At 39.2% G+C, this 72,089-nt stretch overlaps 1 pseudogene; it reads left to right on the forward strand.

Moving 5' to 3' along the window:
• The first annotated feature begins 34,843 nt into the window (after positions 1–34,843).
• On the forward strand, positions 34,844–34,965 carry LOC127196055 (uncharacterized; annotated as a pseudogene).
• Positions 34,966–72,089: the final 37,124 nt, after the last annotated feature.

Consider the following 72,089-nt stretch of genomic DNA (forward strand, 5'->3'; position numbering starts at 1 on the left):
ATCAAATAATAGAGAGCCACTTGAGTAAAAATAACTACTTCAGATCAGTTGCGTGTATAAGAAGGCCCTTGATGTGCTCAGTCTTTTAAAATATCCCTCTATTTGATTCACTTTTCCCTTTAAAACACAAAACAAAACAAAGAAAAAAAGGAGAGGAAGCGATTTATATAATCTACACACTGGACATCTAATCATTTTTATTTCTTATTGCAGTTTGAATTAGAACAGAACACTCAGTCCCAGAATGTGGTAATTTATCTTCTGTTTCTTTGTCTGCAGCAAGAACTAGGAGATAGTTCAGAGCCATTGCCAATCAGAAAATACAACAAAGCTGTACTCCGTTCTCATTTGTTTACTGGCAGATCACAGGCCACTTCCCTCAAATCTCAGACATCCTGTTGGGTCTGAGAGGCTCCATCCAAGGATACATAGAGAACTTCAGAGAAGAAAGGGCATCCAAGAAGCCCCCTCTTTTCCTTCTTTGAACATGTCAAAGTTGAATAAAGTTTTAAAAATAATCCCCACCCTTGCTTGTTTCTTAAGGCAGAACCAAGATGTAATTTGTACGGTCGCCAGAAGTAAAGACATGCTGAATATGTGAATGCCGGAGGAAGTGGTTTCCTTAGCAATAAGAGGCATGTGAAAGTCAAAACTTCCCTTCCTTCTCATGTGACCTTTTTTTTTTTTTTTTCAAAGCAATTCAGAGAGAGGACAATGGGATTGAATTCCAAGCACCCACAGTGTTCATGAATTGCTAAGCAATGATTCACCAAGTACCCAAATTACTCCAGGCTACTTGAACATTTTATTAGTGAAATTGCTTTGTTTTAACATTTTTCCTTCCTCGCTTTGGACATCAGCTTTCCTCGTTCCTGTGGGGCCACTTGTCTGCCACTCTGAGAAAGCAGAGACATGCAAAGCTATTCTGAGTAGGGGGTAGACACAGGGTGGAACACAGCAAATCATATTCATAGTTGTTTTCTCCCTTTAGAACAGAAAGTATGGAACACATATAGAAAATATGTATCATAGCTGAAACATATTGTTTACTCAGAATAAACAATATGAATTAAATTGGTGGGAATTCCTTCAATTCAAATACAGAAACACTTGAACTTTCAATCATTATAATCACTGATTTTTTTTTTTTTTCCTGACACATTCACTCTAAAAGAAAAAAAGGAGAGAGCTAGGGGTTACATGGGTCTTGCTATAAATAGCATGTTCTGTTTGGTCCTTGAAGTTAAATGTTAGTATCCTATTTAAAAGTACACCAGGAAGCCACCGCTTAAGATAACGGGCTCTGGGCCTTCAATTAAGTTGCAGTGTTCTTGAGGAATACAGACAAGGGTGTTTTATAACATTTCTCTTTGCAGTAGGCAAATTGTGAACCACAAAGGCACTAACATCACTCAGCTTCTTGCCACTGAAATTCTCTTTTCGATGTACATATTTGTTAAAAGTTCTATGTGTGTCGGGGGCAGTGTATGCGTGTGAATGAAGGTGCATACTGAGGCCAGGGGCATTGGGTCATCCTGGAGCTGCAGCTATAGGTGATTATGAGCTGCCCGCCCGATGGTGTGGGTACCGAAGGACTCAAGCTCCACCACTGAAATGCTGTGAGGGGCTCGCTGCCTGAGTTGTCAGACAACCCTAGGACCTTGGTGGGTTTGTGCTGCGACCCTGCTGTCTGTAGAGGAAGAGTGCTTCTCATACTGAGATTTTCGTAACTATTCGCAAAGGGTTTGAAGGGACAGCAGCAACTCAATAGTCTTTCGTCAGCCTGTATCGTTCTTCCAACAACTTACAATCATGATACGTATTGTGTCTATTCAGTTTAACGGCTCTTTCCGAACTCAGAAATGCCCAGACATGCAGCCGTAACTTTCAAGTGGGCCCCAACCGTTATCCTTCCTGTTAGTAACTGAGGAGAAAATCCTAATGAAAAGTTATTAGGACCTCCAGGGAGTTCAGCCTCCGATCACTTTCTTCAGGGCTGGTGAGCCTGTTCAACAACGACATTCTGAACTGTTCAAATAGTGGGAGTAATTTTCCGTACCGGCAGACAAAGGCACAGAAGATAGAAAGTCTGCAACGTTCTCATTTGCCCAGCACACTCTGCGCTCTGGCAGACAGTAGCTGGGGTTCTGAAGAGGCTGTTCTCAGGCATTTATTGTATCCATCCCACTGTGAAGACTGGATGCTATGTTAGCACCGTCTGTCTCATGAGTTTTTTGTCTTCTTTCTAACCGAGGCTGGTCCTAGGAAGTGGGCACTGGCCTATACAGCTAGGTTGCCTGGGTTTGTTGCCATAAAAGCTCCGGAGAAAATACTTGATTTTCTTGGTGAGGTGGTGGGGAAGTGGTTCAGAATGCCAAGCAATTGCTTTCTAAAATATTTTTAGCATTTATTTCTGGTTGACTCAGCTGGTTGGTCGGACAAGTGTGACTTGGGGAGTTGGGAACGACCTTGGCTAAGTCACTTTGTAGCTCCAGGCATTGGAACATTGGATGAAATCATATGCCACTAAATTCTATAGTGTGTTCTGTGGAGCCGTAGAGCTCATTAGCACTTAAGGAGGAGAGCAGGATGTTCATAGAGACACTGGGCACTGGGTCACAGAAACTTTGCTTCTATCTACCTTTCTGTGCAGATTTAAGTGTTTTCTAGCAGAAAACAGGTGGTGGGTGGGAAACATATCGTCCAGATGGCTTTTGATCTCTCTTGAATCTTGAGATTATAGAGTTACACATGTAAAGATTTGTAGCTTGCAATCCCTATAAGAAGCACTGAGACACAGAAAACATCAAAAACACGGACAACAAACTGTTTCACAATCAAAGACCGTTTTCCTCATCTCAGACTGCTTTCAATTCTTTTTCTAAGAGAGTATTGACAAAGATGTAGAACACTCAGGACAAATCTGCCTCCATGAGTGCAGGGAGACGGCACCACCACCACCACTACCAAGAAGCAGAAGTGTGAGGCTCCCATGGTTGTCAATCAGTCTAGTCTCATTCATTCTAACTCGGGGGTGGGACCTCTAACAGTAGCCATTCTGGCAGGAGCTTTTCACAGCCCCGCCTTTTTTCCATGAATTTATTTAATCACTTTATAGCCTGTTTTCAGGCCCCTCCCTCCTCTCCTTTCAGTCCCACCCTCACGCCCCTCCCCCCACCCCCTTCCCTTCTCTGAGGAGAAGAGGAGGCCTCCCATGGGTACCAGCCCACCCTGGGTTTTATTGATGCTTGTTGACCTTTGCAGGCATCTGAGCCATTGCAGTGTTCCCATGTACCTCACTAGGCAACCTCAGCAAGAAAAAGAGCTGCCAAGGAGTGGAGGCGATTCTCACTCCAGCCACTTAGTGGTCCTATTGGTGACAGCTGTAGACACTCTCTCTCCATAGTGGGGTTTTTGTGTTGTTTTGTTTTAAAGATTGTTTGATACCTGTTCCCCATTATCCAGAGTCTTCCGGATGGCTGGAAGTAAACCAGCCAAGCTTTCTGGCACGGCTTTACCCCTATTAAAAAGGCTATTGTTGAACTGTTCAAATTGGGATGCTTTGATTGTTAGCATGTTCAGAAAGCTGTGATTACAGTAATTACAGACCTGTGAAGGTCAAATTGACAAAACTGCATATAAACTGGAACTGAATACAAGTGTGACAACCCACTGTATGGGTTCCTTCTGTGCTCTTTGCTCCTCCCCTTGTTGTAAGGGTGGCCAAGTGGCAAATCTGTAATAGAAAATAAAAACGAAAGTTATCGATTTCACAACTTGGCTTTTAATACTTTGAGTGGCTCTTTGAGAAATTGAAGTGCATGCCGCCTTGAACCTTCTGAGCCATGCATGGTTTGGCTCTTTTACCCTCTTCTGTAGTCACGCTTGTGACTTTATGAAATATGTCTAGGTATCTTTCTTAAGTCATTTTTTAAAGGAACTTAATATTTGGAGCTTTTTTTTTCTCTTCCAGTTAAAAATGAGTTCAAAATGGATGGATAAGTTATTTTTGTCTGTACCTGTAGTAGTTTGTAAAAATATTTAGCTTTCACGTAAAGAAAATCAAAGAGTATATGAAAATAAATAAATAAACTTTCCATTATGCCAAAGGCTAGGATCTGTTTGTTGCTCAAATAACTAAATACAAACTGATCCTTCTCTTTCTTTGTCCTTAATGATGGCTTTAAGTAATAGTTTAAGTAACTATTGAGTAAAAACAGAACTGTAATCTTGTATGCCATATGAATAAATGGTGAAAGGTAATAGATAAAGATAAATCCATTTTACATAGTACATACAATTGTGTTGTGCCAAGAAAGATTTCAGAGAAAGAGCTGTGTCTGAATGAAGCCTAAATAGTAGAGACAGATGGAAATTAATCAGTTCTCACAATCCAGATGTTTCATCTGCTGGGAGCCAACTGTCTGGATATTGGCTGCATGGAGTTCTCATGTTTCATCCAGATGTGTTCTTTCTGTTGGACCCAGTCATAATCCCACATATGTGGTTCCATGACAGTAGACCATAATCCAACATACCATAATCCCACATACGTGGTTCCATGACAACATACCATAATGTCTATAAGCCTTAAGTGTCTTCTACTTGCAGCAAGAATAAGCACAAAGAACCTCAAGGTCTTTTCCATGTCTTAGTAAAAATGACATTGATGAAGGATAAACGTTAAAGGGAAAATGATGACTCATACGAATCTGTGAGTCATATTTAATTTTACTCTTTAACTCATGAGAAAAAGAGTAGAACATTACAACTGACTGGAAGGAGAATTCTAAGAAGCACACAGAGTAAAGAATGATGTCCCTTGTTGATTATCCAATACAAAGTGGTCAACCCTGAAATCATAGCCACACTGGCCACAAAAATAGACTGAACAGGGTTTATATAATTTATGTATGTATTTATATATGTAACAATAATCAAGAAAAAGAACTCACCCGTTTGAGAGGAAGTGGGGGGGCATGAGATGGCTAAAAGGAGGAAAGGAAAAGTAGAAGTGATGTAATTATACTTTAATTAATAATTTAAGAAGAATAAACAGAAAGTGTGTCTATCCATAGAGAATGGTTAATAGTCTTTTAACAAACACAGCTTTTATTTCTGTGGAAAGCGAGATTTTCATTATTCTCAGTTTTCTGCAATTTTTGGTGTTGTAAAATAGCTCAAAGACAATGGAAGAAACATAACCATTGCCCAGGGGAGCTCAGTAAGTAGGGCACTCTCTAATCTTTTATTATTCCTACTTCAAAGTCTGTCACAATTTTTCAAAATGACTTTGTTTGTTAAAGTAAAACTGAGGGCTGGAGAGATGGTGCAAAACTAAGCATTCTTTCTATTCTTCTAGAAGATGCAGGTCCAGTTTTAGGCAGCCACACTGGTAGCTCATACTCATCTATAACTTCAGCTCCAGGAAACCTGACCCCCTCCTCCCTGTGGGCACCTGTGCCACGTGACACATGCAGATACGCTAAGGAAATTGAAAAGGAAAAGAATTAAGAAATGCATTGCTTCTTTTGTAATTAGTCAACTTCAGTACATGAAGCAATCTTTATTATACTCAACACACACACATGCACACGCATATGTGCATGTGTGTGTGAGAGGCCGCACTCACATTCGCCATTACAAGATGGCGCTGACATCCTGTGTCCCAAACTGGTAAACAAGTAATCTGCGCATGTGCGAAGGAACTTTCCACTTGTTGTGCTCTGCCTCTCCCATGGCGTCATATCGCCTGATGAGTAACAGCCAATCAGGGACTGACACATCCTAAGCGGAGAACAGTTTCCTATATAAGGGATGGGTTTCTGCTGTTTGGGGTCTCCATTTTACTTGTCGTAAGCTTATGCTCTCCCTCTTAAGACGCATTAAAGCTTTACTGCAGAAGGATCCTGTGTGTGCAGCGTCGTTCTTGCTGGCGAGACGGTAACGCGAGTCACATGTGTGTGCATGCTCATGCGTGAGCACACATGCACATGTTCCATGATCTGTTGTGGAAATCAGAGGACAACTTTTGAGAGTGGATTCTCTTATTTACATGGGTTTGTGGGCCATCAGATTTACTCAGCAAGCACTTTTACTTGCTGAACCATCTCTCTGGCCCCTTCTTGACTGGTTTTCATGATTTCCTGCTACAGTCACAGCTAAACATAAATGGCTTCCTATCTAAAATTAAAACTTCACTGCTAAAAAATGATAGATATTTAAAGACAGCTCACCTGGCAGTGGTGGCGCACACCTTTTACCCCAGCACTAGGGAGGCAGAGACAAGCGGATATCTGTGAGTTTGAGGCCAGCCTGGCCTACAAAGGGAGTCCAGGACAGCCAAGGCTACACAGAGAAACCCTGTCTCGAAAAACAAAAACGTAAAAAACAAAAACCTTAGCTCATAGGCTGAAAAGATGCATCATACTTGAGGACCTGAATTCAGACCTCAAGACCTATATTAAAAGCAAATGTAGAGGTAAATACTTGTAACCCCAGCTCTGGATTAGGGGAAGTGGATAGAGACAAGACAATTCTGGGACTGGTCTGGCCAGTATAGCTAATCAGTGAGCTTTAAATTCAGTGAAAGAATGTTTCAAAATGAGAGAGAGAGAGAGAGAGAAAGAGAGAGAGAGAGAGAGACAGTGGACATTGCATCAAGCCCTGGCTTCTACAAGTGAAGCACATGAGCATGTTCACTCATATCTATATTTGCACACACTCAGTTCCCCACCAACAACCACAAAATAACTCACTTTATATAGCATTAAGTCTCATAACAACATTCATTTGCTGATCAAAACTGGGCCTCTCCAAGACCAAAAATGTGATAGAGGTAAAGAAAAAAGTGGCATTTCTGTCTAGAAGAGGAATACAGTTTTTCTCTGCCGTGCCCATAAAGTCCTCTGTGACCATCTGCCACAAGAAAGAAATGTTTAAACTTTATACTGATATATTAAGCGAGAATTTCTCTATCATACATTTTGTTTATATTATGGAAACATATCTCAATCTGTATAGCATTTATAAATTTATTCTAGAATTGATTAAATTTTTTCCTTTATGAACTTGTATAAAAAGAACTTATACAGCATATCGAACAGTACGTTTTATAAATTCTGAGATCAGAAATTTAATTATTGTTTGTGCCATTTGACAATCAGTTTGGCTATGTCTTTCTTGAGCATATATAGATTTATCAGTGACATAATTAGCATATTTTCAATTTTCCCCATCTTCATTAAAGATTTAATGTTCATATGATTAACATTTACAAACACTGAAAATCTATCTATAATACAATTAATATTTGAATATGAAAGGCGAGTGTGGTGATTTGTGCCTGCAATTCCAGCACTTGGAGGGATTGGATAGGAAATTATGAGTTTTGTACAGCCTTGGATACATGCTGCATCCTTGAAGAGGGAGAGAAGGAGGGAGGGAGGGAGAGAGAGAGAAAGAGGAGTGGAGGAGGAGGGAGGATGTGGAGGGAGGAGGAAATAGAGGAGGCAGGTGAAGGTAGATGTGGAAGGAGGACAGGAAGGAGAAGAAAGGGAAGGAAGAAAAAGGAACAAGCTCTTGGCCTTATTGAAGCAGGCATCATCTTTAAGGGCTCCTGTGAACATTTTGTCACAACATCCATGCTGATACATGTGATACTCAGTCACAGTTTGTGCCCCTCACTTAATCTCCTTGGATATTATCAGGATTCAAGTGAAACAGGACCTACTCAGTAAAGAATTTTCTTCTTTCCTCCCTTCACTTCTGCCAGGACTTATTGTACCTTACGTGCATTTTTACTACTGATCCTGTGTAACTACTGGTCTGTGGGCACTTGTGGATGGTGAGTCTACTTACATCATCTACTTATCTGGAATATTCACCCCAATACTTGGTACATTTAGGACTATAGAAATGTTGCTGGTTGTTCAACCCTACTGTTACTAAATACAACACGATACCATGTGATCACGCTGTAATGGTTAGTGTTGTCAATGTGACAAGAGTATACTTGTGAGGGAGGGATTAGGTCTTGATTAGGTTGAGATGGGAAGAGACACCCTACGAGTGGACAGCTCCATTCCCTGGGCTTGGACCCTAACTGCGTAAGGAGAGAAAGGAAGCTGAGCTCAAGCATTCGTCCCTCCCTCCTTCTTGACTACAGATGCAAAGTGAGTGAGCGTCTGTCGCATGCTTCTGCTGATATGACTTCTCTGACACAAAAGACAATGCCCTCAAACAGCAAGTCAAAATAAACCCTTTGTCTCTTAAGTTGCTTTTGTTGGGGGTATTTTTGTCATACCAAGAGGGAAATTAAGTAAGGCAGCTGCCTGGTCTAGTGCTATGATTTGAAACAGGTCGCTCTTCTTTTGTAAAGACGCATCATTATGTAACAGAGCCATCATTAGTGTAGCAGACTGGTACAGGAATAGAAATGGGATCAACGACTTTTTGTTAATGTCGGGGGGGGGGGGTATGTGTGCACCTGCGTGAGTTCGTATACAGATGCCAGAGAAAACCTTTGGTGTCATCCTCAGGAATGCCACTCACTTCCTTTGAGACAGGGTTTCTCATTAGATTGAAGCTCACATCCTACTCTATGTTGGATGACCAGGGAGCCCCAGGGATCTTCCTGTCTCTGTCTCAGCTGAATGGAGCAGCTGAATGGAGGCTGTAAATGCATGCCACCAAGCTAGGCATTTTCACATGGTCTCTGGAACATCAAATTCAATTCTTCATCCTTATGGGTAAGCGTGTTACTCACTGAGCCAATGTCCTAAGCACCATGCAGCCTGCAATTAATGCTGTGTTTCAGCATCAATTTGCAAAGCATTTATTGAACACGGATTTTATTTCAGTAGTTGTTTGTGAATACATATATGTATATGTGTGTGTGTGTGTGTGTGTGTGTGTGTGTGTATACTGTTTGTTTGGTTATTTGTCTTTAAGTAATCTTTTTCTTATTGACGGTGGATGAGATTTCTGAGACCATTAATGATATTCAATAATAGGATTTTCTTTCTCCTATAGGCCCACTATGGGTGTTCAGGACTCTGTGTTCTAGGAAAAAATAATCTAAAAAAAGGAGCTGTAGATACACTATACCATAGCAGCTGCAGGAACCAAGCTGTAGAAATGATGAGAGTGAAAGTCTGAAGTGTGTGTCCATTAAATACTACAAATCTCTTTTCACATCCTCTGAATCTGACTAGTTTGTTAAACACGGTGGCTTTGTGTTTGAGGATTTAGAGAAATGGTAGTAGCAAGCCTGGAAAAAAATTAGTGGGCTAGTTAGCGGATACACTGCTAGAGTAACAGGCATGTGCTACCACACCCAGCTCAGCCAGCCTACCTTTTATACTCTTAGACACTGTCTCTATTCCAGGCTGGCCTGGTTCCTCAGCCTCCCAAGCAGCTGGAATGGCAGGGCCACACTGCTAGGCACATGTCAGAGTTGTCTTTCTGTGGAAGATACTAAGTGCTGCCATCCAGTCGCCACTTGCACTGCAAGTCTACTGGAGATCTTTCACAATTTTTGTTTCACTGCCTTTAGTGTCTAGACAGGAGCTGTTGCTAATGGCCAGAGATGTTGACGACTATAGTGATCTACACAAATAGTAATGCCACTGAATTTGGTGAGGAGGCTTAACTATGATCCTTTCTTCTGGATGCTATTAGTAGTCCCAGGAGTCATAGGGTGACCAGTCATCAATAAAAGAAGTGCGAATGCTGGGCAGTGTCCCTGACCTCCATCCACTCTGTACCAGGAGATCTCCTAGTCAGGATGCCCATGATTCCTCAGACATCTCCTGATACCCTGGGGTGGGCTCAGTACTAGATACTTTTGGTGACTGTGCTAGTCCTGACCATGGAGAAAGCTTCCCAGTGTGTGTGAGTAAAACATTATGTCACATGTCTCTCCTTGTGCTGTTGGGCCCTGATAAAGAGTGACAAATGGAGGCAGGGAAACTTTCAATGCATTAATTGTCATCAGGGAAGCCAGGGGATTGTGGTGGTTTAAAGTATAATGACCCCCCCATAGGTTCATGTATTTGAATACTTGGTCTGCAGTTGGTGGAACTACTTAGGAAGGATTAGATGGTGTGGTCTTATTGGAGAAGGTGTGTCACTGGGGGTAGACTTTGAGGTTTCAAAAGCAATGCTAATCCTAGTTCTCTCTCTCTCTCTCTCTCTCTCTCTCTCTCTCTCTCTCTCTCTCTCTCTCTCTCTCTCTCCCCACCTTCCTCCCTCCCTCCTTCCTGGTTATTGTCTCATCATGTTATGTCTCAACTACTGCTCCAGTGTTGTGATGGCCTGCTTGCTGCCCTGCTCCCACAATTGTCATGGATTCTAACTTTCTGGATCTGCAAGCTCCCATTAAACTTTCTTCTATGAGTGGCCTTGATCACGGTGCCTCTTTACATCAATAGAATTGTAAGTAAGACAGTAATACTGAAGGAACCACCCTGGACTTCCTATAGTCAGACCAGTTGGGAACTCAGCTGATTGTTACTTGACAATTTGCAACAAAGAGGAGCCTTGCAAACTGATTAAAGTAGAGCCACAGGTGACAATAGCTTTTTTTCCAAGAGTTTGAGGCAAGGTCTAGAAAGTCTCCTGTGCTTGTAGATGCCCCAGGGAAATCAGAGAGCTAGTGAGAAAAAAAAAGAAAACTAAGGAAGGGCAACGCAGAGTCACAGAAGGAAGAACAGGGCAGAAACAGTCTGCAGCACTGACGAGTGGCCTCCTCTGGGTATTTTCAGCACCCTGAATGAAGAGTAAGGGTGACAGTTGTTTTAGCAAACAGATAACATGCCACTGGCTGCCCAATCTAAACATCCTGCCAAATAGTCAGAGTGGAAAGAGCTGAAAGAGTTAGTGGGGCCTGCCAGAGCCTGGGAGTTGAGCTCCTCCTAGTCCCTAGCCTCATTGGCTTACATACAATCCCTAGTTTAAGGGACTGCCTAGGAGTGATGAGCATAGCACTCCTCTCCCTTCAGAAAGATGCTCTGAAGGTGGATCTATGCCTCTTGGTAGGAAATCTACCATTTTGGACAGTCTCCTCCCCACCTCCACCCCCTTTGCCCTTTTCCTCCCCCCCCCCTTTCTTTGCTTGGCCCATTTATGACATATTCCCCCATCCTCCTACTTTCTCAATGTGTTGTGCAGCATTCACTCAGCTCTTTGGAATTCTGTGGGTGGCAGGGCTTTTCTCCTCCATTTCATGTGCTCAGTGGTGTAGAAAGAGAAGCAGAAACCCAGACTTCTCTTTCTGTGAGCATTTTGATGAAAGGATGAGTGGTGGTCACAAATTTTTTTAAACAGGTGGCAAAGGAGATGTGGGTGACACCTTTAACAATACCTGCTTCTTTCTCAAGCCACCCCACCATGCTGGCATGTGCCCAGCAGCTCAATTTGGAGAGAATCCTACTGAATCAAATCCCAGACGGGATGTGCTATGAATGGGTCATTGGATACATGTCCATTTTTTTTCCCCTTCAGTAAGCCCTGGGTCTGCCTCTCTTGCGCCGTAGTCATTGTTGCTACTTTCTTTCTTTCATTGAATTCCTCTGAAGTTGTGGATTATTTTTTTCTGCCTTTGAGGAATTCCTTCTGGCTCGTGGATTTCAGAAGTATGAGTGCTTTAAACTTTTCCCTCCTCTTTTGAATTAATACTGTACTCCACATTTTTTTTCTCCTTTCTATTTCTGGGGACCGACTACTGAGTTGTTTTATATTACATTTTCATTTCAGAGCTGTTTGAAAATGGAGTTCATGTCATGCACGTGAATATTTTGCCTCCTCTTGGCTGATTTAATCAGCATGGATACCATTATTCATGCAATTGCATGAATAATTTATTCCACTGTTGTAAAAGTTTAATAAAAGTTTTCTTGTCTTTATCAAATTCCATGTTACTCTTTGTTCATTTCATAGCAGCAACATAATCAGAATATAAAGTAGGTTCTATCAAAAAACGATGAATGACATGGGTTTCATTAGGAATCTTGTGGGTATATCTTATTTTCCTTTTACTTATGATTGAATACAATTTTAAACATGCGGATAATATATAATTCTCTACAGACCAAGCCTGACCAGCATTAACTAAGCCATGCCGTTTAAAGCTTTGAAATGTTGTATTTACATTGTAACATGGATCTTTATTTGGGTTATGCAATGAAGCACGCAATTCTTGTCCTTGCATATTCATGGATAGCTGTGTGACTCTTGTGTCTACTGTGTGATTGTAAATTAATTACATCCTTAACCCAGGAAGATTACTTCTGATGCAAGTACAGTCATTTCAAACAAATAGTATGTTCTTACATTTACATTTTTTGTTAAATGTCCAGATTGGGCACTTCTAATTAGGGAAGTCATTCTGTAAATTAAAAGTATAAAATTACTATTTCTATGTCCCTTTTGATGCTAAAGTGGCAAGCTGTCTAAATAAGAGTCATCATCACCTACAACTGAGTTGTAGTAGTGCCGTGCTACGGTCACACAGCGGATGCCGAAATTGCAAACATGCAGTTCTTTTCAGGAAGTCAGGTGCTCAGCTCCTGAAAGTTGGAAATGTATTTTAAATGGCTATGGAAGATCCTTATAAATAAAGTAGGACTGTGCCTATGATGTAAGTAGTGAGAGAAAAGTACTAGTCACATTCCAGAAACAGCTCATTAGTGGCACAGGCTGACAATGTCTCATCTTAAACAGTTGTGGCTAGATGAGCATTAGAAATAAGTTGAGAGATTTTAGAGAAGCAAAACAGTACATGTAGCATGTAATGTACCATTACTTAGAAGACCCTCTTATCATAAGACATGTTTTTTCCCACATAAATTATGAATATCCATTTCACATAAAGTAAACAATTCCTAAGTATACACATTTTTTAAAAATTAGGTCATATCAAATTCTGTTGTCAAGTGAGTTCATATCATGCCAAAATCTGCTGCAAGTTGGCCGCTTCGGCTTTCTCAAATTATAGGCCTACTTCTACACATGAATAAACCTATGTACACTCAAGTTGTGATCTCTGTACAATGCTAGGCACTGTACCTACAAACACATATAATTGACAATTAAATACTATTTATACATTTGGTAAATAAACAAGAAGGAGGAGGAGGAAGAATGGGTAGATAAAGACGTCCATCTAGAGGAGACTAGAGGACATAGATAAGGTCCCACCACCAGTCCTACAAGAAATATATTTTCATGAATGAACATACATAAATATAATCATGTTTCTAATAATGGTAATTCTATGCTGACTTTGGCAGCTAAACCATGTACAGTTCAAAATGCTCAAAAATCCCTTATTAGTAAAAGTAAAAGTTAACTCAGTTATGCCGCAGCCATTTTAAGATGTTAGTTGCTTACAACGGTTTTCTTATCTTAGTTGACTACAGCAGTTCTTTTGTTTTTTATGTTCTTCTCTTCCCTAAGACACAGGCTCAGGGTTCCGCTGTTCTCAGGGGCACAACTAGTATTATAATAGGGACGAAGAAGGCAGGAGGAGAAGCACACAATGACTTTCAAAATTTCTGCCCAGATCCGAGACCTTTCACTGTTGCTCTTCACTGGTCTATGCTTGTCACATGGTGAAAGCTGACATTAAGGAAGAATAACCTCATACATGAATAGCTAGAGGCGGCGCTCAAGAAAGAATTCACTCTCACACAGGCTGCCTTATCATTCTATATAGTGTCCATCTTTTACTGACCAAGAGCCTTGTCTCCTTGGAGTCCTGATTCCCTAACCAGAATGGTAAATCAACCACCTTCAACCAGTGAGAAGATTGCTCCTAGCAGATGAAGAATGTTTCATACTGGGAACCTTGTCATAATGGAGGTTGGCATGATGAATGAGATGTGTCAAGGAAGTCTTATTAGAGTACATTTTCATATCGATGGAACACAAGTACAGCCCATAGTCACATGGGGCAGAACAGGCAAGCAGCAAGAGATGCCTGCAGATCAGATTTGACCTAGGGCATAAAATTGTTGATTTTCAGTCTGTTGAGAGATGCACTGTAATGTGGGTTAAATACGTGGCAAAGAAACACTGGGGCATAGCAGTATATCTGAGAAATCACCCCAAATCCACACCAGACTCTACCTGGCCAGCAACAGACAGACAGACATGACGACAGACAATATGACAAGAGCTAAGAGCCAAACCAACAAAGGGCTAGTTGATTTTGTTAGAGGTAATGGAGCTCAGGCTGTGGGTTGCAGGGTTCAATAGCCAGAAGGCCACCAAAGAACTGATCGTGGTGATCAATGACTGGCGTTCTACCACTAGAGAGGATGAGGCAGGAGGGTGGCAAATATAAAGTCCTTATCTTAACAAGCAATCAAGCAAAGATCACTGTAGGAACTTGAAAATCTAAGAGATCATCAAAGGATTATGACTGGGACATAAGACTTGAAGGCATCTCCAGAATTACACCAGATAGACTAGTCTTAATCCCTTTTATAAAACATTTAAAACCTAAAATAGACTACTTACTCTAACAAAAACTGCTACAAACCTCAGACCCATCTTCTTTTTAAATAAGATGTTTTAAACTTCATTACACATAGCCTATTATGAGCATGAGCATAGTCTTCTCTTAAACATGTGATTATTCACATTTCTTCTATACACCATTTCTGGCACAAAGTTCGGAATTGTGTGGAGTGAAATCAAACATAATGATGACAATAAGTAGTCAATAAACATAGATACAAACTTAGCCAAAATGTCAGAATTAACAAATAAAAGATAATATTTAAATATTCTAATTTTTTAAAGCTTAGGTATATGTGCGTCCTGCTTAGGACTGAGCATCCAACAGTCACTTATTCTCAGTACTTTACCTAGTTGAGTCTTTCCGCATTATTTATCGTCTATTGAAAAGGAAAGGTTCTCTGATCAGAGCTGAGAGAAGCACTAACTTGTGGGTATAAACCTCAATATTTAGAAGACAGCTTCATAGCATACCTAGTTAGCAAACCTAGTGGTTTATCTTCCCTAGGCCTATGACCTACCTTGCTATATACTCTTAGGCAGGTTTACTGTGTCATGCATGAATTCCTTTCTATGGAGTAGGTGTCAAATCTAATCGGGAAGTGGTCTGGCTGCCCTCACAATAATCATGCCATTATTGTACCAGAGGGCACACCTAGCATGGCATGCTGGTATTGTAGCCCACGGGATTCACAGCTACTCCCTCAATAGCCTGTTTTCTAGTTTTTTGGTGCTATGAAAGCTACCCAGCAGGGAAGTAGAATCCAACTCAGTTTCAGTTTGATTTTCCTATGTTCTGCAATCAATATGTGCAGTGTGATAGGGTCTTATACAGTTCTTGTGAGGGGGAAAAAGAACAATTCCAGTGGCATGAATTTTTAAGTAAGTATGTGGGAACTCTCTGACTAAGAACTCTCAGTGAGGTATTCCACTGGGTTTTCACTTAGTAACCTGTGGCTTCAGGGAATAGCTAGGGTACCTCTGTAGGCTCAAGGAATATCATGGAAGAGAGAGTAGAAAGATTATAAGAACCAGACAATGTGAAGAAGTACTGTGAAACACTGTCTTTTGGATGTGACACAGCATTGCTCTCATGAGCACACAGCAGCTGAAGTTGCCTACAGAATACCTGAACAAGATTAAATTAGTTAACATTCCAGTATGGATGGGGAGGACCTCCTGAGGCCTCATCTGTCGTTGAAAGAGTTATTGGCAGTTGATGGTTGCTGGGGTTTCTTCATTGGTGTAACCACTCCAAAGTTGCCTGGGCAAGTACGAGTCACATCAGCACTCAGGCAAGCAACCCTAACTAAACTCAGTGGCTCACAAAATAAGAGATGAAAGTGGGAAGGGGATTGTTGGAAAGAAGAGAGTCAATAGGAATTGGAGGCAGTGAGAGAAGGTAATGGAAGAGTGAAAACAAGCAAAACACGTTACATACATGACATTTCCACTAGTCAGTATTCTGAGATGGGTGAGAAGTGTCATTTCAGTTGAGCACTGGAATTACAGAAATAAAGAAAGACATCCTCCAAAGCTTGACCTTATTGCTCAAGACACCACATGCTTGAACCATAGAACACGGAGAAATCAAACTAGTACCAACCTGGAAACTATATCCCTCCTGACTACCTTTCATATGTTAAAAGGTCCTCTGCATGCTGCTATGGGAGAGAAATAATCATCAATCTCACTAAGCTGTGAACTCTGTGAGTGACAATAATGACTCGCTTGAGAACATGTGCCCATGAATGCAATAGTGGTAGGAATGCCATGGGAACAACCAACGACTTCCTGATGGGATCAAAGGCCTATTCCTTGGGAAGGAACCCATGCCTGACACTGCTAATGGTGCCTATAGTCTGCAGATAGATAGGCTATAGGCCTTAGAGGAGAACCCAATATGACCATTCTGCTAAATGGTTATAGTAGTAAAATGATTCCTAATGATTTACTGCTACACCCATAAGTCACTGCATCTCTCCACCCCCTTCAGAGAAAATTCAGAGACCTTCAACTGGTCAACTTGCCAAGAGTAAGAAACCATGGGGAGCTCCTCCCTAAATAGAACATACATATCACACACACACACACACACACACACACACACACACACACACACAGAGAGAGAGAGAGAGAGAGAGAGAGAGAGAGAGAGAGAGAGAGAGAGAGAGAGAGAGAGAGAGAGAGAGAGAGAGAGATGAAACTTTGATGGAAGAGGGGGAAGAAATATAGGAAGATCCAGAGGTGAGCAATAACTTAAAGGAATCTGCTTTGGAGACACAACAGGGCAGTTGTACATATGAATTCACAGTATTTGACAGCAAATAGGAAGCCTACACAAGCCCAAAATCCCAAAATGGAAGCAGAAAAGAAGACAGAAATTCAATCACTAGCTGAGGAGCAGCTATTGGTATTTAATAGTTGCTAGGAGGGGAAAGGTCAGTTTTCTTTAACAGTGTGACCCCTGGTGATAGACTACAATCCAGGGAAGGCCTCATTTCCAAAAAGTAGTCACCATACAGATTGGATTCAGTGGGAGAGAAGAGAAAGGGAGAAGTGGAGGGAGAAAGAAGGAAAGAAGGAAGAGAAAAACTTGAAATTGGGGAGTAGATAGATGAAAATAATCTTGGAGGGGCTAAGAAAGGGGGTGAGTTTGATTAAAATACATTATATGAATTTCTCAATAAAATGCTATTTAAAAATATAAGAGCATAAAATGATGAACTTGCTTCATTTGTTTCATAGCAGCACATAAAAAAGAGAAAAGCTCAATAAAGTCAGAGATAAACTAATTGAAAGTATCTAAATTGTCAATGAATTGAAATGAAATAAAGAAGCATTGCATTGCAATCCTGTTAGGCATTATGGTCAGATGTCCTTATGTAAGAAGCCATGAAATAGAAGCCAAGGAAGGCAGCCAAGGAAACATCAGAGGAGACATTTGTCAAGAAGTACCCCAAATTGCTTAACACATTCCCTCCTACCCTGCTATCCTTTTTTTTTTTTTTTTTTTTTTTTTTTTTTTTTTTTTTGTCACTCCCTGCCCCATTAGTCCTCTTTGTTCCTCCAAACTGGTTCACATCTATTGCATGATATATATTTATAAATCTGGAAACTATAAATGAAAACTTGTGATATTCACTTTTCTGAGACTAGTCTGATTTGCTTAGTACAATTATCACATTATATCCATTTTTCTACAAAATAACAAAATTTTATTATTCTTTATGGCTGAAAAAAAAAATCCCATTGCATAGGTATTCAATTTTTTCTTTATTCATTCCTTTCTTCTTGGACACCCAGGCTGATTCCACAACTTAGCTATTGTGAATATGCTGTAATAAACACATCCTAAACACACACACACACACACACACATACACACACACACCACTGTTAGCATGTGGGGAAGACAATGAAAATTAAGGCAGGCTACTCAAAGAAAACAAGGAGAATTGAGCCCCAAAGATATAATATTTTTACATTGTCAAAAGGCAAAAGAAGGTTGTCAATTTAGAATTCTATCACTCATGAAATTTTTCTTCCAAAACTAAAGTGAAATCAATATATTTTAAAAAGAGATTAAAAACATGGGAGGGCTTGGCTCTAGCAAAGAGCACCTTAACATATATTGAAAGAATTCTCTGAAAGCATCAAGCATTCTGGGGTTCAGAGGGTATGCTTCTGCAAAGTTTGTGTAGCAAACCATAAGATGTTTTCCAAATGAATAATCCCTTATGAAGAAGTAATGGATTTTCTATAGATTCTCTAATAAGATACTTTTCTGTTTCACCTAACCACAGGCCCCTTATCTCATCCAGATCTATCATAAACAATTCAGTGTCATTTGATCAGTGGCTACACTGGTAGAGCTACCTTGAATGAAGCCTAAACTAAAGACTCCTTGATCTGGGTCATATATCTAGTGAAGACAACTCCAAATATAGCATAAAGTTACAATTGAATCAAACAAAAATATGTATGATGAGTTATAGCATCTTATAAAATAATGTTAACACTCTCCTTTTTGCTAATTCATTGCTGAGTGCCAACAACCTAAATGAAGTTGTTTAAAGTATAGATAGTCATTTCCTTTACTCACAAAACTGTAACTCATAAGGCAGTTCATAGGTATCCCACATAGTGTCAGGTGGAGCAGTTCAACAGTGCATTTCCAAGATGATTCAATAACAAAACCAGAAAGTTGATCATAGCTGTTGACTGAGGCCTTGCAGAAAGTAGTTGCTTGTGGTCCTGGGTTTCTAACACACATCACCCCAAGGGTCTCTTTGGTCCTCCTCAGAGCATGACAGCTCAGATCTAAGAGCAAAAATTCCTATGTAAGATTCAGAAGCCACCAATCTCTTCAACTATGGTTTGAAAAACACAGTACTGCTCTGTTCTCTCGGTCAAAATAGCACTTCCAAATTGAAGGGACAGTGTAAGGACTGCATCGATAGAAATGACACTCATATTTTATTCACCATGCATTTTTTTACCTTCTTACAATTGCATAACATTGGTAGCTCAGCAAACACCTTACCATACAGTTCTTATTTGATCTTCTGCTATCCACACAGAACGATGAGAAATGTTTATTCTCAGTTGTCATTAAAAAAAACCTGGGGTTCAGTGATATTAATTTACTAAGCCAGATTATCACATGAGGGCATAAAGAATCTAATCATTAACTTTTCCAATACCAAATCCACCCTGACTCCTCTCCTCTTTATATGGCACAAAAGATGTTTATTCTGGCTCAATGAGGTAAATTCTTTTCATGGAAAGTGGAGTTGTCACCCAATCCCAGAGTTGTGTTTCTCCGAAGTGTGATGAGAGAGTCTAACCCTCAGGCATTGGTGATCTGGAGTTCCTTGCTGCAAATGATCATGCTGTGTCTGAAGTATTTAGGGTCTCACTGCCCAACCTGTTTCAGGTATATATACTCTTTTTTTTCTCCGTGAGATGCTCTCAAGATAACACCCCCCCCCCGCCCCTGTCTAATGTTAACTCTCCTCTGACAGCCTCAAATGGGGCTTCAGAGTCACGCCTTTGCGTCTGATCCTTGCCTCATTCATTGTTATACTGCGTTTGGCATGTACCATGCACTGTGTCCTACCGTGTACTTAGATACCTCTTGTCTCCAAATTTTAGGCTTCTGGGGGACACAAGCTGTGAGACAGTGTGACTCCTATTTCTTTGTCTTTGCCTACAGGGACCATCGTGTTAGTTTGTGGATGGCAATTACTCAATAAATATCTGTTAGAGGAAAAGGATAAGCAATTTCAAGAAAGCCTAAAGCAAATTGTTTACATAAGTGTTGAAACCCCTTTATTTTACTACTTCTAAAATAATGCTTCTCTAGAATTCTATCTTGGTTGCTTATGAGATGGTTAACTATGTACTATACTCATGTAAATGGAAACTTTCAGAGTCTTGTAGACTTTATTCAAATCTCATTTAATTTTTGAGACCGAGTTTAAGGAATTAGATGAGCATCCATTGACTAGAAACAAATCACCAAAAAAAACATTTAAACACATTTTACTTTACTTTAATGGAAAATAAAATTAGAATTCCATTACCAAAATACAGCTTGTTCTCAGTTTTAAAAGCCCAAGAGTTGATCGCCTGGAAATAAATTTCATGAATATCATAAATTTCAACTTTCTTCTGACATATACAAATTAGAAAATTAGAACTATAGAAAATCATAGGCCTATGCTTAAGGAAAACAAGACACTTCTTTTTTTTTTTTTTTTTTTTTTTTTACACTTGCTAGGAGAATCAGTGTAAGATGCCAGTGTAGTGTGCAGCTTTGCATTCATTATGTTGACACTAATGTCAGGACCACAAATAAACAAATCTTACTGGAGACACACAAGTCACCTCTTACTTCTATAGCAGTCCTATGTGAGTGTGTCCAACTAGCCAGTGACTCAGGGTTCAAGGTCCTTCACTGTATGGATCTCCAACATACACGTGCAAGATTCATCCAAAAATCAATAAGAGAACAAAGATATATAAAAGGGAATCGAACCCAATTTTCAGACAGTGAATGATTGCTTATTTTGTTTACTTAAACATTAAACAATAGCCTAAAAGCTAGATGCTAAGTTGTTCAGATTATATGGAAAACTTTTTAAAAGATTATTTTATATTTAATTATGTGTACATGTGCATCTGAATAAAGATATATGCTTATGAGGGCAGGTGCCTGTACATGAAGAAGTCAGAAGAGGTTGTCAGATCTCCTGGAACTGGAGTTATCACTTATTGTGAGCTGGGAATTATGGATAACAGGAACTGAGCTTGCAACCTCTACAAAAGCATTATGTGGTCTTAACCACCGAACCATCTCTTTGACCCAATAAAAATCTATTAATGAATAATGTTAATTGTATGAACCAAAATGAACATGCACATCCTACATTTAAGTTTCTTTGCTTCTTTGACTTGACAAAATTGTCTTTATTTTTGTCATATGTTAATGTAGGACTAAGATTCTCTGCTGAAATCAGTTTTATATAATTTACTATGAAAATGTTTTTATGTTTAACTTGAAATTAGATTTACTTGAATAATTCAATTGAAATCCTATAATTACTAGAGTAATTCCATTTAAATACCATAATTTTCAAAATGTGATGCACTTATGAGAAAAAATACTTTGAATTCAGCTTGGTATTAACATAGCCCCTTCACAGTCACTCAAGTAAGTTGTTTAGACTTAGTGCTCATGATTTCAATTATAAATAAATATATACTATTGTATTATTGCATAACACAACACAAACACTTACATGAGGTTTGGGGAAGAAGGTGGGAGGCATTGTTGAGTTAATGTAGTGCTATATAAGTTCATGATCTGATGTGTTCCTCTGCTCCAAATGCAACTGCTTTAGTTTCTATTATGTGATGAAACATCATGACCAAGACACTTATAAGTGAAATTATTGACTTTGGCTTATGACTTCAGAGTGTTAAATCCCATGATGACAGAGTGAAAGAACAGTTGAGAACTCACATTTGATCCAAAAAGTTGGGGCAGTGTGTGTGTGTGTGTGTGTGTGTGTGTGTGTGTGTGTGTGTGTATAGCTTTAGTCTTTTGAATCCTCAAAGCCCACCCCAGTGCCCCAGTGACACACCCCCTCCAACAGGCCATGTATCTCCTAATCCTCCTAATCCTTCCCAAACAGTTCTACAAACTGGGAATACAAATAAGCTTACATGCAGATAAATATAATCAGTATATATTCAACAATAGATAATGTTCAGGATACCATTAACAATGTTATGCACAAATTCTATTTCTACATGTCTCAAAGAATTATATAAAACATATTCTTGATAATAGTTGTAAATTAACAATAAATATACAGTGTAAGCACACATGTGTTAGCAGCCACTAAACAATTTGAAGCTGCCTTTGAATCAAAGAGAAAATCATACCAGAAAGCACAAAATATTAAAAAAAAAAGAGTTGTGTACATATTGCAATGATCCTGTACAAGGATTAGTTTTAGAACCAAAGTAAAACCCCAAATCCATAGATATGAAACTATCTTACATAAACTGGCATAGTATTTGCATATATATAATGACATCATTATCTCATATACTTAAATCACCTTAATTAGTTACAATGCCAAATATAGTTTAAATGCTAGGTAAATTGTTATTATATTCCATTATTTTCAGAATAAGGACAAAAAAGTCACTACAGACTAAACTACAGATTCTACTGAAGTTCAGAATTTTTTTGATCCATGCTTGATTGAATCTGAAGATAGGAAACCTGAAAAATACAAAGGATCAAATATAGATATAAAATGTGTGTGATAAATCTAGAGAGCATCTGTAGCTAAGGCTGTAGACCTAAATGTATGCACTGAAACAAAAAAAGAGCCTTTAGAAATAAAATGCACACAACTTTAAAAAAAGAACAATAATGTAAACATAAATGGAAAACAGAAACTAACAAAAATAAAAGAAAACACTAGAAAGCTAAACACCAAACACCAGAAACATCAGAAACATCAAAATCAATCAAGGAAATTACCTAGAGCCTTCAGAGTTACATAGGACACTGAGTTGATATGGTAAACAATATAAAAATAAAAGAGAAACAGTCATATAAATAATGATTAGATTCTAAAACTCACCATATAATAGTGAAAAAACTGGGACGGGTAGACCTTACAAATTTGATGGAATGGGTATTTGTAAAATTTTAAGTCATTCTGGAGAACTTAAAATTTAATAGAGAACCATGAAAGGGCACGGAAGCTGAAAAAAGGTTCTTGTTAGAACATAAGAAAAGGTGAGACCCAAGTCACGTTAGGAATAACCTGCCTTCTAGGGAAAACAAGGATTGTTGTTTGTACTCATTAGTTTTTGTCAACTTTACATAAAGTTCCACCCAGAAAGAGAGATCCCCAATTGAGAAATTGCTGCCATTAGACTTTGCCCATGTCTGTTAGCATTTTTTTTAAATCAATAAGTAAGGGTGGTGTCATCCCTGGACAGGTGCGCCTGATTGTATAAGAGAGCAGGCTTCCTTAGATATCTAACGAGTAAGAAAGGTTTATTCTGAGTGCCAAGATGATTCAACACCATAAAATCTACTTATTACACAGAAGAGTAAACAAGTACAAATTGTAAATAAATAAAATGCTCATCTGTGTATAATCGGAAAACAAATACAAATATTTCAGTGCATTTGTAATTAGCATTCTCAGAAGAGAAAGATGTTTCCTTTTCCTAGTAAGGGCTACCTGTAAAAAGCCAAAAGCAAGCACTGCCTTTCATTGTGAAGTTTTAAAAATAACAAGGGCATTTTATTATTTAATTATTTATATATGCTTCTCATATGCAGTGTATGTTGAGCAACCACTACAGTAGTGATGGGCACTCTGAGAACTCTCGCATTCTGTGTGTCCAGGTGTTCTTAGCCCCAGGGCTACTTGTACAAAAGCACATTGTAAAGGAGTACAGCTTTCAGTGTCATTGCTCTCTCTGCTAATCCTCCTCCTCCTCCTCCTTCTTATTCTTCTTTTTTCAAAGACAATATTTTTCCAGCCCAAATAGAAAAGATTCTTTAAATTAGCTGGGGGGTGGTAGCACTGGGAACACAGGGAGTCTAAATTAATAGCATTGTTGTATTCCCATTTCCAGCAGCATATGGTTAAAATAAGCTGGAGGGAAAAGCAGCATACGGTTTCTTTCTTTCCCTGGAAATTTCGATTTAGCAGTGACATACTTGGAAGTAGTTTGAAGAGGAAAGACTATGTTTGAAGAAGCTAAAGAGTTGTTCTATTAAGTTCCATTGACAATAAAAGTGCAAAGAAGATCTCATCAAGAGCCCCCCCACTGTCGTCATGGGAATGACATGGTGTCAAAGGAACTGGGGTGTATAAACAAGGGAACCCTTCAGAGTGCAAGAGAGCAGTGGTTCCACAAGCAGCGAGTTCACAAAGACAGAGGTAAGTGAAATGAACCATCCCAAATTTCTCAACTCCCCACTGTGCCTCAATTACAAACAGAATCACAATGGAAGGACTGCAGTTGAGAGGTTATAAAAATAAACCATGTTTTATTACTCAACCTGATTCAGAATAAGCTTTGTCTAGCATCATTCATTCTGCTTGCCTACATAATAAAGTGCCTGTTTTAGATTTGATGCTAATTTAGGTTCTCTGTTAGGACAGATATTTGTATGTAATCTTTCATCTGACTGTACCTAGAGACAGTGTTGTCTAGTAAAAACTAAATAGGTTATGGACTATATAGATATTCATTGAATCCCACTTTTTGTATGTATGTATTATGTCCTAGGCAAGTTACTTACTGAATCTTGATTTTTTTTTTTCCTCATCAGTAAAAAGTAATTTGTAAAACCTAACAGAGAGGAGAATTAAGGATTGTTTAAATACGTAAATATATGTGTCATGAAATGAATAGTCATCCTCTTTACTAGTTAGGAGATGCTAATGGAGGGCTGTCAACTTTTCAGTATCCACACGAGCCTTTTATATCTTTTTCAAAATACTAGTTACCTAAAAAGAACTTAGCTATGTCTACAACCATAAACGTAATCATTTGACAGGAAATTCCTCAAAATATAATTAGCTATTCTGTCCATATTATGCTTGAAGTGTATGCTTATCATAACAAATTGATTAGCGCTATACACTTGGTTCATGCATGTCAACCCATGGCCCATGGACCACGTGTATCCAAGGATGGCTACGAATGCAGCCCTATACAAATCTGAAAACTTTCTTAAAACATTGTGAGGGAGGGTTGGGATAGATTTTTATTTTATTTTATCTTATTTTATTTGTCACTTGATTGTGTGATTCTCTAGCATGAAATTTGAAGATGACAATGTCACACCACAATGTCAAAAGTTTGGCCACACTTATCAAGAGTATATAATTACACTTCACTAAAATCTCTAGTCCTCAGAAATTATATATATAATCTTCACTTATTTTTTAGAACTCAGAGTGAAATGTATTTTTAGTTTAACTTTCTGAAGATGCAATTGAAGGTCTTAAATGAATGCTCCATTTATCAGAGAACACCAGGTGGCTCCGGCGGAGCCCTTTTTTGGTTGCTGTCCAGTTATTGTGCAGCTGTAAAGATGGCTCTGAAATGGTTCTCTTTGCTAAGGAATTCCGTACAATCCTTCTTTGGTTGGTCATAAGCACCAGCATATCTCCATCCACAGATCCCCAAAATTGTGATGTTTGTAATTTTCTTTTACACAGAAAGATTAATTTATGACTACTTAGTAGCTTACTACTGTAATAGGTTCTTATTGTATTATCACAACATGTCTTAAAGTCTTTTATTGGTATGTAACCTTCATACAAAAACAAACATCATAAACTTATACTAATTTGATGAATTTTCTTAGCTGAATAACTCATGTAACCAATGCCAGAACAATACCAGAATCCAAGGCATCTCCCTGTCCACAAGAGTTATAATTGTCCTGACCTCTAGCAGCATAGACCTATTGCCTTTTTTATATTTAAATGGAGTCATACTCTGTATATCATTTTCCAGTCTGGCTTTTTTCACTTCTTGCATTTTTCAGATCCACCCACAGTATTACAAGTAAAATAAGATATTGTGTTTTCATTAATACTTGGCATGCATACATATTGCATATCCATAGATAGCAATTGATTCAACATTCTACTGTTAGGGACATCACTAGCTTCCAGTTTGGGGTTACTATGACCGTCCTGATTCAAGCATTAGAGTGTACACATTCGGTGACCATACACCGAGTTTTTTTATTAAGTGCATGCATAAAAGAGACACTGTTCAACTATGACATAGTTGTCCGTTCATCTCAGGGGAATAAAAGGAGGAAGACTACTTGGGAAGGGGAGCTTGTGAGTGTCGTCCAATCATTTACAAAGAGTTACTAAAGACAGTGGTAAAGCAGAGAGAAACTTTCTAATGATTCTGTGCTTTAACGGCAGGGAGAAAGAGAACCTTTTTAGAATCTCAGGTAGATTCTCTAGAAAATGGAAAAATGGGCCAGGATCTAAAGAAAGACAAACACTGGGACTCAGGGACTGAGAACTGTCGAGGGGTTTCCATATCAAGATGGTCATGGGCACTGCTGCTTTGGTTTAAGGAAGAGAAACACCCTTGCCTACTGAAGAGTCGAGAAATAAAAGGAACACAAGGTGTGGAGGCGCATACCTGTAACCACAGCCCTTGGCAGGACTCTAAGGCCATCCACAGCTGTGTAGTCAGTTTGAGGCCAACCTGGGACACATGAGATCCTGTTGTGTAGCTCTTTCACCTTTTCAGAGAAGCTATAAGAAGCAGAGAAGAATATTCTCAGCATTTACAATTCTTTAATCCACACCACCACACCACAAATATATTTAGTGCTTACCGTGACCCAGAAAGTGCTAGGCTTTATGGGGAATGTGGAGTAGAATAAGAAAGAGTCAATAATTTTAAGAAGCATACAATCTAGTATCCACAATGAATAGTTGAGTGCTTCACTTAGAAACAGGATATGAAGCATCTTTGACAGGACTAAAAATCCCTAACCCTGGACAAACACAGGCACTGGAGGCATGTGAGGACAACAATAGGGCAGTGCAAGTGTGCAGCCTCTGAGTGACAGCTCAGCGTGACTGAGGGATGAAACTAGACAGGTGGGATTGATCGGACCATACAGAGCTTCAAATGTTCACTAACGTGCTTTGACTTTATTCCCTAGACCCTTCAAAGTTACAGAACAGTTCTTAGTTTGTTACATTCCATACAATGCAGTTGTGTTTGGGGCTTGTTCTGGAGCCTTTAGCCCACTGGCTCCCCAAAGCCACAGAAAAAGAGACAATTCTTTCTTGCTCTTGTAACTTTATTACTCAATAACCTATGACCCAGACACTGGCAGAATTTTTCTCACTTGCTATCATTTGTTCAAAATCCATGAGCAATCACCTCTAGTTAGTTATGTTTGAGTATTTGGAATGTTGCAGTTTTCATGCCACTTCCACACCTCTACTCCCCCACATACACATTCCAGTGCACACAAGCAGTTAAGCTTAGGACTTGTTCATGCTAAAGAACACCTGAAATAGAAAGCTCACAGGAGGATGCATGCTATGCCTGGAAAGCCCCTCTGCCAGCTGGCCACTGCAACACTAGCACTTCTCTACACAATGTTTTCCACTTGTGAGGCTGTTAAGTCCACCACAGTTGCAAAGGGTTGGCTGGAGGCTGGGCAGATCCCAGTGGAGTGAAACCAACACTAGAGTCAGGAAAGATGACTCAGAGACATACATCTACATTAATCCCTCAAAGCACATCCAGTTAACACAACTGCTGTATTTTCCTGTACTTACCCTTTAGGGAAAGAGTCTCATAATTTCTTCCTTATGATCTGAGTGGATGTTTCACCCACCAAAGATTAGCTGTCTAAATTTAAGAGCTTGACTTACAAAACAGAGTTGAAAAATCTCTTGGCTGCGTGGAAGTATATTGGCACCAATATTAAGTAGACTGCTTGTGACTCCTGGCTTCCTCACAAACTGAGGTCCTAAGATGGTTTCCTATCATTACCATTCTCATTTGTAAAAAAAAAAAAAAAAAGAAAGCAATATTGTTACCTGCAGGGGGGTGCACCTGTAATCCCAGCTACTGCTAATGTTGAGGTCACAAGATTATGAATTCAAAGCTAATGAGGCCCCATCTTTAAAAGTAGTTATAAATAATGTTAATCAGCTCTACTGAGGATTCAATGAGTCAGTATGTGTGGAAAAGAATCTGAAGTGTGGTAAGCATACAAAAGTGAATTGTTCCTCTTTCGTTGCTATTTGTATCACTTTTTAAAATGTCTCTCCCTTTCTTTCTAGGAAGGAAAAGATGCCCCTTCAGTGATACAGCCCATCAATGAGTCACAAGACACTACAGTTAGGTGTATCTCTCCTCAGCTTGTCACTAAAACATGAGTAAAAGTGAGATAGCCATGTGCGTTTTCCCTCTAAGACAGCAGCTCTTCATTAAAACCATTCTGTAATTCTTTGGACAAGTAAACGGCTCTAATTGAAAACAACTGATGCTGCCGCAATTATTAAAATGATGCTCTAAGATCATTAAAATGTTTACCAGCTTCCTGAATGGAAATATTTAATCAATATTCCTGATTATGCAGGTACCACTGAATTGAAGAGCATTCTAGTTCCTGGCGTAGTAGCCCCTCCTTGTCTACTCCTTCAGGCAACCCTATCGAGTTATGCCTGTGGAGACTCATCTCAGGAGCAGCTGATCTGAGAGGGGGAGGAACGCCACAAACAGCCCCAAGTGCCTTTTCACAAATACAGTCTGCTCAGGGCTGAGAAGGGAGACATGTTCTGCCCAGAAATAATCTGAACAGGATAACGCTGTTGATATGCAGAGTGACTTCCCTTCTGATCTCAGGCAATGCTTTCTGCCTCGTTCTGGTTTTCTGAAAGAGAAGAATTTTTTTTTTTTTTTTTAAATCTTTGTACATTGTGCCTAGGACGCCAGGAGGAAGCTGAATGAAAGAAAATTGTGAAGTGCTTGGTGTTGCACAGAACAAATGGAGTTAGGAGAACGCAGCCCGCACAGAGGCAGATGGCACGCTTTGTCAGCCTCAGGAACATCTGCAGGAGCATGAAAGTGTGTGATTTTATGAGGAGCTGGGTCAGCAGGAATCACCAAGCTGGAGAAAAACATAAACCACTAGCATGCCTGTGATCAATTCTTTGAATTATTCATTGTCGTCATTGATTGCCTAATTGAGTAATGTCCAGATACAATTCCAGAGCATCCTCCAGAGTAGACAGATTAGGGCTTCAGGGATCCAGGCTGGCAGCCACGGGAAGCTTTTCCCAACTTCTCACCCAAACTTGCTTAAAGCTAAAGAAAATGATGAAAACACAAAACAAGGCACGCTTGCCTCAGCCTGCACTTCCTGTCCTCTGGTTGCTATTGAGGCAGACCACTGTGACTTCCAAGACAGGCTGGGTTATTTAGTGAGACCCTAACTCAGTGTATTAACCCCTTAAAGACGAAGCACAAAAAATATCCTATGAATCTCTTGGAAGGAGCTCTCAGGATGTCAGCTAAGGGGCAGAAAGCAGTGCTAAGAATTCAGGTTACAAGGACTATGCATTATTACATGTAAATTGCTTTGGATCTAAGGAGAAGATTCCTATACAGGCAATAAAAATGTCAACTAGAACATCAGATTGCCTGGGTCAAGAGCTCATGTATTAGCCTCTTCTGTCCTGAATAATCCCACGTAGAAAGCAGTGGTGCTAACATGTACTGAAAACACGGGGAATTTAGATATTTATGAATAAAAAGAAAAACTTGAAAGTCTGCAATAAAGGGAAAATGTTAAACCGAACTGAAGAAAAATGGGAAAACTCCTGCATAAAAATACCTTTTAAAGCTTCCTTCCCTACCTTACAATGATGCATGTAACCACTGAGAGGAGATATAAAAGAGTATTTCTCTATTAAACAGGAGAAATGTATAAAAACAAAAGACCTGAAAATGATATAATTTTAAACAAAGCACAATACAAAAGCATAAAAGAATACAAGTATGAAAATTATTTTTAAAAATATCATATACACCCATGTACTCCTAGAAAAAGTCTTGCTATGCTCTTATCTAGATACACCAGAATTTATAAGTGGAAACTTTTACAGTAGAGAAATTTGTGCCAGCAAAAGTCTAATAATAGCTTAACTTCCATCATTAAATCAATGGAAAGTTTTAATACTTAATATTTACTATGTATATGAAATTAATTTTTAAAAATTCAATAAGTCCCAGCAGCTACACTGTGAAAAGTCATTATGAAAGAATCTGAAGGGAACACCTTAAGTTTCCCAGGAAACAAAAGATAATGATGAACAAGTGAAAACCACAGGGGACAAGCAGCCATGAAATCCAAAAACCAAAACCAAGTTAATGTCAGGGAGAAGAAATACAACCAGAACAGCTATGAATATGAATGATGCCCCAGATAGGGATAAAAGTGAAAAACTATATGTGAATAGTTCCAATAAAAGACTTTGTACACTAAGAACAAACGTGCTTATAATGAAGTATTACTCAGCCATAAAGAAGAACAAGGTCATGTTTTCAGAAAATGGACAAAACTGGAATACTGTGTTAAGTGAAATAAGCTAGTCTCAAAATTACAAATATTACTCAATTTTCTTTGATATATGGAACCAAAGTTATCAGGAACACGAAAAGAAAAGGAATGTTACAGGTATGGAAGAAAGAGAAAGGGAGAAGAAAAGAGGGTGAAAGGGGCAAAAGACAAGTATATATGATTGAAATTCCTCTATACATGGATGTCAGTGAAACCCATTACTTTTTATGATATATACATACTTTAAAAATAAAACATGCTTGCCATATTCAAAGCAAAAATTTATAAGATTAAAAAATGAATAATACCACACCAAGTTATAGTCTAGGAGAAAATAATCATAAGACAGATCAAACATGTAGAAACAAAAATCATTAACAATTCCTAATTAAAATAAAAATACTTGTTGTTTCCACAATCAAAATTATAGAAATGTAAGATGTCTTTTAAAAGGAAAAAAAATATAGGCAAAGGTTCCAGAATGTCATCCCAGATAATATGACTCTCAGGTATGAATGACATTGAACTTTGCCGACTCATAAGATAACCTCCCACATGTGGCGTTTGAATAGGTTAAGGGTGTGCTTTATTGACCAAAAGATGAGTCCTATTGAGGGCCACAAGCAGAAGCAGCTATCAGAACCAAGTGGACAAAAGTGTAAATCTCAATAAATTTTCCTAACAGGAAGGCAAATGTAGTAGCTACCCCCCTTTTTTTTTCCTGTGACAAAACACCATGATGAAAGCAACTTATAGAAGGAAATGTTTATTTCGGTTTATGGTCCCAGAGGGAGAGTCTAAGGGCAGGGAAGGCATAGGTGCATGTACACTGAGCAGGAAGCCAAGAGATCACATCTTGAATCAAACATAGAAAGCAGAGAAAGTGAACTGGAAATGAGTGAGACTGTATACCCACAAAGCCCTCACCAAGTAGCCCACAAACTAGGAACACAGGGTCCAAATACAGGAGTCTATGGGGGACACTTATTATCCAAATCTCCAGAGCAACTACATAAAGTAAAATATTATCAATAGTTATCTGGGTCTAAAAGTGTAGATTATATTGAAGGAAATAGAAAGGCAGGAAAAATAAGATGTGGGTATTTGAAACTAAGATACCTTTTTTAAATTTTGTGTAAAGAGAGACCAAATTTATCCTTTCTTTTATAATTATGACAATAAGGGAATACAAATGAAAATACAATTTTGATCTCTGATACACAAAAATCCAAATAGTTATCTTCTAAAACATGAGGCAGTGTAAAAGCCATACACAACAGTACTACGAAGGACATGAGAAAAATCACCATACAATATAAAATAAACAAATAGATACATGTTAATTATAAACAGTACAGTGAATACTTGGCAAGGTCCTAACATAAGGCAAGAACAATTCAGATCCATGATGGTTATAAGAAAGGCTTTAAAATAAATAAAGTAGATAGTACACAATAACAAAGGGGGAAATATTTATCAGGCATTCACAAAATAAAGCAGAAAACAGTAACTTCAGAAGGTATATAAAGACAGTAATGCTACCCAAGAGAGTTAGTATGTGTAATGAGTAAACATTTAAAAGGAAAGCATAACACCATTCACTGCTGTCAGTAGAATCGGATTGTGTCAGCATCTATAAAGCAAAGATGCTAAAAACATCAGCGATGTGTGTGAGCAGAAATGTAAACTGTAACAGGAGCCATTAATATGCTGCATTAGCCCCTGCTAAATAATCAATATTAACGTCTATAGATATATTAATTTGACTATTCTAACAGCAGAAAAAAATAAGCAAGTGATTTTTTTCAGAATTATGCCATAGCATTTTCTAAATGTTTGCCCATCACTGCAGCAAAGCAAATGATCCAGTTCACAGCCTTCCAGAGTCTGTCCTCCAACCACAGTACACCCAGCTTCTGGTTTCCCAAACTTGGAACAACCAAAGACTTACGCACTTTGCCAATTATGAATGCTTTCTGAAATACCTGTGTAAAGACAGAATTACACACTTGTCTTAAAGTAATGAAAACCAGACCCTTGTTATCAATCTTTTAAAGAATGCATACAAAGACAAAGACTCAGCCTGAAATATTGTTCAAATTTTAAAATGTTAATCAAATTCAACTTTAATGAAAAAGTTAGAACATAGCCATGTGAACAGGATCATAGTTAGAACACATAGAATATAAATATAGAAATGAATGCAGAAAAAAGTAGAAAACAGTAATAATTTGCAAATAGGGTAATAGTTCAGTTGGTAAAGTGCTGTCTCATAACAGAAATTCATCCCCAGAACCCTGGTAAAATAACTGGGTGTGGCAGTACTGTGTGACATCACAGCACTGAGGAGAGAGAGACAAAATGGACTCCAGGGTCCTCCACAAGCTAGTCTGCCTCCTCTGTGGGGATCAAAGCAATGAGAAACTTTGTCACAGACACTAACTGTATGTTCCTGAGAAACACCACCTGAGATTGTCATTTGACCTCTGTATACATGTGCATACAAGTGCATGAGTGCGCACGTGTGCGCGTGCGTGCACACACACACACACACACACACACAGAGCAAATAAACTATGGTATGGAATTTCCAAAAGCAAGAACAAATAATACAAAAATGTTAGCAAATATAATCATGAAAAGAGTAAGCAAACAAATAAAATTAGAATTAAGAAGGCACATATAATTTTGAAAGGATTTAATAATGTTTTATGTGATTTTACAATATGATTTTAAAGTATTAATATAAATATAATTACCTGAATACATTTCAAATTCTTCATAATGAGAATGAATGGCAATGAATGAAAAAGTTGTTAGTCAAATGTTAAAAGCAAAACCTAAAGATGATTAGTTAAAAACTCCAAGCTTAAATAAAAGGTTAGCATAAGTAATTCAATCATCTTAGTATAAACAATTTAATCATTTAAATAATAATTTACTACAAGTAATTTAGACATTACCCTAAGTACTTACATTTGTACATTCTAAAGAAGATCACACCAACAGGTTGGAAAGTGAACAGTTTGACATATCTATCAGGAAAATAATTTGGTAATAGTTAATAAATACTCTTGGAACTTAAAATGGAGTTAATATCCTCAGAATAAAATGATAGTTCATTGACATAATGAAGAACATGTCATGTATTGTAGTTAAAATTTCTAAGTACTAACAGTAGGGAGAAGGAATAAGGAGGATTGAGGGTTGGAAGCCAAGTTGGGCTACATAGTAACATCTTCTCGCAAAAGAAGAAAAAAAGAAATAAAAAATAAAGATAAATAAAAGAAAATATATTTATTGTTGGCACATAGACAACATCTTATTTTATATGTGCTGGATATATTGTGAAGTCAATATTTTGACGGTGGCATGCTCAGCCCCAGTTGATGTACAACATAGCCCCTATATTTAAGGCTCGAGGAAGACCATGCTGCGAGACAATGTCTTCTATACATGACAAGACATCTATGAAATTTCAACAATATGGCTGTCTAAACAAGTCCTGGAAATGACAACAGCATTTTTAACATGCCATGGGGAAATAAAATTAACAAGGACTAATTTTCGCAGGGCTTCAGCCATTAATGAAGAGCTACAAGCAACTAATGACTGCTAAGAGAGGGAGAGTCAGCCTTCTCAGGGGCTGAGCTCCTGATAAATTATCCAATCCCAAGAATAACCCTAAACACATGATACACATGACAGCACTAAATGAGCTCTGCAGAGCTCTGCAGACTCTCTCTCTCTCTCTCTCTCTCTCTCTCTCTCTCTCTCTCTCTCTCTCTCTCTCTCTCTCTCTGTGTGTGTGTGTGTGTGTGTGTGTGTGTGTATGTATAACAATAACAATTAAAAATAAGAGGTCATGAATTTGAAAAGGCAGCATGGAGGATGTAGAGAGGGGAAAGAAAGAAAATTGTAAATAGTATTCATATATAAAATTCTCAGAAAAGGCAATAATAGAAATCGATATTTACCATTATTGACCACCACCATTTCAAAACTATTCTAGACATGGCAAGCAGAACACACATATACACAAATATACCCAGAAACATAAGGTAATTTAAAAACAGGAGAATAGCTTAATAATTTTCAAAATAAATGTATTTGTTTACCTAAGTAATCTAAAGGAATTAAAATGACTTTAGAAATCATTGGGTCTAGTAATTCTATTGTTAAGTGATCAAATACAAAATAAATACACAAAAATCAATAACATTGCAAAAATAATATCCAGTCAATGTGAAGTGAAACACACTCATGATGCACAATTAGAAAATTAATCTTTAAGATCACTGTGCTTAGCTAACAGTGAAAATTATAAAATACTATAGGGGAAATTAAAACTCATTCATGTAAAGAACATGTCTGCTGCAGAATGGGGAGAAAATCAAATTAATGTAATCCATCAAAGCCCCCAAATAAATTCTAGGACGATGAGTGCAACAGAGTATATTTTGAAAACAATCCAAACGTTTATCAGAGGAATAAGTCAGGGAGGAAAAAAAAAGGAAAAAAGAAAAAAGAAAGAGCTTAATACAGGGAGCCTTATTAGTGGGATATGAAAGATACTTAATAGCAATAAAGAATAAATGTGCCATAAGCAAACTCTACTAGATTAAAATACAAATGACACCTGTCCCTAGCGGCGTTACAGGTGTGGCTGCCATGTGGCTCACGTAGCAGAGAGGAGAGACGCTATGTCTATGCTCAGTGTTCTGACCTATAAATATCTGAATAGTTAGTAGCCTAACATTCCATGAAAAAAAGCGAACCCGAGATGACCAGTAGTCTAGCATCAGGCAGACCCAGACAGCTTCCAGGACAAGGAACAAGCTGGAAACTAAAAGAATCCTACCTGGGACCGCCGGCCCTGGGGCTTAGCGTGTGCCCAAAACAGGGGACCCTCACAAGGGGCTACTCAGGCAGACCAAGTGAGAAGAAAGCCAGAGGAGATAACCACCCAGTCAGGTGCCACTCAGGCCTGAGAGGGCAGACCCTGCCTGAGACGATCCCTGCCCAGCACCATAATGCACGAGCGGGGCATAGCACTTCTGAGACCACTCCTGAGATGACCCCAGTCAAGACCCTGAGTACCGCTAAAAGGATCAAGTAAGTAAGTGTTGGAGAAATGGAAGAGAAAGAGAAACAGAAGGATGTAGGCACCATGAGGAGAGGCAGAACCGAAGACTCATAGCGAAGGACAGTCCGATGTGAGTAGCCGGTGATGCTACTGGGACCATGGTGGGGTCCTGTGCTACCGCTGTGGGCCATGTCTAGGTCTGTGTCTCTGCAGCAGCAGGGGTCTGTTACCACCAAAGGCCAGGTGGACGTCCGTGGTCTTGCCTGCCACCCAGGGTCACATTGATGTCAGAGGGCTGTGCAGAGCTGGCCCCAATCCTCACTTGGGCTTTGTGGCAGACCTGACCCTGGGGTCAAGAGAGCAGGAGAGCTGTCTCTGCCCCTCACCAGCAGCACATGGCAGAGGAGGGTGATAGCTGCACAGTAGAGCTGCCCCCTGATGGTGGGGGCATGGATAAGGCATCCCGAGGGTGTGTGTAGAGGAATGTTAATTCAGAACGTAGTTGCTCTGGCAAAGAGATCACATCCAAGGGCCTTCTAGGTCTATGTGATCTGGCTGGCAAAAGATCACATCCAAAGATCTAGATTTCTGTGATCCAGCTGAAGTACAAGCACAAGACAGAGGCAAACAGATCTGAGTTCAGGGCCAGCCTGATATAGAACAAGTATCGGGTAAAGAAAAGCTTAGATCCAGGTGTGATGGCACAAGCCTTTAATCCCAAAAGTTAGTTTGTAGAAGGAAGCACATATGTTTGAAAGTGATGTCTAATTGAATGTCAGAAAAGGTGAGGAATCAGAGAAGATTTGACAGAATAGGATATGCCCAACTCTCACTAGAAGAGAGAGGAAAGGGAAGCTACTTAAGAGGTAGTTTTACAGAGAGGAGACTGTGTTTTTTTTTTTAACCAGGATAGCAATAGAGAGATGGGTTGCAGAGAAAGAACTTGGGTGAAGATGGAATAAGCCAGAAAATGAGAAGAAGCCAGAGTAGAGCAGATTTCTGAGTTAGTTTGAGGCCAAGCAGAGCAATTCCAGGCCAAGAGAGAAGCCAGATTAAATAAATCAGCTGGGAGAAGAGTTTCAGCCAGAACAGTTGAGTTTAACTAGTCAGCCCAGAACTCAGCAAAAAACAAGTAAGGGTGAGCTTATTTAAGCAGTCTTAGAGTCTGAAAACATCCTAGGCCTGAGTTAGATTGTATGGAGGCTAGAAGCTTCCAGGACTAGGCCTAGGTTAGCAGAAGGAGTCAATAAGCCTCCCAGACGACAACTGAGCCAGGAGAATAAAAGTGACTTTTACAGGTGTGAGCATAGGAAAACTGGTCCCAAAAACTTGTCCACCTAGCAGAAGAGTAGGCAAGGAAGGGATGCCCTCCCCAACCCTTGTTCCTTGCCACCTATGGCAGACTGGAGAGCTGGCCATGGGGTCCCGAGAGTAGGAAAGCTGTCTCTGCCCCTTACTGTGACAACATTTGGGAGGGTGAGCCCTGCAGCTCCCCGGGGCAGCACAGTAGACTTGGCTCTGGTTGTGGGGGTTGCAAGGGAGCCAGTGGAAGGACCAGCTCAGACATCTCTCAAGCCCAGACCCAGAGCATTGAGTTGGCCTACTCCATCATCTACCCCATCGATGAACTGCTGGCGTGCATGAAGGGGCCGGTCCTACAGACCCAAAACTACAGGGTCTGCATGACTCGGGGCAGCAACAGGGTTCTGGAGAGGAGTCCTAGTACTGATAGAGCAGCAGAGGCCAGAGGCCTCGTACCAGACCAGTAGGTCACTGCAATGAACATTTGCTAGCAAAGAAGTGTGGAGAAAAGGGTACACTGCAGGACACGCTACAGCTTTCACAAGGAGATTTGTTGTTGTTTTCCTTTTTTCTGTGTTGGGGGAGGGGGAGTTGGAGGGAGGGTATGAGGGGAGAGGAAGATGAGTGGGGTTAGGGTGCATGATGAGAAATTCACAAGAAACCACCAATAAAACATTTTTAAGAGTGACAGAAATACAGATGAAATGACCAGACACAAGAAACAAAAGGCAATTAATTAATAAATGTCTGAGACAGTTATTTAACAAATGGAAATAGCATAGCCCAACAGGAAAAAAAATGATAGAACGATTAGCTATTTTAAAATTGCAAACTGAAACCATGCGGCTAGACACTCAAGTCTTGACCAAGTTTATCTGAGGGATGGAGAATGGCCTCTGACCATGAACACACTGGAAGAAATGCTACAAAGAAATTACAGTGGAGCCAGCAAGATGGCTCAGTGGGTAAAGGTGCCTACTGCCATGCCAGAGGAGCCAGTGGCATCCTTGGAACTCGATGAGTATGCCTACATCTATGCACATGTTCTTGGTGGGTTGTTGAACCTGCTCTTGTGTAGAACCCAGAACCACCTGCCCAGAGGTGGGAATGCCCACAGTGGGCTGGGCCCTCCCATATCAACCATCAATCAAGAAAATGCCTCACAGACTTGCATACAGGCATTGGCTGGGTAGAGGTAACTCAATCTTGTGCCAAGTTGACAAGAGGAGTAAGCAGGAGACACGCCTTTCTGATTAACCTCATGGGCGTTAATTCTATCACAGACTACAAAGAAAGTATTGCTAAATTGTCCCTCCGCGTGCCCTTATCTAAACCACTCAAAAACACCTTTTTGTCTCTTTCAAAAATTACATATTGAATTAGAAATAAATGTGGTAATCATTAAATATCACTCCATCTTTCGTGAAACGTAGCTTGCTTTTTTGAGGAAAGAGGACTAAAAGACAGATGGATTTATTTTAGTTAAGTCATAGTTTGTTTTTGTAATGAATCTTGTGAGTGCCCTTTTTCCAGGGAGGGAGGGAGGGAAAGAGAGAGAGAGAGAGAGAGAGAGAAATAAGGTGTGATGACATTCAGTTCACTGAGGTTTGTGGAAAAGAAATAGGAAAGGACGTAGAGCCAGAGGCCAGGGAGGAGCCGTGAAAGTCTGTGCCCTGAGTGTGGCATGATGACTGCATTTGTAGATCCACAGCAGCTGCAGTTACCTGCAGAAGACCAAGCCACTTAGAATTCTAGTACGTATGAGGGAGGAGCTCCAAGGGGAGGGGCTCATAAATCTGTGCCCCTAACCAGAGCTGTAGGCACTGATAGCAATGGTGATCCTTTTTCAGGGGCATGGCCACTCGTTGGTTTCCAGTGCTCCACGGGTGGATCCACGCTCATGTATATATGACTGCGCTAATTGGACACACACAGTGGTTCATTTTAAAAAGCAAAGGGGGGAAAAAAGGAAAGATGAAATTGGAATAGAGATGTGCTAGGGAGGCCTGAAGGGAATTGGACGGGATATGGGGGCTGTTTAATATAATCATATTTTGTTGCCTACATGCATGAAATTTTCAAAGAATGATTTTTAAGTAGTTTGAAAAAGAAATAAAAACCTAGCACTAACAAAAAGAAAGAATAATTTTTAAATTCCCTGAAGAAAATGAGACCTGATTGTGGATTAGGATGAAACAAAACCCTTAAGTAGTCTGGCAGTTGTCAGATAAAAGAGAACAATGATCTTCCACATCCTTCGAAGAAAAAAAAAAAAAGCAACTGACATGAACCCTGAATGCCACAGCACTGATCTGCCAGGGAAATCGTGTCTCAATGTGCCAAGAGTGGCACAAACGGCATGAGAGAAAAAAAAAAAAATGACTCTCTGTATTTGAGGCCTGCTCTACAGGAGGGAACTCCTTCCTGAAACTGTACACCTAGTCAAAAGCTCATGACTGGGAAGGGTCACCAGCCTTTGAGGGGACCAATTATTGTTGCTCTACTAAGTTGTGATGTTGTCAAACTGCCTTCTAAATATTTATGTCTGCGCTCATCGGCTAGAGCTGCTCCCAAGCTTCATCAGAGAAGCTGCTTTTCACAATGCGGATGGAGAGAGGTACAACTGCTATTATTTCTTACACATGTGAAGTTGTAAAAGAGTTAAGTAAAAGATATTTCAAGTATTTCATTCTGCCCCTCTCTAGTATTTTGCTTGTTTTTATTTCATCACGAAAGTCATCTAAATTTTTTTTAGCACAATAGACATCTAAGTTTTTGTTTCAAATATCCAAGGATATTTTTTTTTTTTTGTATAACATAATGGCATGTGAATATTCTTTTACTTGTAAGTTGAATTACTGTGTAGCAAAGGGGGAGTAGGATTTCCCACACCAGTTTTGTACAACTTTCAAAAATCTTTGTAATTATTTTAATTGTACCAGATTTACTGGAAACATGTCAGAAAGTTTAGAAAGATATGTAGATTACATTGTTCCAGATTTCATGGATTTGCATAAATGTATCCTTTACTATATATATCCTTGCCAATTCAAAATCTATATTCCAGTCCACATGAATGAAACGCAGTATTCGCTGAATGATACACAAAGATAAAATTCTCAAAGATAAATATACTTAACTTTCTCAAACAACTGTGAAGCATCAAAGCACATAACAAAGTAGTCTGCTCTGTGCCCTAACTGCCATGCACTGCACTTTTCTATTTCTTTAAACTCAGTCTTTAATACTATATAGATAAGAGAATCATAAATATACCTAAGCCTTGACTTTAATTCATTAAATACTCAATTCTCTCACTGTGTTAGAGATCAAAGTCAGGTTATAATAGGCTAGGCAAGTGCTCTTCCAATGAACCCTGTACCAACTCTGCTTTCTGTTTTACTTTTATTTGATATGTCATCTAAAGCTTAAAGATTTGTGGGGGATTTTTCTTAAGAATTTTATGGGAAGAAAGGAAATAATTTACATCTTCACAGTCTCCTGTTATTTTCCTGTGCCTGACACGAGTCCACCAAAATGAAACAAAATAAACAGAAAACATTAAAAAAAAAAGCCTCCTAGCAAGAAAATTTATGTATCTTATACTATATCTTAGGCTAATTATATTTTGTACACTTCTTCATATAAATCAAACATAATACTTGCTGGATGATAAATTAAATCAAAATTTAAGATAATAAATATCCTTAACTTCCCCACACTAATTTTTCACAGCTTGGGAGATTTCATTGAAAGCTTACCCTTAAACTTTAAAAAGTTCTTCTTCATCCTCCTTCCAGCTCCACTTTCAGGAAATATTCATGGACTGATTCATGACTTGGAGTTTCTAACTTTAAATCATCTTCTTGATTCTCTGCCCTTCTTTGCTCTTGGGAGCAAGGTAAATTTTTCTGTTTCCTACACAGGGCTATTGAACCATTGCCTATAAAGTAAAGAGGACCTCTACAGAAGATGGAGAGTTAATAATGTAATTAATTATTGTAACGTTTAAAGCCAGAAGATTCTGGTGATCAACCAATCCAGCTGTTTGATCCAAAAGAGAAATGAAAAAAAAATCACAAGACAAGTCTGATTTCTATATTTGTTGACCATCATTCATAGGAATAGCTCAGAACAGTGCGTTGCTCATTTTTAGGATGTGTAGGGACATGAGACTAGAGCTCATCTACCTGGATTCATTGGCTTTACATACCATCTCCTTTCCACAAAATAGAAATAATGCCCATTACCTAAGAGCACTGTCTACCTGCATAGGGTCTCCAAAGTATGCCTCACAAACAAGTGCTTCTTCCATCCTTAATACAGCAATAAAGAGACACAGCAACCGTAATTGCTATCATCCTCGTTTAATGTCCTGCAGGAACTAACTGCCTGTTATTGAAAAAGGAATGCTCCAACCTTCTTTGACTCTCTCTAAGCCTCATACCAAGCTGCCTCTTCACCAGGGAGAAAGTTCTGAGGAGTTAATGTCATTTTGCACATGAAGGTGCTTTCTAAATTAAAAAAGAATGGAGAAAGGGGAACGTTGTTTCTGTATTAATTTTTACACTACTTTGGGAAGATTCAATCAAATGCGACTACTTTGGAAAAGCTAATCTAGTTTCAACATACTGTCTCTAAATGGTGCTATGTTATACAGCAGAATGCTACACACCAGGATGAAACATGACAGTTGACAGCAATTTTGCAATTCTGCCATTCTTCCTTCCTAATTCCAGGTTTGCTTTATTTTCCCTCCTGTTTCTTATCAACTGACAGTGATTCAAAGCTTATTCAGCTTAATCTCATGTACACATAGACACATACACCTACACACTACATAATTTCCAATAGTGCTCATATCACAGCAGGCAAGCCAACAGACTCATTTACCTCTAAGACATATTCATTCCAACATACCCATAGGACCTAAAGCACTATACAGTGGCTACCGCAGTCTCCTTCACTTGCACAGATGTTTACCAGTGATTTTATCTGAAAATCTGGAGACCCAAATGCTCAAAAAAGACAATTTCTCAAACCATGTGTGTTCCAGATTTCGAATTCTTTTTGTAACTTTCCACAGAATCTCCTTCATAATTTTCATTCGTTTCTCAAGTCTTAAAACTCACACTTTGCAAAATTTCAATAGTTTTTTCCTGTATGCTGAGTCAAACAGCTTCAAGTGATACAATCACTTCAAAAAAGAAAGAAAGAAAAGAAAAAAAAAAACAACTCCCCCCAAATAAACCCCCACAAACAGGCATTTAGCCAACACTTTCACCATCCTCATTTTCCCCTGAAATCTGTGGAACCCAAGGACACAGTTGTTCTTCAGTGCGTTCGCACACGCATGCGCACACACACAGAGACACATGCACACATACACACACAGACACACATACACAGACACACGCACACACACACCGACACACACAGAGGCACATGCACACAGACACACAGAGACACATGCACACGTACACGTACACACACACTTATTATTATGAATTGCTTACAAAGTTCATAAAATAATTTCACTGACTGCTGGTGTTTTTGAAACAATCATTTATATTCTTCATGTTTATATTTTACATATCACAGTCCTACAGTTGTTGTTTCACAAAATATATTACACCTTTGGTTTTTTTTAAATATACATTCATTTGAAGACATTTTTCTTGAGATAATACAAAAATCTAACAAGATCACGTCCTTCCCTCCATTCAGATACAACAAGCCTCCCCACGTGAAAAGTTTGTCTTTCAACCACTTATGCTTTCAGTTTCTGCATGTACCCAGCTAAACAAGACTTGCTATTTAGGAAAAAAAAAATAATGAAATTTAAATGATAAAATTACTACTATATTTATATTATTTCTATATTACTTTTCATCTTGATCATTAGCTGGGTAAAATGAGGTATAGTTCATTTACTTTATAAAACTCTTGTTGCTATAATTTTATCAAACATTATTTTTAGTTTGATGGTTGCAATTTTGAATGAATTTATTTATATTTCTTTTTCTTTTCTTTTTTTTTTTCTTTTTTTTTTTTTTTTTTTTTTTTTTTTTTTTTTTTCAGCTTTTAGGAACTTTATTTTCCTTCCATTCTCCCCTTTACTCAGGTATCTTCACAGGAGCTCAGGACCACCCAGTAGTGACTCCAACCTACACGGTGGCCTATGCCGCGACAGCTGCTTACCAGCCCTCAGTGGCTGGCTGGGCATTCCAGTCCTCGGTGGGGAACTGCTGGATGGGCACGGAGGGCACCTGCACACCCTCAGAGCAGTCTGCCACCTCTGCCTGAGCAGCGGTGAACTCAGGGAGCTAGCGCAGTCCATTCGCCCTGGAATTCCTCCTTGGTCATGGCCTTCTCAGCAGCGGCCTGCTCCTCTGGGTCTCTATAGAAGTAAAGATCAGGCATAACCTCCCATGGGTGCTCACGGGAGATAGTGTCACGCACATGGAGTACTTCCTGGGCCAGCACCCATCACATCAGACCCACTGAGTGAGCTCCCTTATTGTTGCATGGATGGCAATGTCCACATAGAGCAGAGGAGAATCTGTGTTGCGCAGCGCGACAGTGGGCAGGTTGACATAAGAGACCTCTGTGAGGGGCTGGTGGTCAGCCCCAGGGGTCAGCCACCACTAGAAGCCGTGGCTCCCTGAGGCTGCTTGGATCTGGTTGGTGAAGGTCCCAGATATGAAGGGGCCAGCAATGGGAGTGGCTCCAGTGGCTGCAGCAAACTGTGTTCCTGGAGGAGATGACGCTGACGTCAGCAGGGTTCTCAATGGCAACAATAGCCGGAGCAATCCGTCTCAACTGGATGTCCTTTCTCCCACAGCAGTAGCACAGCACTGCTTCTCACCCACTCATCTTTGCCTCTGACAGTGTCTTTAGCGCCCCACCCCCCACCCCGCCAGAGTCAAGAACAAACATCTATTGAGAAAACAGAGTAGCAACAACAACGGACCAAAGAAATGATTTCCCACTTCCAGCTTGGTTTATCACTGGCAAGCATAGATAAATTAGGCAGTTCATCACCAAACAGCCCATCCAAAAATGAATGCTGACTCACAGAAGTTGCTTCAACGCTGAATGTTCTGGCAACTACTCCACAGAACGGTCTCCTCTCTAACAGCAACATTTTACTACTTATATAACCTGAGGAGTTTGTGAGTCTTTAAGTTTTATGAGCTTCCTGTGTGTTATGAGTGGTGCACGCCTTTAATTCCAGCACTTGGGAGGCAGAGACAGGTGGATCTGTGAGTTCCAGGTCAGCCCAGTCTACAAAGCGAGTCCAGGACAGCCAAGGCTACACAGAGAAACCCTGTCTCGAACACCCTCCTGCCAAAAATAAAAGTAAAAATGAATTGCACAACCCTGTGAGAAAGATTTTGAGAGGTGATCCCTGATGTAACAGATTTCTATTCCTCTGTGAGAACCACACCCGGATCTTTACTATTGTCCTCATGGAATCATACTCAGGTGCTATGTACACCTCAAAATACGTTATCCTTCCACTTATGTATGTATTTTTTTAAATACAGCACACAGTGAGAAAACAGCATGGTTAAACTCAATAGTTCAGAAAAAAAAAAATGTACGTTTCATAAAAAGAGAGTTGAAGGATCTGGTGTTGTGCTTCCCTAAAGCAATCATCCTTTACCCATGTCAGAAATAGGAAGAAAAATGGGGCTAATTATTTTTTTTCTATTCTCCTATAGATATTATTTCATTATTACTAACGACATAATTTTCATATGAATGAACTGTATTCAGTGAATTGGAGACAAGTCATGTGGAAGTCGGCTTTGTCTAAGACACAAAACTCAGATGCATTCAATAGTCAGAACCCAGTTCTTTGTTATGCTCAGTGATGATGCAGCCTCAAGACAATTGTACCTTGAATGTAATTTCACAAAATATTGTGGTTAGTAAGAGTACTACTGACAGATGAATTGACTTAGAAAAGATCTTTGTTTATGTTTTAAAATTATCATTACAAATTCAAATGCTAATGTGAGGGTCACAGTTTTTACAATAAACATTTAACCATATGTTGAAGCCACTAGCTCTCTTTCACACTATAACTCACCTGTGCCGTGGTGGACAAAGGATGAGAAAGTTACTGTGGAAAACAACAAAAATATCACTCTGTAAATGATACAGCATGAGAGTGCAACCACATGTACTACCCAGATGACTTAGGAAAGAGCCACTGCCTGTAATAAACATGTGTGAACCCACAGATTAGTAAGACATTAGCCAGCACTGTCTTTGATACATGAAGTCGTGTACTGTAGCCGGCATTTTCTACGTTGTGGGTTCTTCTTTCTTCCATCCTCCCCAACCCTTTTCTTCTGCCCTTTCACTAAATATGAAAGAAAAAAGGATAGAGATGAAAGGAAAAAGATCCCTGAATAAATTCAGGGGGCAGGAAGGGGCCACCATTACCCTTAGACTATTTCCTGATGATTAGGAACATGAAGTTCTTGGGGCAAGTTTGATCTTCGCCATTAGGATATTTGACTTCTTTTTCTTCTCATTTCTTTGCACAAAACCACTTGACAAACTGGGACCAACAGCAACAAACCACCAAACAGCAATCCATACTGTCTATGCATTTATGTGTCTTCCAAAAAGTCCCCAGAATTTCAAATGTCACACAATTGCAGAAAACTATCTGCAGCTGGCAAAACCTTTGCTAGAGCACGAGGCAAATCATAGTCAGCTGCTGAGAAGCAGACCCATATTCCCACACCTGGGATTAAAATGAAAACATATTCCCATAATATTTTTGTTTTTTAAAGAACCCAGAATTCCAAAATTCTCACTACAATGTATAGTGCATTTATATAGATCAGTTTCTCCAGCGTTTCCACCCAGAAAATGTGTGTGTGTGTGTGTGTGTGTGTGTGTGTGTGTGTGTGTGCTTTATATACATAGTTAATTAGTTGAAAATAACTGGGGGAGAGTTCAATTAAATTTAGTAAATTTCACATTTTAGATTTATGCATGTCTGTTTAAATTAACAATTAAGTTTCTGTACTAGATAGAATGTTTTGAAACAAAGTAAAAAAAATGACATTATGACACATAGAAATATATCTAAAAATATATGGTACTTTCCTCTTTAATTTTTGTTTGTTTGTTTTTGTTTTTCAAGACAGGGTTTCTCTGTGTAGCCCTGGCTATCCTGAACTCCATTTATAGACCAGGCTGGCCTCAAATTCACAGAGATCTGCTTGCCTCTGCCTCCTGAGTGCTGGGTTTACAGGCATGCTTAGAAAATAAAGCACAAACCCCACAAATGAATGCTAATAAAGAGTTACAAAAATAATTCAGTACTTGATTGTGTGGGGATAAATTTGACACAGCCACTATAATTTACATGTAAAGCTATGCACATTAGCAGACCTAGGATATATTAATTTTATATATACACTGAAAATTTCATGAATTTTTAAAGATTATACAAAGAACAGTATTACATTGGTGTTGGACTCTGCCGGATAACGTTGAAGTCTGACTTCTTCCATAACCCTCTCAGTCTATGAAGGCAGACTCCGATTCCTTAACGGAGTTCTCACTACACCTGATCTGATAGCCCCAGATCTTGTAATGAGTGTCACAGTCACATGGCCCTCAGGGAAAACTACAAGCCTGACCCTTTCCTGATAAGGAACTTGACCACCATGCACAGGGAATTCCTGGAAGTATGCCACCCTATGCTGAGATCCTAGCCTCCAACAAATGACCTTTGACCTTTAATTGTACCTAGAATTCACCCACACACACATAGGATAATTAAGTGCCACTTTGTCCTTCTTGTGATGGGACACTCCAACCCTCCCACACACACATACACACACCCTGTGTTTCTGCATGTAAATGAACTACTGTACCACTGTATGTAGATTAAGCATGCTGGCACTCTTAGCCCTAGGGGATCAGACACATTCTTCCTCCCCAAACCCCTCCCCACTGCCCAAGGTTTATAAATAAAGGCTGGCTGCCTTGCTTGGGGTAGGTGGAGGTGGGGTGGGGGCGGGTAGGGCAACTCCTGCTCTCTTGCTGGACATTCCTCCACCATGACCAGCTGAGACTCCATTCATTCTGGGATGAACCACCACTGGAGGCCCAGCGGTCAGGCAGCAATGACAGAACTGCCTTTGCAGCTGCTGGGGCCTGCTCCACCACTTTGGATAGGTTGGTGCTGACCCCAGACCTGCCTGCCAGAGGGTTTGCTGCATCTGCCTGCTGTGCTTGGCGCAGCAGCTCAAACAAGGAGATGTAACACTTGGTATCACAGGCTTGTGGAGCACCACAGCCTCCACTGCCATGTAAGACCTGCAGTCTCGTTCTTAAAAAAGAGCTAAACTGTGACACCCCATGGAAAACTCATTTTTCACCTTCCAGGGAGAGGCTGGTAGCCTAGCCTAGTGCTCTGGGCCTCAGGGCCTCACCCTAAAGCGCCCTAGGCATCCCTGAATGAGAAGCGTGCATGGGCCAGCCCAGATGTGGGACTCAGGACACCGCCCCGGACTCTGAACAAAATATTGGACACTATGATGCTTCTTGTTTTTGAGACATATGTTAAGAGCAACAAGTAATAAAGAATACATCCAGTCAGGGATGGTGGCATACGCCTTTAATCCCAGCACTCGGGAGGCTGAAGCAGGTGGATCACTGTGAGTTCTAGGCTAGCCTGGTCTACAAAGAGAGTCCAGGACAGCCAAGATAACGTAGAGAAACCCTCTCTCGAAAAACCTAAATAAATAAATAAATAAAATAACCAAAAAAGAAAAAAGAAAAGAAAAGAAGAAAAGTATTTCTGCCATGCATGGTGGCACATGCCTGTAATTCCACCACTCGGCAAAGCAGAGGCAGGCAGATCACTGTGAGTTGGAGGCCAGCCTGGTCTATAAATCAAATCCAGGGCAGCCAAGGCTACACAGAGAAACCCTGCCTCCAAAAAGCAAAACCAAACAAACAAAAATATATTTCTTAAGCTTTTCCATTCATAATTCTTCTTTAAAGACATTCTCTTGTCTTTTAACACTATTTCTAATTCCAAACTAGAAGAAGTGTGGATGAAAAAACCTGTGAGAAGTAATGCTCTGGTGGTTTTTCCAGGGAGAGAGAGGTAAGGAAGGAGGAAGGGGAAGAACAGACAGGCAGAGAGATGGGAGAGATTGACATTGGGTCTACGTACCCAAGTACCCTCAAACTGCTGACGTGCGGAACTCTTCTTCCTTAGCCTCCAGAGCAGCTGGGGCACCAGGTTCACAGTGCGGCACCTAACACCAAACTACTGTTTTGTTTTGTTTTCTCTAGAATTCCATAGGCAGAAGTTTAATTCGCATCTATTTTAAGAGAAAATGGATGGGTTCAAAAATTAGATTGAAAACCCACAAAGACCGAGGAAATGTTCAATGGCTGTGGGTGGCAACTTTTGACGGTTAAGTTGAGACTAATAACAACACGCTCTAGGTGGCTTTGCACTTGGCACAGGGTCTTAGAGAAAACCAAGTGCTTGACAACTATCTTGGCTGGATCTCACCCAGTGAGGCAGGCAGAGCCTGGCATATTGTTCTCTTGTTTCAGTGTTAGTCATTAACCAGCACTTGGATCTTTTGACAACACTAAGTCCTGGGCATCGCCATCTCTCTTTAAGCTACTCACAGTGAGTTTCAATTGTGGAATAGGGGGCGGGGAAGAGAGTACACTTTTTGGGTTTGGCATTTATTCTCCCTCCCTCCCCCACCCCACACCTCCCTCTTCATTTGTTCACTTTCCAGATCGTCCTTTCAGAAACGACATTAGTCGTCAAAACAATTTATGCAAAGGAACAGGGTCTCTTGTACAAATATTTTTAAATGCAGTTTATTGACAAAACACATAAACTGAGCACGCCAGCTATTAGAAGAATGCAAATAGATAATCTTATTCTAAAATATGAAAACAGGTGTTCCCGAGTACTTTCTTCATCACCATGTGGTCCATTTTCAGAAAGGAACTCAATAAAATCAGCTTTACAGGAACGATGAAAAACAAGTAACCCTAATTGTAGCAGTTTGAATAAGGTGTCCCTATAAATTCCAGCGTTGGAATCCTTGCTCCCTAGTTAGTGATGTTGTTTGGGGGAGGCTTAAGAAGTCAGACCCCACTGAAGGAGGTATTTCTTTGGAAGTTGGCATTGAGAACTTAAAAGTCGCTGCCCTTTTAATTCCCTCTCTCTGTTTTCTGCTTGTGGTTCAAGATGTGTGTCCTCCGTTTCTGCTCCAGCACCCCCATCTGCCACCTGCTGCCTCCCAGCTCTGCCATCATGGACTCTTGTCCCTCTGGAACTGCAAGTCCACATTAATCCTTTCTCCTATTAGTTGCCCTGGTCATGGTGTTTTATCAAAGCAAGCACGCACATTGGTTATGTAAAACAGGCAAATAGCTATGCAGCCTCTATTTATTGCAATTGGTGGCCGCCATCTTTAAGCAACGTTTACTCAAGCCATTTCTAGGTAATCGAAGAGAGCTGCCAAATACATCCTCTTTATAGTCTATATTCAGGGATTCACCCAAGTTTCACTGAATATAGTTTATGAGACTTTAGAAATAAGGTTCACAACTTGACACTGCGATGCGCTTGTGGTGGCCGCACTCAGAAGACTGAGGAAGGAGGGTACAGGGTTAAATCAGATTGAATTACACAGAAAGACCTTATCTAAAAAAAATAAAATAAAAGAAAGAAAGAAAGAAAAGAAAAGAAAGCAAAAACAAAAACATAATAACCAGAAGGTTTGTATTAAAAATTATGTATATGCTACACTCACCTTTTCGATCTTAAATGCAATTTTCCCCTAGGATAAGAAAATCATTGCTATATCACTGATAGTCTGGGTTTTTTATCAGGACAGAAACTAAGGTTTCTGGAGAAACCGCGATCTGAGCGCCGTCTAGTTACGTATTTAGTTTTCTAATGGGAAAGGCCTTACTTAACTTTAAAATTTAATAACGCTAATTAATAATGCCACAACCTATGTGTGCAGCTTTCTTGCACGAGAGCAGTTTGGGTTGTGGAGGAGTAATTTTGTTGAACCCCAGAAGCAGGAATCACTTGCCTATAAAAAGGGCTGTCAGCTTCCCGACCTGCCCAAGCCCACTCCCTCAGCGGCGCAGCCGTGGCCGGACTGGACTTGCTCAGGGCGGCAGGATCAGGTCCCACCTCTGGGCTCTGAGCGGCTCGTTCCTCGAGGATCAGGGCGGGTGTGTAGCCGGAGTCGCTTCCTATTGGCTACATTGCCGGGCGTCCCGACATCTGATTGGACAGCCCCGCCTCCCCGCGGGCTGAGCTCATTGGAGGGCGCCAGCCGAGGGGGCGGAGCGTGTCTTACCCCGTTCCCTCCCCCCGCCCCCTCCGGGTTCTTGAGCGAGCGCGCCGGGCCGCTGAGTGGGGCTGGGGCGCGGGAGCGGTGCTGCGCGGCGGGCTGCGGAGGTAGGGAGCGCGGCGAGCGGCGAGGGCGGCGGGCCGGCGGCTGGCGGCTCGTGGCCCGCGGGCGCCCGGGACGGGAGGAGCTCGCTGCAGTCCTCGGCCGGCGGGGGTGGGACAGAGCTGCCGGCGAACCGAGCCCTCCACGGTGCTGTCAGCTGTGGCCGCCACACACACAGACACACACAGACACACACATGCACACACACGCACACATACGCACACACACACACATACGCACACACACACACAAAGAGCGCGGCGGCGGTGCGGGGAGGCTCGCCCGGGCCCGCAGCGCCCAGGCCGCGGAGACAATGCGGCGGGCCGGGGCCCCGCGATGTGCGAGCCGGGAAAAGTTTGCGTCTTCTCCTCGGGCTGGGCCGGGCCGGGCCGCGGCTTGGGGAGCCGGCTTCGGGACGGGGCCCGCGAGCTCGAGCGCCTGCGCGGCCGGAGGCGTGAAGAGAGCCTTTAATACTTTTTTTTTTTGAGCGGGCGGGGAGAACAAATGTAAGTGTGGTCGGGTGAGAGGCGCTGGCGTGCCGCTGACGCGGGGACGGTATCCGTGGGAACCTTTCGGGGGCCGAAGGCTGCCCCGGGCCTGGCGGGGGCGGGGTGGAGAGGTTAGAAGGTCGCGGAGCTGCGCTGCCTGAGACTGGCTCTGCTTGACCTTGGACCAATGATTTAACCGCTTAGATGGCCTCGAGGGTGATCTAGGAGGCGATAGCCACTCCAAGAGTCTTGTAGCTTTGAAATGTATCTCCGAAGGAGATCCGACCCCCCACCCCCACCCCCGGCCCCCAACCTCCTTACAGTGCGGGAGTTAGAAGTGGTAGGCCGGGGTATGTTTATATGCACCTGGGACTCATCCTTTAGCCGTACTCAGAAGTAACTTTTAAGTCGAATGGCTTAAAGACACCTATCCTTAAAGGTTATGTCGTGTGGGGGGAAAAAAAGGCATCCATTACTTTATTTGCAATTCTTAAGACTGGTCTACCTTGCTTCCATTTTTAAAGTTCTAGGGCTGGGACAGAGCCAATCCTGCAGGTGAAGTGGCAGGTGGCCCCAGCAAACCCTTCTCCACTCAATTTTGGAGAAGCCTGAAGTATTATATGCAAAGCACAGAGTAAACAGGGCGGGCTTGTGTTTATGGAGTTGGTTTCTGTATCACTGCTCCCTACTGAAAAGTTTTGTTGAAGGGCGAGGGGTGTGTGTGTGTGTGTGTGTGTGTGTTGTCTTTCGACAAAGAAGGAAAAGGAAACTTCATTTGTAATCCAGTTGTAAATCTTAAAAGTAATGTAAATCTCCCTTGCGGGCGGGCACGGTAGAGACGCTAGTACATCTTGATCTAATTTTAATGAAGGATTGAAATAGCCACTGTGTTCGTATCACTGATGCCAAGTCAGCTCACTTACATAATCTTCTTTGTTGAGATGTGTTGGTGCTATGTATAATTCTAAAGAATAACTAAAAGGTTTGTTCTGACATTGAACTATTGTCATTTCAGATTGATATGGAAAATAATGAAATCTTAACGTTTGGTTATCCTGATAACCTACATTTTTTTTTTTCCATGAAAAGTAAAATCAAACCTTTTACGAACAGAACTCTTGTAAATACTACTGCATATATACTTTGTCAGCAGTGTGTAAGGAAGGTATTTGCTATGTTTCTGATCAAGTACCATGGTTTTCTCACATTGTGAGAGTGCTTCTTAGATGTCAGGTGCTCCACTGGTCATTTTCTCTCCATGGCGCTTAGAAGCTTTTAAACAATGCAGGCTTGTAAGTTATACATTCCACAACCATTTGCTCACTAAAATGCCCAGGACCCAGATTAAATAATTAAAAGTTAACATTGCCTATCCTTAAAGAAAATTATCACTATTCTTTTTAAAAGAAGGGAGATGTCAAAGAAAGGATTTACAGAATAAGTAACCTTAATTCTAGTATCTAGCTTGAAAGTTTATAGCTTAAAATAGAGATATATATTTAGAGACAAAGAAAACGGGTAGTGTTTCTGGGAGAGTGATAACAATGTTGAGTTAATATAATGCATTTTATGACCTAGTTTTATTTGAAATGAGCCTTTGAAGAGGTGTGTTTCTTAGATAATCAGTAGCTGTTTGCATTGATTGGATGTCTAATTAAATGTCCTAATCATAAGTAGAATATTTTACTTGAGTTCTGCCTCATTTTTAAACTCATTTAGAAAGTAACGTAAAAGCTTTCAGTTTATTTGTCTGAAGGAATATTTTCAAAATCAAGCAAATCTTCAGTGAGAAAAAAAATCTTGGATCTTATACCAAATGTAAATTAAACACCAGAAATAGCATCTTGCCAAGGTCTTTCCTCTAGACAAGCACTGGGTGTAGGAAAGATCCCAAGTGGACTACAGTGAGGCCTGCTCTGTGTAGTAATGGCAGCCTTAACATTTGGAAGCTGGGACACTTTGAGCTTTCTTTGTAGAATTTGTGTTCTTAGTCCACTTTCCTAGTTGTGCAGGTTTCAGAGTTGGGAACAGTGTATCTCACGGTCTGCTCTTTACAGAAAGGTATCAAAACTCCCTTGTAAAACTTGTAAAGCTTCAAGCTCCTGAGCATCTCCAAACTTAGAGAATCAGAATGTTTGTGAATGGATCTCGAATCTGTACTCAGGAGCTCCGTTTAGTTTGAGACTGAATACATAAAATTGTAATAATTAGTGTTTTTACTCATGCCAGTGTTATACTAGCTACTTTTTCTTTTAAGATAGTTTCCCAGATACTCAGTGCCTAATCATTTCTGCTATGACACCAGACATGGCCTCATCCCTCCGATACGGTCTTTGCAGGTCAACCAAGGTGAGGCCGGTAGAGTAGAACCAGAGTTTGCAGACACTTCTTTTCTGGTACACTTAAGAGGTTACCTAAATTTCAGGCTAAAGGTTGAAAATGCACTCTGGGGACAGCAGCTGGAGAGACTAGAACCAGAATGCTTCTATCCATTTAATACTCTCGAACACTCACACTTGAAAATTTAGGTAAAAACATACTATGGCAGGCAGATGTGTGGCTACATCCATGTCCCCTGCCTTCTACTGTTACAGATTTTTGTTGACAAAGTTATATAAGGACTTTAGTAAGTTCTGTATGTAGATGTCCTCCAATTTTTGAAGATTGGTGTGTTTATTGAAAAAAAAATGTAAAAGAGAAATTGAGGGAATAGGCTGAGTAGTCTGCCAGACCTGACTGTCCAGGTGGTGCCAGCTGTATCCCCAGCCCTGAGCTTTAGCTCCTTTACTACAAAGATGAAGATAATAGTGCCTGCCTTCTAGGAGTTGTTTTGAAAATTATGCAAGATTACACATTAAAATACAATCTACCAATAAATGAGCACATTGTATATATTTAGGTATAATTTTTAATTGTAACTTTTCCAATTTTCCTTTTTAGCCCTGGAAAGTCACTGAAGAAGGAAAAGAGGAAGTACACACTGGATGAGGTAAGTAGAGCTGAACACAGTGGAAGGTCACATTACTAAGAAGTAACTGTTGAGCAGAGGGCAAGAGGGCAGGAGAAAGATATAGATTGCAGTGGCAGCAACTAACTTGAGTTTCATGGTATAAGCTTTCTGGCTCAGGTGCTTTTTCTACCTCATCCCCCTTTGCACCATCATATTTAGCGCTTAAATTATATATTTTCTACACTCACTATGAGAAGCACTGATTATATAGTCTGCCTCAAATTTTGAATCCTGGCATTAGATTTTAGTGTCACTTATTCTCAACTTTTGGGCTTAAGGGTAGTAGCTGATTTTCTTCTTATGGGCAGGTGGATTGAGACTGGCTTTTAGAATATTGAAGGGAATAGGTTTCTGCCCATGATGCTGGGAATGGATGCAGAATTCTGCTTCAGTTTTGCTTTCTCATACAGGCATTTGCCACAAAGAGCAGGGGTTCTAGCCAAAGAGGCTCCTACCTGGTGACGTATGACACTGCCTGTGCTTAGTGTTGAGATGGCTAAAACATTTTCTCTAACGACAGTTCATTTGCTTCTTACAACAGCCCATTACAATGCGATCAACAGAGTGAACAGATTCTAGTCAAGCACCTCAAATCCTTCCTCCTCCTCTCTCTTCTCTCTTGCTTGTCAACAAAAGGAGTCCCATCCTGCTCTAAAAGCTCAGCTCTTCATAGGTGTAGGAGCAACCAGCCATTGTTTTTAGCTCATTTGCAATGTCTTGTGTTGATCCACCCAGAATCTAACCATGGTTCATTTTCTAATCCTCCCTAGAGAGTTCCCCATATCCTAACCTCTTAAAACACTCACCCTCCTTGAATTCATATGGTAGCCATGACCTTTTGGCCAATTATAACCTAGTTATAAAATCTTCATGAAAGCATGTATATATGGTGTATTTGATAAAAGAAAGCACTGGAGTAAGTGAGTTTTAGGACTTACCACAGATTTGTGAAAGACAAGTCACGCTGCACTACTTCCCTGACCCTTGAATGGAGAGGATCGGCCAGATGATCTAGAGTAAACATGTTCTCATTCTGAGGTTCTAGCACATTCTGACCATGTATAGTTGGGATGGGATTGAGTATTCCTGGGTGTAAGTGTTGTTATGAGAACTGAGTGTCGCAGGACCTGTTCTATCTCAGAGATTTATAAATATAAAATTGTTTACTTTAAAATTCCATATACCTTTTCTGGAAAGCCTTTCAACCCAAAAAACTAAAAAAATAAAATAAAATAAGCTGAAGAACAAATTAAAAAAAGAAAGGAAGAAAGCTGATACCATCCTTGGGAATCATTTGTTATATGGTAAAGCAGTAGACTGTCATTCTTCACTGTTGATTGAGGGTGGGGAAAAGCTTGTGCTAGGATCCACCCCTCTGTAGATACTGAGATCCGTGACTGTTAAGTCCTTTATGAGGAGTAGTTTGGTATGCCATCAGAGCTGCCACATCTTGTGTATTCTCAAGCCATCTTTAGCCTGACGCCTGATACAGTGTGATGCCTTGTAAATAGTTGCTGTACTGTGTTGTTCAGGGAGTAGTGACAAGATACAATGTCGGCATAGGCTTAACATGAATGAAATTATTTTTATATTTGTTGCATTTATTTATGGAGACAAGGTCTTGCTTTAGCCCAGGTTGGTTGGACTAGAACTTACTGTGCAGTCCATGGTGTCCTTAAATTTATAATTCCTGTAGTTCGGCTTCCTAAATGCTGGCATTCTGAGGCATGTGACATGGAGCTTAACATATTTATATACACACACATACATTCATTCTTGATCCACAGAAACTAGAATGCCATATGTGAAAACCAATGGTAGTTTACATTTCATTTTTATTTACTAATGCTGAGTAACACCTGGCCGTGGATTCCTTTTTAATCATAGATGGAAAACTCTAGGCTAGATACCAGGTGATGGTCCACTAATCTGGCTGGTGAGTATAGTAAGACTGCATCTGTATGTACATATATCACACGCACATTACTCCTAAATTAAGGATACCCTGAAATTGTGAGATGCTATTATACATTGACCAGACTTTACGGATATCTCTTTAAAATGTGTTGACATTTAATTGACCTTTGAAGGTTCATTCTGTTAATCATACTCAAAGTGCTAAAGCTATGGTTGACTGCTCTGGAATTTTTACATTCAGTCGTGCTTAGCATATAAATTTTCTGGCACAATTGCTGCTTATTTAGAGAAAGTTTCCTTTCTTCTCTCTGAAAATGTGAATTGTGCTTGTGTTGTTTTTAGAACTTTGCTTCAGGCTAGGTAATGATAGAGGTTTGACTTGAAGTCTTGTCCTGTCATTAGTTGTGTGGGGCATTGCTTTTTCATACACAGGTAATGGAACTTGCTGCCTAAATGAAGAGTGCTTTTATTCATGCAAGAGCTAGAGCTCTTCAAGGTACCGTGTTAAATTTTAAACAAGTTTAACACTTAAAATTGTATGTCTTTCAAGAAACTTTTAAGAGCTTTTCAAGTCTATTATTGTGGATGAAACTATCAATGCAACAAATATTTTTATTGAACAAAAATTCAAAAGAACTATTTTCATAGTAAACTGTATTCCTTGAATTATCGTGAATATAATTTTATTGTAACCACACAAAAATTTAATCTGTTTCTTTTTAAAATGCTTTTTATTGCTTTATCTAGAGTATATCTGCTGAAATGTTTTAAGATTTCTTGGACTTAAATGTATGAAAATGGTCTTTGGAACTATTTTTGATAGAGTTAGCTCAATTAAATTAAATTGAGTTTTGTTTCGTTTTTCCCTTTGGGTTAGTCCACTTAACATTCTTCATGTTAAAATGGTAACAATCCTTACATAGCTTAGACTGTCCTTGAAATCATGACCCTCTAGCCTCATTCTTCTGAGTACTGGTGTTACAGGTATGCATTACCGTGCCTGGCTACAAAAAAAAAATTCTTTTTCAAATTTTAATTTTATGTGTGTGGACATTCTACCTGCATATTTGTCTCTACCATATGTGTGCCTGGTGCCCACGGAGCCTGGAGGAGTGTGTCAGATCCTCTGAGACTAGAGCTACAGACAGTTGTGAGTCTCCGTGTAAGTAATAGGATTAGAACCTGGATCTCCGGGAAGATCATTACCATCTCTTCAGCCCTTAAATTGATATTTTTAATATTTTTGGAAATGATGACATTTTTAAAATTAAGATTGAAAAATTAACATGTACTTACCATTTTTGATGATTTATCTTTGAGGCCCCATACATATTTTTGAATATTAATTTTTACCTCAAAACAGTTATTAAATAGGAAAATTGAAGTCTAAACTAGAATTTTTCACTTTCATGAGATAATTTTAAACTTTGCAAATATGTATCTTCGTGTTTGAAATGCATTCTACTGTAAATTTTGATATCACATCATTTACTTATTTGTTCAGTTTGAATAAAGCAATCGGTTCGCTTGCCACAGAATTTGATCCTCTCTCATCAGTTCTCTCTATTGTCTGATCCTTTCTGCTTTTCCCTGTCCTCCACTAGAGTTGTCTCTTTTATTTTATAATAGAACAACCTCCCAATGAAAGGTCACTTTCTCCTAGGCATTTAACTTCATATTATCCTTTTGAGGGCATAAGGGATATATAGTGAAACATACTAAATACTATTATTTCAATAAAAACTAAAGAATGCGACCACATACAGGATACTCAGGCCAAGGATTACACCTCAAACTTCCTGTTTGTATGCTGTGATTTCAGTGAATTTCTTCATCAGTAGTTAGCATCTTTTTTTGTTTTGTTTTTTGTTTTTCAAGACAGGGTAGTAGTTAGCATCTTAAAGCCAGAAATAGCTAAACATAATTTTAATATAAAGACTGGTTTTCTCAGAAAACTTTCGTAGTACTTTTTAAAACATACACAAGTCTATTGAGTGGGTGATAAATTAACAAAAATAGATGCTTAGCATTCTTTTATTGTCATCTTTTGTTATCATAAAGAATTTTCTGTCATTCAGATCTGAAGATGTTCACAGGTGGTTTATTTAACAAAATTTATGTGTTTTCACATACTAAATTCTGCACACAATACTTTATAAGTATTAGTTTACTAAATATTCTCCAAGTTAAAATGTAAGTGCCTTCATTTTACAAGTGAGAAGGTTATGGTGCAAGTATTTATGGTAGGGTGTTTTGCTGGGGAGGCAGGCACGTAAGAAAAATAGGTAAGAATCTTGGGACTAAATAGCAACACAAAGCTGTGCTGGATCTGGAGAAAGATGAGTCTGTTAAGAAAAGGCAGGAGACTGAGCTGGGCCCAGTATAAGAGCAGCATGCCCTCCGGCTCTGGAAGCACGGGACAGATGCTCTCAGGTTTCTGTTGAGGGTTCAGCCTGCCAGGTGGAGGAGGCCCCAGCTCTAGTTGCCGCAGAGCCCTCATGTCTTCTCCCTCCTGGCATTTTCTGGCTGACTCAGGCAGTTTTGCCCCAGGAGGGTTTTTCTTCTTCCTCGGTTGGAAGCCTGGACTCTGTAAATAATAGGATTTTTTTTTCCCACTTTTAATCTCAGGCCAGTTCATCCTGCCCTTGCCCTTTGTATATTTTCCTTGAAAATAGTACTCAGTAATGTTTTATATATTGTATGAAACTTAGAGATTCATAGTAAGTACCAGAATTAAATGATAATCTTTTTTTGTTCTCCTGAATTCAGGAGAGAAAATGAGAGAGCAGTTGAAGTAGAAAATAGGGAGAAAAGAAACATTGTGGAAATGAAGAGATAAATTGGGAGCGGGAGGATGACGGAAAACCAAGGGAGAGGATTGCTGATTTGCCTCACACCCACACCTCCTCCCCAAATTCACAGTAACAGGCAATGTCACTTTCTTTTGCCTGACATGCTGAGCAGGGAGTTGAGAGTCGTGGGAGTGGAAATTTTCTTCCTTTTGCATTTTGAGACTTGGGTGTGCTGTTTTAAAATGATACTGGTATCTAAGTAATGTTTGTTTATACTGCATATTTTCTGTGTAGCCTTTTGGATGGGGCTTATAATACAAACAATACTGTTGGAAGGACTGCAGGTACTTCATGGCTGTATTTGTTTTACTAGTTAAAAAAACTGCTAGGGCCCTAAGACTTCTGAGCACATTTAGAAAACTCCAGAGGCCACTTTAAGAATAGGTCTAGTAAAAAGAAAGGAAATTAAGACTTGGTTCTTTAGAACGCTGACCAACGTGAAAGTTTTTCTTCAGAAAGTATAAGTTAGGGTCTAGTGTGTGTGTGTGTATATATATATATATATATATATATATATATATATATATATATATATATATATTTAAAACTTACTTGTAAAAACTTACTTTAAAAAAACTTACTTTTATTTTTTGGTCTTCTTAATCATCTAGATAAAAGTATAGCATTTTTGTTGCACAGAATATAAGATTAAAGTTAGAAAGAATTTGGAGGGATTTTAGTCCTATTTTTAATTCCATTTTGGTCATTTATAAAGATCCTTGATCAGATCATGAGTTTCAAAGTAGTTCTTCCTGATTTATGATTGTAATAGGACACAATAATTGAAATTGTGATCATCTCACAAAATCTAAGATATACTGCCTGTCTTATTTTTAAACTTTCTGGTAACTCATTTTATGCCTCTCCCTCACTTTTTATCTTACTATCTGTATAAAAGGTAGATTACTCATTTACATTTATGAAATAAATAGCAAAATATTGAGCTAACTGGTAAAACTGTTGGTTTGGAGGAAGTAATTAATTTTGAGTGGTTGTCCCCAGGTGGAGACTGTCTGAGAGGGCCTGTTTAGATGCCCATCTGAGAGGTAACGTGCATTCACCGCCCTTTTCCCAGTCCTTACATGGTTCTTGCATTCTGTTCAAGCATCCATGGGCTCTAGGAAACAGAAAGGGGTAGGCAGATTTTCTTTCTTATTTTCCTTGTATCTAATTGTGCACTTGCCCAATCTTTCCTACTGTCATGGAAACTTTTCTCCTCCTCTGACACTGTTCTCACTAGTCTCTCGATTGCCACTGTGCCCAGTTTTTCCTCACTAGACAGAGACAGAACCTGGACCTAGAAGCTTGTAGAAGGTCCCAAGCTTTCTTGGACTCTCCTCCCCGAAGCTTGAGCCTTACCTGTACTGCTTGTTTATTGCTGCTGTCCCCGTGTCTGCTGTTGGCCTGGCCTGAGCTGTCTTTTAACCTCCGCTCTCGGGGCCTAACTTTACAAGTGAACTGTGAGCCACTTATACTGGAAATGTCAGCCATCCCTAGTGGTTCAATTCACATTCTGCACAAATGTACTGCATGCCTGTTAACTGGTAACTATTATTTGAGCAGGAGTGATGTTTGTTTGTTTGTTTTGTCTTGCAGGTTTATAGTTATTTCATGAAAATCTAAAAAACTCTTACTTGAACCATGGAACTTTCGGCAACCCAAAACACTTTAAGTAAAATATTAACTTGCCATAAAACTCTCTTGAAAGTGTCTTAATTTTCAGGTTAAGTAAAATATTTCAGCTAAATTGCTCATTCTCTTATGAAATAATATAAAGTTGTGAAAGCTGATTTGAAGGCTGGATTCTAAATAAGACATTTATTTCCTGATTTTTATGTGCTTTGTTGTTATTTGCCTTCAGCATAAAGTATATGGTTCTCCTTTGCTTGCATCTCAAATTTCTTACCAGACAGTACTACAGACAAGTTCTTCTACAGTAAGCTTTATAAGTTAGCTTCTAACTGCTATGTCTGTAACTATATTTTCAAACAATTGTGTAATGTTTCTAATTTTTAAAAAAGGCCCTGTGCAAAGTGAATGAACTGCTGACTCTTTGTATTAAGAGAAAAAAAAAATCACCAGCTAAAAGAAATCTGCTTTTATGATTTGTATATCTTTAATTTTAAAAAAATCTTCCAACCTTCCTTTACTCAGTTCCTGTTGTATCTTATAAATTCAAAAAAAATTAAGGAATTGGAATCTTAATGCTTTATAGCTGTGAGGATTTTGTAGAGAATTTTATTAACCCTCTTACTGAGAAAATTGACATCCAGTGTGGTCTAATGAAATCAGAGAGCTACTGGGTTTAAAAGCCCAAATAATATTTTAGTTGTCTGTTTCCATTAGTATATGCTATTCTATATAAGCTTCCATAACATGTTACTAATCAGAAAAAGGTAATAAGGGACATAACTAGTAGAGGCAGATGCTACTTGTCCCTTTACACATACCTTAGTCACTGACCAGGGAGTTCTGTGAGGAGCAGGTATTGCTGTTCCGTTTTGTAGAGAAAGTAGCTCAGTCTTGAAGTTGCAGATCTCCCCTAACCCCTAGGTGTCTGCCAGGTAACCCTACCTGGTCTTTCTGTTATTTAAGAATCACCATCTTAGAAAATTCTCACAGGACACAGGATGGGGAGCAACACCTTAATATTGTGATTTTGGCTATTTTTGTTGAGTGATAAACTCCCAAAAGATTCTGTATAGTTGTAAATAAGATGCATCTTAAGAATTCTCTTACTGATTTCTTCAAGATTCAGCCAGCATATACCAAGCAGCCACTTTCTGCAGGGCACTTTTGGGTAATGGAGTAGGTAAATGCAGTAGGTAGTCATAGCCACAGGCAGAGAGAGACTAAGGTAATCCCTCTCAAAGATTTGCCTTTGTATGGATGTGTGAAAGATACTAGTCCTTATATCTAAAATTGGTCAGCTCTTTCTAAATATCCATATTAGAGTTTATATTAAAGTAATGTATACCATATATAAAAATAGGGAAATGAGTTTTTAAACATAGTAACATTTATATGTCTTGGTTTTTTCTTCACTTTCTTTCAACTTTTAATACTTAATAGCTTAATACTGCCAAGTTGTAGCTTTGAAAGCATAGTCATAATTGCTTTCATAATGGATCAGTTTGGAAGTATGACATTCTAGGTATTTTATGGCAATTGATTATTATTAAAGACTCTAAAATAACCTTGCCTTTATAAATGCTTTCTAAAGTTAAAAAAATGAATTAAGTAGTAGATTTTTCTATAATATTTAACAGTAACACACACACACACACACACACACACACACACACACACACATATTAGCAACTGTGAAAAATTGGCCTAAGTTAAAAGTAGATGTTTTTCAGTTAGTGATATTGGTAAACAGACATTGTTGTTGTTATTTTGAAATAATGCTTTACTCTTTGCTAACCTTGAACTCCTGGTCTCAAGTGATCCTTCTAAACTACAATACGGAGCAACCCCAATTCAAACAATTGTTTTGAGACAGTTCCCCTGTGTAGCCCTACCTGACCTAAAACACACTGTGTGTGTGTGTGTGTGTGTGTGTGTGTGTGTGTGTGTGTGTGTGTGTGTGTGTATTATAAGCTAGGCTAGCCTCAGCTTCTGCCTCTTGAGTCCTGTGATTACAAGTGTGGTCCATCTTGCCTGTTAAATATTTTTAAAGGCAACATTTGGTTATAAAACTGCTCACTTCTGAGGCAATAAATTATCCTGGAGCAATAGTACTGACCATGCTGTGTTTTTACTGGGTGGGAATTAAACCTTTAGTTTTGTTTCTTTTTAAAAAGTATTTCATTATTTGAGCTCATTTCAGCCATGGGATTGTTACAATAAAACTTAAATGTACCTGATGCTTCTTTAGAAGCATGCCATGTTCCAGTAGAAGCAGGAGGGTTTTCCTGTGTTTTGGAAGGGATCTAATGGAGCACGAGTCCAGAGGGAAGAGCTGAGCCAGCAGCCTGTGGTCTGGGGGAGGTTGCCAGGGAACTGCTGACAGTGAGCTCCAGGGAAGAGGGGCGCTGAAGTGGATGGAATGGAGTGGGAAAGTCCCCTATTAGCCTGCAGTTGGCAGGCCCTGACCTTCTGGAATCCCCCACCTTAGTGGGAGTACTGGGGAAAGTGAGATGAGACCTACTGGCAGATAGGGGTGAAGGAAGATGAAGGTCATGATGCTTCTGAGAATATCTGAAAACTTGGCCCAGAGAGCAAACCAGTTTCTTTTCATCATAAAGGGTGCTTTAAACTCTTAATTTTTTTTGCTAACATTTTTGTGAATTTTATAATGAAAATATAATTATTATTGAGCTATTAATTGTCTCTTATTTTTCAAATGCATACCTTCTCATACTCCACAAATGGTTCAGAACACCAAATAGAGGAGTCACCATTGAGCCACGAATGAGACTTTAGTGCTGCAAGCCTGGTGTCATCCTTCGTATTATGTTGATGATGTCTATGTCTTGGGAGCTGTTTTTTATGCTATGACAGGTATAAGATGAAAGTGGCATAGTAGATACCCACTGACATGCAATAAATACTTGGGTGAGGCTCAGTTGAACTGAGGTTATAGACATGTACAAGACCAAGCATGGGGATGCATACCTATAAACCCAGCATTTGGTAGCTGGAGGCCACAGTATCAAGAATTCAAGGTCAGTCTCTGTTATATAGTTCAGGGGGCTGGATGCAGACCCCTACCCTAAAATTTAAAAAAAAAAGTCTTAAAAATGAAAAAAAATTAAAAAGTCTTAAAAATGAGTATATAAAATTTACCTTATTTTTTATTTATTTTACTGCCATTTTAATAAAGAATGATAATTGAACAAGATAACTGTTTATTTCTAGACTAGAAGAGAATTAATAAATTTCTAGACTAGGAGAGCCTTAATAAATTTGAGCTCTTTACTATCTAATATAATGGTTTTCTTCCTAGAATTTAAGTTTTCTAACAATTGTTTGCATGAGCAAACTCCATGGGAAGTGACTTCCAGTAAATTAGTAAAATTTCTATTCATTTTTACATGCAGGGGCTAGCAGGTAGGTTTTCATTTGCATCACTTCCAGCAACAACAAAGAAAGTCAAGATTTATTGGTGTCATCACTTGCAGGAAATGTAGTGATGACACAAACCTAAGACTAGCCTAAAGCTGTGAGGAACACTAGGCGTAAAAAGAGTTAGTCAGAGAAGGTGGAGATTGGTTTTCAAGTGTAGAATTCTATACATACATTTAGTTATTCTCTGTTTTAAATGAGTTCAATGCATGCTTTCTACAAAAGGAGAAAGACCAGTTGCCATTTGTATTTTACTGGTGTGTCAAAACAAAAACAAGATAGAAGTGGAATGCCAATACATGCAGCTCCCTGGACCTAGGGTTCCATGGGTCCCTAGAAGTCAGAAGGATGCAGAACCTGGCTACTGGACCCTGCGCTGACAAGAAGCTTCCCATTCTTGGAAAACCACTATAAACATGCAAACCTGAGGTTACATGGACAGGAAAGAGAAAGGTAGGAGAGAGAAGCATCATTTTCTGGAGGGGCAGGGCACATTGTGATTTTTCATTTCCATGACTAGCTAAGAAAATGTTTTCAAGGATTTTAGGACCAGTCTTAAAGTCTTCTCTGTTAGAATGAGTCAGTTCTTCAAGTAGTTAAAACAGAAAGGATATGAGAAAGATAACCTTCCAGAGACACCAGAGCTGTACTTTTGGGCTGGCTGACTTAGGGACCTTGACTCACAGCTCTGAAGCCATGGAATACTCATAGTTTTGAAGTTGGAAGTTTGTTTTCTCCTGTGTTCAGGGGTTGGATCAGGGAGAATAGGGTCTGTTGCCCTGAATAAAATCAAATCCTTATTAAGATGTTTTTTTGTTTGGTTGGTTGTTGGTTGATTGGTTTCCTGAGACAGGCTTTCTCTGTATAACAGCTATAGCTGCTCTGGACTTGCATTGTAGACCAGGCTGGCCTCGAACTCACAGACATCCACCTGCTACTGCCTTCCTGAGTGTTAGGATAAAGGCATGTGCCACCACACTCAGCTATTAACATATTTTTGAAAACTAGACAGTGTTCACATTTTCCAGATAATGGCAAGACGTTTTAGTCAGAAGCCAATTTAGTTCAGATGTTTTAGGTCAGTGGTTCTTTGATGATAGCAGAAGCCTTTGGTAGCTTTTTCAAGTATACACACCTAGCAGCTCACCATCTTTTGAACAAGAATTGCAGAATCAAGGGGGCAAAATCAAATCCAGGTATGTAGGGTTAGAAGACACCGACTAGATAAATCTGTCTTTTCTCAGCCTTTTAACTTTGAGAATTATGGTTCCAAATGTAATATGTGCTGTTCAGCAACAAAGAGAAAATCCCAAATCATTAAAACAACTACATAACACAGAACTTCACCTAAAGTGGCAAAATTATCCAGCATCCATTTGAATAAATTGACTTAAGCTTTCATATGAATTTTTACTGTGCTGTGTCTTGCTAAAACTCCCTGTACATATAGGCTATTAAGTACTAGACTGATACTTGTTAAATGCTCTTGCATTTTTGAGCTCTTGTATCTATGGTCTTGTCTTTCATGTTTCAGAGTGTGTGTGTGTGTGAGTGTGTGTGTGAGTGTGTGTGTGTGTGTGTGTGTGTGTGTGTGTGTGTGTGTGTGTGTGTTTATTCAGTGTTGAGCATAAAGGCTGGAGTAGTGCTGAAGTTTGTTTCTCTCACATAGAATTGTTACTGGAAGTTGTTTGCTTAGTATATACCGAGCAATTACCATTTATCATTTTTAATTTAAAGTTATTACTCAAAATTGGATTGGCTCTAGGGCAACTAGGAGATCCTTCATTTTGAGAAAAATTTATGAGAGTGAAAATACTTTCTTTTTATAAATAGTCACTGATAGAATATCCTTCAGGGTGCCACTTCTGGTATTTATGTTTTAATTAAAGAGGACCCTGCCTCTCTATTTGTGGGCCACTTAAAAGAAGTGGGTGTCTTGGTGAGAAGTTCAGGAGGTTTGGTGGCTGTAACTGAGTTTAAGATTGACTGAGCTCTGGGCGCGATGGTATATGAATGCCAAGTGCTAAGAATGTGTGGAATGTAGACTTGCCAGCACTGATACAGTTTGCTTTGTTCCCTTGTGTGACTTGACCCATTGAGAAATTGTGGTTCCCTAGGAAGCTTTCATAGTTCAAAGTGTTTAGTTAATAAAGAGAGTAGCCACAACATAGTTCAGCTTGTTTTCACCTGCTGCCTCAAAGATTAACATAATGGAATAGAACTATCCTTTGCTTTGAAAAAGAAATTTATGGAGCTCATCACATTTGTTAGTTTCCACAAACATGAAGCTCCCTGTGGGGATTTTTGTATCATAAAATCCCAAGGTGTTGCCAACTTAATCTTGTGGTAGCGTCATCTAAATCCAAACCTCAAGGAAAGGCACACCCACTTTTCTATATCAGCTTAATCTCTCACTAGACTCAGAAGGGTTTTGAATTACTTCAGGAAAAGTAGTGACTGATAGAGCTTAACCTTCCGTTTTCCTCATTTATTTTCATTAGAGAATGGGAGTGGAATTCAGAACATTCAGATGTGGAGTTAATGTGCGTCACTGCTGCCAGCCCCTGCTGCCAGCGATAGGTTCTGTTTTTTTCCAGTGGGAAACTCTGATCCACAGACTGATGCATGCCGCCCTGCACCTCCTTGCTCTTTTTCTGCTTTTCTCCTGATTGTTGCTAACTCTTTAGAACATCAGCTGACTGAATTAAGGCCTCTGGAAGCAAATTTCACAACAAAGGTGATCTGTAAAAGCAGCTTGTAAGTCTTATGTTTCTGTCTGTTTATAACTTTCCCGTTCTTATTGATAGTTTCTAGTTTCCCTACTTTAGTGTTTAATGTTGAATGTGTAGTCTGTTGCTGTGTAGATAGCTAAGGTTTTTCATGGTTACTTTTTCTCAAAGAATTTTGATGAACTTTATGCATATTGTAGTCCTAGTAAGTCACCTCACCACTTGCGTGTTTGTTTCTTATGGCCAATATTAATAGATGAAATCCATTTATGCATGTTGTTTTAGTAAACGTGTTTGACACTTAGTAGATGAATAATAAATGCTCCTCAAACGTCTACCTGTTTGGAATCACAGTCATTCTCTAGGGCATATCTATGTGAATGAGGCTTTACAGTTTACAGAATGTTGCTTGTACATTTCAGAAACACAACAGACTTCTCAGGTCAGTAAGACAGACCGCTGAAGAAGGCATATCTCTGTTGACAGTGAGCGGCTGTAAACATCCTCGACTGGAAGCTGTGAAGCCACAAACGGGCTTTCAGTCGGATGTTTGCAGCTGCCTACTGCCTCCAACTTCAAGGAGCAATTATCTTGTTGGCTGAAACCAATACCTTGCTTTCTTTTTGATTTATTTTTACAAAGCTTGGGTGGGAAAGATAAATTAAACAACTTCTAATCCAAAGAAATGTTCTTCCTGTGCATGAAATATGCAATGTGTGTACTTAAAAAAATGGTAACAATATTCTTGAGATAACTGAAAAAATGTATTATAGTAGTCCCCTGGAGGGGGAGACTTGGGGGCACTCAGAGGAAGGACAGCAGGTTACCAAGAAGAGATTTGATACCCTATGAGCATATACAGGGGGAGGAAGTCCCCGTCAGGCACAGTCATAGGGGAGGGGAATAATGGGAAAATGGGAGGGAGGGAAGAATGGGAGGATACAAGGGATGAGATAACCATTGAGATGTAACAAGAATAAATTAATTAAAAAAATTAAAAAAAAAAACTATGCTAGGACAGTGCTTCAAAAAATCATTGTAAAAAGTGGGCTCTTTTTATGTGAAATCTCAGAGTAGTCTTTTTTTAGGGCATTCACAAAAAATTATGTAAGTACTTGAATTAAACCACCTATCCCTTCTTAATTTACTCTTTAAGTTAATGAAGTAGCAATTTTTACCATAATAACATATCTAAAACACTAATATTGCTTTAACTAACTCTGAAAAGTATATTTGGATTTGTTTGCTGATCAAAAATACTCTATAGTTTTGTTTGAGATTTTTTTTTTGGCTGAACTGATAACGTAACTCAGCTCTCTTTAAAATAGTGTGGGTTGGGGAAGCCTAGCACAGATCTCTGAAGGACAGTTTTTAGTTTGCCTTTTTTGTAAATCTGTATTTTTCTTATGGCTTAATGTGAATGTTTATTTAGCTAAATTATAGGAATGAGACACCTTAAAAAGAAAAGTAGATAGCAACTTTATCTTCTAAAACACACCTTTGAAACATACTATTTTCATTACTTTAGAAACTACAGCTTCTATTCTCCTATTTAATACCCTTGATCTTACTAATAAGAAATGCTGAGAGAGTGTTTCCCATTCCATAAATTCTTCATGCTGATGACTGGGATGGAGAGATGGGTGTGTAGAAATGAATTTTCCCATACATAAAGCCACCAAGTGAGAAAGCTCTATTAGTCATGCCAGGCAGGAAGAGTTAGTTGACTACCTCTGAAACACAGGGGACTGAATAGAGAAGTCCCAGGCTCTGGAACTGAGCACTGTTGTTTTAATAGTAAACTGAAACACTGAATGTAAGTAACTCAGCTATGTCCTAAGGAACATAACAGTATTTCCCAGGGAGATGGCTATACGTTTGAAGAAATTCTTTGACCTTCACTTTTATATTCTCCCCTGTGTCGTTTCATACTTCTATCTTTGCTTCATTGACTTCTAAATTTTCCACTTTCTACTTTTATTTGGTTGTTTCCTTCATATGAATAATTACTTACTGGAATTTTTTAACTTGTAAAATTTGCTTGATTCTTAGATATTCCTTACACCAACAAATGTGAACCTCCATTAGCTATTTTGTTTAGTTTTGAAACTTATACTTGTTATATTTTGTGTTCCTCATTTCCGCAGTAATAATCTAAAATGCTATTTTAGACTACCAACAATGCTATTTGTAGTTGAAATAAGATCTGGACTTTTCCCCCTCCATTTTATAAAAATAAACTTAGGTTTAGAACAGTGGTGTTACATATAAAATTATGTTGTGAAAGTATTGTACACTTAAGTAAGATTAAGTATCATTTTATATAAATTAACTTTTGCTCATTATTTTTACATGTGTTTTTTAAAATAATAATGTAAAAATTCCATCCATATCTGCACAATAAAGCATCTTACATGAACCACAACATAAAACAATGTTTCTTTTCCTCCTCCCCCTTCTCCTTTCATGTTGGGCCTTGTGCTTGCTGGGCAAGGGTTCTTAAACTGAGTACATGCCCAGCCTCTTTGGAGTCTTTAAGTGGCTTGAGACAAGTAGGTTACAGACGACCTTGGTGCTAGAGAAATGAACTCAAGTGTTGTTTCAAAGCTAGTAATGTTTTAAAAAGTGAACAACATACCTAAATAGCCATAAGTAGTATATATTTAGTTTTATTTGTAATTTTCCAAATTAGAAATTGTGACAACCTTTGAAGAGAGCTTTCTAAAGGAGGAATATAAGAGCTGAAAGTGACATTGATGATTCTTTTAAATGATATTTATATTTTTCCTAACTCTACAACTCTAACTTGAACCTGCACTTAAGCTTATATGGATGTCTCCATAAATAGCATGCATGTGTAACTCCTGTCGTCCCTGAGAGGACAGCTGCAAGCTGTGAGGATTGTGATGACCCAAGGACTGACTTCTTATCTAGACCTATGAATGCCATTTCTGCCTGCATTGCTATTAGATTGTGCTGTTTTCTTTTGCTAAAGTAGTAGCTAAATGTTACCACCAAGAAAAAAGACTTTCCTAAGTATTACCATGTTTTGATAGTTTATTAATATTAATTGCCAGGTGTTTTTGTCTGTTGGGAGAGTAATAGGATGTTAAGTACTTCTTTAATTTTTGAAGTGAGTTAATGAAATCTTAAAGAGCCATTTGAGATTGAGAGTTTTGTGGTTATTATTTTTCTTCAGTTTTATTCCTCTTAATGCCAGAAATTCACTAAATAAAAGTGTTTTGTTGTTGTTGGTGGTGGTGGTGCTTTTTTGTTTATTTGTTTTTCTCAGTCTACTAAATATGGAGCTAACCAAATGGCTCATGGGTGAAACTGATTGTCTTCAAGGCTGATGAACCTGTGCTCAATCTTGGGCCTCACTGGGCGGAATGAGAGAACAGACCTGCAGGTTCTTGAACTTCCTTGTGCAGACCATAGATTGCACACACATCAACATTTATTTGTGGACACACAAACATATACATTTAAGAAAATGAATGTTTTAATGCACTGACTGCTAGTCTTGTACGTGGGAGCTGATGAATTAAACATTCCTTAATAGACTTAGTGGTTATTCATGACAATTATCTGTCACTAATATATACTTAAAAATCTGGCATTATGAATGTGGTGAGCAAGTTAGTGTTGCCAAACAATACTTAATCTGCCTTTTAATTTGTAGATTTAATTATTATATAAGCTGAATGATGCAGTACTGTTAGAATGAAAGTTTTTTAATGCAAAATGCAAGTTAAAACAATGTAGACTAGGGATTCATTCAGCACAAATACTAAATGTAAACTTACTGTCTATACAGACTTACAGTTTCCCATGATTAGAGAGATTAATGAATAAATCGCATTAAGTTACCTTTCATTTGTGGGTAATATCAGAATCTTGTTAGAAGACACAAAACAGTGTGATGCTGTATCATAAGCTCTTACACTCAGTGATGTCTTGCAAGACTGATCACAATTTTGGATTTCTTAATTTATTTTTATTTTTATTTTTTGCCAAAGAATGAAACTCTTGAAAAATACAAATGCTTGTGCGAGAAATCTTTAAGTAAGGGGAAATTTACAGAAAAAGTTAAGAGATGTCATCATTGAATATATAAATTAATACCCAATGTCATAAAACAGTACCACTTGTAGTCATAATTTCCAGAGTTAGTAGGTATATATTTATTGGCTTTAATGTAAGAATGACTGTACGTTAGATGTAGATGTCAGTTCAGTACCAAGGTGCATAAACACTGTATTGCCTCACTTTGAGAGTCCCCCCTGAAGAAGTCTTTCTGATCTGGCTTGTGCTCATCTTCTGCTGTCCCCAGCTTCCTAAGCCCCAGCTACACTGTTCCAGTTCGTTGTATTCTTTGTCTTGCCTCAGTTCCTTCCTCTGCACAGATGAATGCTCTTATTTCATGTTTTTCTACTTGTAAACACATCACATCTTTACATACTTGCACACACGCACAAGCGTGCACACTCATATTTTTTATTGATGTTGTCTGGTTCTGAACCAGGGAAGGGTTCTTTATTCCCTTTAGGTCATGCTGTAGCCTCATTTGTCCTGACACAGGAATCACATGTCCACCATGTGAAAGGCAGAGGGACCAGCAGTAAATGATCAGAACTTGTGCCAATGAACTAGGAAGTATTCCAGGATACAGTGAATAAGACAGTCCCAGAGAGGTTAAGCAGCAGCCAGGTAATCTTTAAAGGAAATAATGACCAGTTTAAAGTATACTAATTGACATTAGTATTTGTTTCTATGAAACATACTTTGTATTTTAGATTTAGTTTAATTGTAAGATCTTATACACAGAATTTGATTCTTCCAAAATATGATTTTTTTAAAAGATTAATGATTGTCAGTTTGCTTTACTAAATGCCTCACTTGTAGAAAGGCTAGGAATGATGCTTCTATATACCTTATTTTCCCTGGGTGCAACTACTTGTCTTTCAAGAATGTTCTCTGTAGTGCCATAGAAATGGTTATGACAAAAATATGTTGCTGCCTGGTGCCTTGAGTATTGGTGGCATTGATAAAATTATAAATATCATGTGACAAGCACTGTTCACAGTGCTTTGTTGTGTCTGTCACAACTTAATTATCACAATAGCATTGTGAAATAAGTGGCACCCTACTTTTAACAAGTGAGGAAACTGAGGCACCGACAGAGTGAGTTACAAAGAACTTCTCTGTAAGTGGCAGGGAGTCTAAAGTAAGAATATAAATTACCAAGGCTCACATGATAAGAGACCAAGCAGTTTGAGTTGAAAGGCCTGTGGAAGGCATATGAAGTATACTCTCCACAAGCTGAGGAAATGAAATACAAGGAAGATGTAGAGAGAAATACTGGTGTGCAAGGTGGGTACATGCCCTCAGAGAGTGTCTAGAGTAGCTGCTGTGCTGCAGGTAAGAGGTGTCTAGAAGCAGTATAGGAAAAAATAAGCTGGAATATCTGGAAAGTTTGAAAATACAAAAATAAATTTTGAAACTTAATAGCAAGCTACAGTTTTAAAGAGTGTTGAATTATAGGTTAAACTTATTATGCAGACATGTTTTGTGTCCCTTCAAAGCTGCAAAAAAGGGACAGCACTCTTGCTGCATCTGTAAATAGGCTGTTATCTGTTTTCTTTTTGTAGTTGTAAAGAATTATTCATGGCAGCACAGTTAATGAGCTTTAGCAGCTGTTGAATGAAATTATATATTCTGTTCAGTAAGGGCTTTCTCATAATGCCATTCTCTCTGCCTGCCTTGGTGTCTTTAACACCAGGCTACTTCTAAGTCATAATGTCCAACTTCTTCTCCAGAGTCTGGCTCTGGGTCAGTCTGGACCTTTCAGTCAAGTTAGCCATGGTGGGATGTCATTTTTCTGTACCATGATTCCTCTCTTCAAGCTTTCTGAAAAATTCTAGGGATAACCATTCATTT

Source organism: Acomys russatus, chromosome 11, assembly GCF_903995435.1.
Source record: "Acomys russatus chromosome 11, mAcoRus1.1, whole genome shotgun sequence".
NCBI lineage: Eukaryota > Metazoa > Chordata > Mammalia > Rodentia > Muridae > Acomys > Acomys russatus.